The sequence below is a fragment of the Ursus americanus genome, chromosome 1 (genome assembly GCF_024610735.1).
Source record: "Ursus americanus isolate L20-20 chromosome 1, mUrsAme1.1.p, whole genome shotgun sequence".
In the NCBI taxonomy this organism is placed as follows: domain Eukaryota; kingdom Metazoa; phylum Chordata; class Mammalia; order Carnivora; family Ursidae; genus Ursus; species Ursus americanus.
This window is the reverse complement of record NC_142127.1, coordinates 108,044,286-108,116,374: the sequence shown is the minus strand read 5'-3', so window position 1 is coordinate 108,116,374 and position 72,089 is coordinate 108,044,286. Positions and strand designations below refer to the sequence as shown.

Genomic DNA, 72,089 nt, shown 5'->3' with positions numbered 1-72,089 from the left:
GGCTAGATGGGTGAAGGGGATTAAGGAGGGCACTTGCTGTGATAAGCACTGGGTGTTGTATTCAGTGATGAATCACAGAATTGCACCCCAGAAACCAATATTGCACTGTATGTTAACTAAAATTTAAATTAGAAATTTAATGGCAAAATTAATGTTATGATTTTTTACAATTTTTTAAAAGTACATTCTGTAAGATTTCATTTTCTAATAAGGATTTTATTTATTTATTTTAGAGAGAGAGAGCGCATGGCACGAGAGTGACAAGAGAGTCAGGAGGTGGAAGGAGAATCGTGAGCCCACGCTGCACTGAACACAGACCCTATGTGGGGCTCAATCCCACGACCATGAGATGGCATCCAGAGCTGAAATCAAGAGTCAGTGGCTTAACCGACTGAGCCACCATCCATCTCCTTGGGCATTAGTGTTGTTCCGTTCCCTGCTCTCTCCACCACTGCTGTGCTGAACACTCCTGGAAATACAGCCAAAGCACTGGGCCAGAGTTCCCGGGGGTGAGTCTGAGGACAAGCATGCTAGGTGATGGGTGCACCTGCGGCCTGGGATGGGTACTGCCCACTGTTCTCCCAGACAGGTGTACCCGACACCCTTCTCTCCAGGGCAGCTGTCGGGGCCACCATGTCCTCAGGCACCTGAGGGCCACCCGGCCCAGGAATTCACCTTCTCCCACAGAGAACAGATGGTACTTCTTTCTCTCCAGGAATAGGAACCCTGATCCCGGGAAAGGAGAGCACTCCTGGGACTCGTGGCCCAGCCAGGCAGCCATGGGCACCGTGTATGTGACGGAGCCAGAGCGGCTGGACCTTGGAGGGAATGTGTGCCTTACACCAGCCGTGTGCAGGGCAGGCAGGAGCAGCAGCCCCTGCTTCCTGGGGAGCAGTGATGTGTGCAGATGGAAGGAGGCAGGGGCGGAGCCTTCCCAGCCACACCACAGTCTCTCCCTCCGTCCTGAAGCCAGCAGGAAGGGAGCCCCGAGGGCGGAGATGAGACTCCAGGAGGATTCCCATCCAGGGAAAGGGGACCTGCAGCCCCTGGAAGGCATTGAAGCCTCCAGCCCCACCAGCCCACAGGCCATTTGCACAGGATCACCTCCAGCATTTCCTTAGCACATTGTCCATGTTCGTGTGTGGACAGTGATTGGCCCACTCAGTGCTGGTGCATTTCCAGAGGCAGACTAGAAACCGTCCAGTGCCTGCTAGTGGGACAGAGGACCCCCACCCAAAGAAGCCAAGGATGTCCCTTTTCCTCCAGAGCTGGAGAAGGCAGCCACTGTCCCGGGGCAGGACCTGGTCCAGGTGTGTGTCCTTTCTGAAGTCCCCGCGTTCAGTGGGCATCGCTGTGCCTGAGAAAGGCCCCCTCAGCCTTAGAGTCAGAAGCAGTGAGGGGCTGTCTCTGGCCCTGGCCCAGGATCACGACCCAAAACCATCCTGCCTTTGGGAGGACATGCCCCTCTCCCCTCCCCAGGTTCAGGACGCCCGGGACCCTGCAAGAGCTCTTCATTCGAGGCAGAGTCCTGGAGAGCATGTGTGTCTCATCAGCCCAGCAAGTGAAAGAACCACCCCCCCCCAACAATGCTCAGGTTCTAACCGAAGCAGAATTTCCATGTACTCTTCAAGTCCAGATTTACTGTGTGCAGCAAGGACACCTGCCCCTCCCCACTAGGTAAGTGGGTGCTGGGGAAGGGCTGTCTGGGCATGGGGACAGCCTCCTCCCCTCTTACGTGGCCTTGGGGGACCCCAGGGAAAGTCTTCCTTGCTCTCCTTCCCTCAGAGGGAGGGGCTGGCCTCATGCTCCTGGGGTCCCCACTGAGTCCCCACTCCTGAGGAAGAGCCACCCATGGACCTCGTGTCAGGAGTGTGGTCTGCCACTGCTCCTGGGCTCCCAGCCAGGGGCCTGGCGGCTGTGTGGAAGGCCTAGATTGCTTTTGGGGGGAGGGGTGCTCACTGGTGACCCCACTCACCATCCCCCACAGTGGTCTGCAATCCAGGCTCTGTGCCCAGCGTAGGTCAATCACCAGCACCCCACATGTTCCTGCTATGGGAGCAATCATTCAGCATCACCCCATTGCACAGAGCAGGAGAGCGGGCCCCAGAGAGGGGAGGCAAATGGCTCCAGTCACAGGGCTGCTCTGCAGAGAAGCTGGAGGCCCAGCCCTCCCAAGCCCCCACTAGCCCACCCAGAGACTCCCTGAGCCCAGAGTGAGCCCTCCCCTGCCTGTCCAGCCACTCACTGGTCCCTGAGTTTGATGAGGGCCTGTTCTTCTTGGCTCTGAAGGTGTTGCTGGTCGACTAGGAGGGGGAGTCCAGCAGGAGAGACAGGCTGTAGCTACAGGACAGAGAGACACGTCTGAGCTAGCAGGAGCCACACTCTGGTCTCCGTCCCAGAGCCTGCCCGGGAGCTGGAATCTGGGTGCCCTAGGGGCCAGCATGCAACAGTCTCTGCTGACCAGGGAGCCGTGGCCTTCAGGGAGAGTCCACTCTGTCCTCTCCCTGCTCTTGCCCGTCCTCACCTCTCCTCACTGTGGGGCTCCGAGACCCAGAACCAGGCCCCATAGGGCTGCTCGGTATCCAGCTTGTAACGATTTTGCAGCCTCCAGAGCAGCTGGATTTCCTGGGGCTGGAGGGAGGACTGGCTGCAGACAAGGACTGGGCTGGGGAGGATGCAGGGCCTCGTGGGGGGGTGGGTAGGATGGGGCAGGGGGCAAGTCCTGGGGCCATTGCTCATATCTAAAAAGGGCTGAAATCCCTGAATGCCCACGGGGTCCCTCATTAGAGTAACAACACCCTCACACTCAGGCACCCTGGTGGTGGGCCCCTCCTCCCTGGCCTCCTTCCTGCCCCTCTGACTCTAGCCAGGGCTGCAGCCAGGGGCAGGCTGGACCTCTGTCCCGGGTCCTGCCAGGAAGATGAGGCAGAATGAGAAGAAGAGAAGGGGAAGGGATGGACCGATCTTCTCCCTGCCCTGAGTCAGCCTCCATTGCTGCCACCAGGTCCCCTGGCCCAGCCATGCACTTAGCTAGACCCTGGGAGGGAGTCTGCATTCCAGGCCAGCTGGGTGGGGTGGGGGGTATTCAGTGACCTTTGCATCCCCAGATATCCAACCCACCTGGCCTTGCACCCTGAGACTTGCTGTCCAGCGTGGGCATGGTTCTGGGGCTCAGCGGACTCTGGGGCCACAGAGCACTTGGCGGTGGTGAGGGAACATGAGGGACCAGTCAGGTGTGGAGCCATGGGTCTTGTGCACGTCCACAGCAGGACTGGGTCATGATACACATGCTGTGTGCAGGTCCCCTGTGAACACCTAACCCTCTCAGTGGGGAGGCCTGTGTGACTGGTGCACCTGTCCTCCACCTACCCCAGAAGAGCGGCCACATTCAAGCATTTCCATGCCCAACCCTCAGGGACAGTTGGGAAGCTGAGGTCCAGAGAGGCAGGGACTGGCCCAGGACAAATGAGGGGTGCAGAGTCCAAGGAGCAGGGCTGCTCTCCAATCCTAGGCCAGCATCAACCCACCCATGAGGTTTGCTTTGGGTATGAGAGCCCCTCAGATCCTTGGGGATAGCTCCCCACCCCGTCCCATGTGGGGACATGACCTTGGGCATCCCCAGGCAGGTAGAGGCATGTGTACCTGTGTGCACAGACACACACACACACACACACACACACACACACACACACACACACACATATACTGTGACTGCCCAGCTGGGGGTCAGAAGGGGAGGACACCCTGGGAGTGAGGTGGGTGACAAAAAGAAGAAAGAGGTCAGAGACAGCTGGGCCATGGGGCAGGGGCATCAGGACTCCTGGCCATACCCCAGATCCATAGCATGGGGAGGGGAGACACGTCAGGCTGATGGTCAGGGGGTCCCCAAGGGGCCCAGGAGGGTTGCCAGGGCACTGGGAGAGGACAGGGTCTGGGGTCCGGTGTCCATCACCTCCCTGGGCACCTGGAAGTAGGAACAGAAATCCCCCGCTAGGAGGGGGCTAAGGCACAAAAGTCCTCAGCTTACTCTTCTATCAATTGGGCTGTAGAGATGGGTGTCCCTAGGGTCCCACAGGCTTGTAGAAGAGCCTGCTGGCCTTGGATCTCCGTCCCTGACCCACTGTGCTCCCAGTCCTGGGAAAATGCTTTGTACTCCCTCGAGGTCCTTCTGAGCAGAGGGCAGCCTGGGGGCTTGGGGGGCTGAGGACCTGGGTATGCAGAACGTGGCAGAGCACTGACCACTGGTCGGGGGACCAAGGTCAGGACCCTCCTTGGTGCAGCCTCAGGGTTCCCATTTGGAAGAGGTTCCAGAGTCAGTGCTCTGGGCATGGTGAGGAGGCCTGAGGAAGGAACTGAGCACCAGGACAGGAAAGGGAAACAGGGACAAGGGAGACTTCTGAGGGTTTCTCACATCGTCCCCGGAGCCCTCAGATCCTGCTCCTGTGAGACACTCAGAGACAGAGACAGAGACTGAACACAGGAGAGAGGAAACCAGGAGAAGTCACAGACTTTCCTCCATCAGCTTGGAAATGACATCCCATCCTTTTGCTCCATTCTCTTCCTTAGAGCGCAGTCACAGAGGCCATCCACCCTGGAGGGGAGGGGACTCCCCAGGGATATGTGACCAGGATTCAGGAATGCCCGGGAACCACTGTGGAGACTGCCCCGCACATGGGCACAGACAAGGCCCGGGGACCTGAGCCTCAACTTAATGGGAGCCCCTGGAAGTCTGTGTCACCAGGGGATAAGGTTGGAATCAGTTCATTGCAACCTTCCCACAGGGCCTGGAACAAAGGGGTGGCTTTGCCTGGACCCCAGAGCAGACCCAGCCCCTCTGAGCTGTGTTCCATGCCCCGCCCAGCCCCTGGCTCATCCTTGCATTGCCAAGTGCGTGCCCCAGCCTCCTGTGATAGCAGGTACAGAATGTATGTAGAGGTCCTACCCCTGATGGCGTCCCTAGAAGTAGAAACCAGAACACCCCACTGTGCAGATGGGGAGCCTGGGGAGGCCCTGAGAGGCACAGGGTCTGTCCAGGGTCACAGCCCTGGTCACGAGCAGAAGCCCGGTCTGAACCCAGCTCTGCGTCCTCACAGCGGGGACACTGGCTGCACCCAGGCCCCCTGGGGGCTGTGGGTGGGCTGTGTGGGTGTCACTGTATGGATGGGCCATGGGGGGGAGGGTGAGCATAGAGCAGCTGGGGGAGGGGGGCCCTCGGGGGCTCTTGTAGGAGAAGGCAGTCGGGCAAGGGAGCCCCAGGCAGTGCTGACCTCACTTCCCTGACAACGGACCCCAACAGAATTTGGAACTCGGGTAACCAGGCACCCACATTCCAGAGCCAGCCCCCTGCCCAGCTCATTTCGTTGGAGATCCTCGAACGAAGAACATGTTTGCGTGTTGCATCCCCAAGTCCAGAGGCTGCAGGCTGAGGAAAGCACGCCCTGCAAACACTTTCCCTCGCTGGGGATGTCGTGTCAGGGCTCCCCGACGCCTCTGGCCATTTGGCAGGAAGGACCGAAAGGTGACACCATGAGGCCCAGAGCCGGCCAGCCCAGCCCCACACGCTCTGATCTGACTGTGCAGCCCCAGGTCCCCTCCGTGTGTGTGTGTGTGTGTGTGTGTGTGTGTGTAAGAGGGGTCTTGTAGGGTGGGGCCACTCCGAGCAGGAGCAGGCTGATGAGGGGTCAATGTCCAGTGGGCAGGTCATGTTCACACCCCAGGTCAAGCCTGGCTGGGTGGGAAAGGGTGTGCGGGGGCTACGCCCTTCTGCCCAAGGTTGATCCCGAGCCCTGCAGGGATGGGTCACTGCATCCCAGGTGCAGGGCTGTGCACGCACAGGTCTGTGTCTGATCTGGGAGCAGCAGGGGGCCTGGGCAGGAGGACAGTGAAGACAGCCGGGCAGGGCTGTGATGCCTCTGGGCCGGCTACCGGTCCCTGTCTTTGCAGAAGACCATGGATGAGACTGAGAGGAAGCTGGTGGACACGCCCTCCTCTCCAGGAGCAGGGACAGGGGATCACCTGGGAAGGGTTCTGACTCCGCCCAGGCCACTGTCCCCAGCAGTCATTCACTCAGTGAGTGTGATCCAGGAGCCAGAGCCCACGGAGGCCGAGCCCGAGGGTGAGAAGGCTGGGGCTGGGTGTGTGTGGTGTGTGGGGTTGGGTCAGTGCTGGCCCCACAGGGAGGAGCCCCCAGAGGCTGGTGTGGGTCCAGGAGCAAGGACCGGGCTCAGAGCACCCAGTGGGTGGACTGCAGTCGGGGACACGTCCTGGTCAGGGTTCCTTCCTGGCTGCAGCTTCTCTGGGAGCCCCTGGGCTGGATTCTGTTTCTGCAAAGGCCACGAGAGGCAGACAGGAGGGTGAGCTTTTCTCCTCTCACAGCTGCTCCGCCATCTGAGGAACTAGAGCCGGCTCCAAGTTCATGGGCAGCTCCAGAGGGAGGGGTGGTGCCTGCAGTGACTTCAGCAGGAGACCAGGAGCCAGCGGGTGACCTGGCACCTGCCCACGGAGAGCCTGAAGCTGTGCAGGAAGAGCCTGCTGGAGAACCTGCCCACGGAGAGCCTGCCCCTGAGCCTGGCACTGCTCCTGCCCCCAGACCTGCCCCTATCTGTGCTCCTTTTCTTGCCCCTGCCCCAAATCCTGCCCCTGCTCCTGCCCCTGCCCTTGTCTGTGCTCCTGATCCTGCAAAGGATGAAACTCCTGCCCCTACCCCTTGCTCTGCCTGTGCTCCTGTTGCTGCCCCAGACCCAGCTACTGTCCCTGTGCCTGCCAGAGCCACTGCCCTTGCCCCTGCCTGTGCTCCTGTTCCTACCCTCCAGCTCTTGCCCCTGCTCCTGCCCCTTCCTCTATCCCTGCCAGAGCAGCTGCCCCTTCCCCTGCCTGTGCTGCCATTACTGCCCCAGAACAAGCTCATGCCCCAACTCTTGCCCCCTCCCCTGCCAGAACTGCTGCCCCTTCCCCTTCCCCTGCCCCTGCCAGAGACCCTGACCCTTCCCCTGCCCCTGCCTGTGCTTCTGTTCCTGCCCTGGACCCAGATCCTGCCCCACCTCCTGCCCCTTCCCCTGCCAGAACTGCTGCCCCTTCCCCTGCCCCTGCCAGAGCCGCTGACCCTTCCCCTGTCTCTGCCTGTGCTCCTGTTCCTGCCCCAGACCCAGCTCTTGCCCCAACTCCTGCCCCTTCCCCTGCCAGAACTGCTGCCCCTTCCCCTGCCCCTGCCAGAGCCGCTGACCCTTTCCCTGCCCCTGTCTGTGCTCTGGTTCCTGCCCTGGACCCAGCTCCTGCCCCAGACCCAGCTCCTGGCCCAGCTCCTGCCCCTTTCCCTGCCCCTGCCTGTGCTCTGGTTCCTGCCCTGGACCCAGCTCCTGCCCCAACTCCTGCCCCTTCCCCTGCCAGAACTGCTACCCCTTCCTCTGCCCCTGCCAGAGCCGCTGACCCTTCCCCTGTCCCTGCCTGTGCTCCTGTTCCTGCCCCAGAACCAGCTCCTGCCCCTACTCCTGCCCCTTCCCCTGCCAGAACTGCTGCCCCTTTCCCTGCCCCTGCCTGTGCTCTGGTTCCTGCCCCAGACCCAGCTCCTGGCCCAGCTCCTGCCCCTTCCCCTGCCCCTGCCTGTGCTCTGGTTCCTGCCCTGGACCCAGCTCCTGCCCCAGACCCAGCTCCTGGCCCAGCTCCTGCCCCTTCCCCTGCCCCTGCCTGTGCTCTGGTTCCTGCCCTGGACCCAGCTCCTGCCCCAGACCCAGCTCCTGCCCCAGATCCTGCCCCTTCTCCTGCCCCTGCCTGTGCTCTGTTTCCTGCCCTGGACCCAGCTCCTGCCCCAACTCCTGCTCCTTCCCCTGCCAGAACTGCTACCCCTTCCTCTGCCCCTGCCAGAGCCGCTGACCCTTCCCCTGTCCCTGCCTGTGCTCCTGTTCCTGCCCCAGAACCAGCTCCTGCCCCTACTCCTGCCCCTTCCCCTGCCAGAACTGCTGCCCCTTTCCCTGCCCCTGCCTGTGCTCTGGTTCCTGCCCTGGACCCAGCTCCTGCCCCAACTCCTGCTCCTTCCCCTGCCAGAACTGCTACCCCTTCCTCTGCCCCTGCCAGAGCCGCTGACACTTCCCCTGTCCCTGCCTGTGCTCCTGTTCCTGCCCCAGAACCAGCTCCTGCCCCTACTCCTGCCCCTTCCCCTGCCAGAACTGCTGCCCCTTTCCCTGCCCCTGCCTGTGCTCTCGTTCCTGCCCTGGACCCAGCTCCTGCCCCTTTCCCTGCCCCTGCCTGTGCTCTGGTTCCTGCCCTGGACCCAGCTCCTGCCCCAGACCCAGCTCCTGGCCCAGCTCCTGCCCCTGCCCCTGCCTGTGCTCTGGTTCCTGCCCCAGACCCAGCTCCTGCCCCAGATCCTGCCCCCTCCCCTCCCAGAACTGCTGCCCCTTCCCCCTGCCCCTGCCTGTGCTCCTGTTCTTGCCCTGGACCCAGCTCCTGCCCTGGATCCTGCACCTGCCACTGCTGCTGACCCTGTCCCTCCCCTTGCTCCTGTCCCTGCCCCTATCCCAACCCCTGCCCCTACTCCTGCTCTTGCAGGGCTCCCAGAGCCACATCCAGAGCCCACAGCCCTGCAGGGAGAGCTCCTTGTGCAATTACCCTTAGTTCCTTCACCTGAACCCGACATCCCGCCAGAATGTTTCATCCCCTCCCCCTATATTCTTTCTCTCTGGTACATATTGACTGTTACTTTATCTTTTCATGTTCTGTATACTGTTTATTATTTGTTTTAAGTAAAATTACTTGTTTTCAATTGAACATGTCATGCACATGGAGTATATTCACAATGTTGTGCCACCCCACCAGAGAACATTGCTGCAGAATATCTCCTTCCCCAAAGGAGTCCCTGAACCAGAAGCCCTCCCTGCCCATTTCTCCCCCAGCGCACACCCTCAAAACCCCTAAGCTGCTCTCTCTGTTTCTTTACCTGTTCCGGATGTTTCTGTAAGTGGAATCACAATAGGTACCTTCGTGCCTGCCCACCTATTTTCAAAGGGGACTCTTTTTTTCTGTGTTTATCTGACATAGCATTTCCCTTATTCGATACTGAAATCCCCGATGGATTACAGATCAGACATAATCACAGAGACCACTTCAGGACTTATGGGCACAATCTCAGGGCCGAGACCCCTGCTCCTGCTGGGACACCACGGCCTGACCTCAGACAGGAAACAGCTGGCTCTTCCTGTGACCCACACAGAAACCAGGGAAATGCAGAAAGCTAGTAGACACACCACAATGGGCAAAAGCATTGCTCACAACCCAAGGCCAGAGAAAGGTTTCCCCTGCCTCTGGTCCAAACCGCGCTCCAAGTCACTGGGTTCCACAGGGACAGAGACCAAACACATGCAAGTCCAAGGGGGAGGATAGGCACGTGGGGAGTATGTGTCAGAGATGCGGGAGCTCCCGGGGAAGGACTCTGGCAAAGGAAACCCTATGGAGGCAGCACTGGTCACGTTCAGATCAGCAGGTTTCTGGTCAGGGAACCAGCAGCCCTGGGGAGAATGTGAGGACACAGAAGTCCCCTGCAGGTCCCCTGGAGAGAAGGGTGACGGGCACCCCTGTCTGGGAGAACAGTGAGCGGCACCCATCCCAGGCCGCAGGTGCACCCACCACCTAGCATGCTCGTCCTCGGACTCACCCCTGGAAACTCTGGCCCAGTGTTTCAGTTGTATTTTCAGGAGTGTTCATCACAGCAGTGGTGGAGAGAGCAGGGAATGGAACAACACTAATGCCCAAGAAGATGGATGGGATCCTCGGTCCCAATCCTCATGAAAGGATGCCCTGTAGCTACTGTCACAGCTTCCTCCGGGGCACAGGATCTGGGAAGCCCCTCCTGAGACTCCCCTCCTGCCACCCTGCTCCTGGGAACATTCAGAATTGTCTGAGGAGGAGGTGGAGAGGATCCAGGATGACAGCAGGTCCGAGGAGAAGGATGGTCAGCACTGGGAGGACAGTTGGACGTGCCCTGAGCCACCATCCAGGGCCCGGGCTATGATGCCCTCGGACCTCACCCCAAATAATGGCTCCTGATGTAGGGACCCTACTTCCGTGGTTTCACTCCCTCCCTTCCTACATCATTATTCACTCCGTCATTCATTACCCCCGCCTCTTTCCTGCTCCTCCACCCCTTCCATCCTCCCTCCCTCCCTCTTTCCCTCAGTCCCATCCTCCCTCATATCTTCCTTCATTCAGCAGAGGATCTGGGGTCCCTGCTGTGTACTGAGCACTGGGGCTTCATCAGTGAGCACCCCCAACCCATGCAGTCACATCCACTGTGGGTGGTGACAGGGGCCAGTCCTCAGGGTGAGCAGGAGTGATGAGCACCAGGAATCTGCTCCTGAAAACAGAGACCAGTTGCACAAAGAAAAGAATGGAGAGACTCACTCTCAGTATTTCCTCTAGAAAAATCTAGTCTTGAAAAGAAAGTATATCCTAGACTTAATGCAATGTGAGTTCTCATGGCAGGTACGCACTGATTCCTAGAACCAACGAAGAGTAAATCATCCAGTCTTGATGGGGGTTTGTGACAGACCTTTTCTGACCAAATGACAGCACTTAACCAACATCTCCAGGGCCTCCAAGTCTTCCCAAGGCCTCTGTGATCCTCTGACTCTTCCATTGACCTCCTTGGGAAGCTCTGTCCTGTTGTCTTCCTTGTCGCCTGTCTCTTCTGGAACCCTCTGTGGCCTCCCCACCAGGGCCACCCTCACCAGGATTTCCCGTGACCTGTGGCTAGGTGCCCGCTTCCTGTGCTGGGCCCCACGAGCCCCGTGCTTTGTGCAAGTCCTGTGTGCTCACTCTGGGTCACTTGGCATCTCCCCTTACAGCGGGCTACATCTTCCTGCGCTGGGTCTCCTCTGAGCAGTCTGAGAGGCCGGACTGTGCCCATGTCACGGGCACTGAAGCGTGAGTCTAGAAGGTCCAGATGACCCACTCCCAGTCCCAGCATGTAGAGAACGGGCCGAGGGTGGTTCCCAAGCAGAGGAGGACTTGGGCCCAGGGGGCCTGAGGGAGGGCATGGCATAGTGAGCCTGAAGAAGGAGAGCGAGCACCGTGGCGGCCTGGTGCTCAGGCCTGCTGGGAGACCAGGTCCCACCTGCACTGGCTCTGTCCCCAGGACTAGACGCCATCAGGGTATCCACACTCCCAGGCTGCAGGCTGGCAGTGACTTGCAGGGGGGAGGCACCGCTGGTGCAGGCGAGAGCCCTCCCCAGGGAGGAGGGGGCAGGTGCTCCCTCAGCAGCAGGTGCACTGGGGAGGGCTGAGGGGGCATCAGCAGACAGCAGTGGCTGCAGCTGGGGTCTCCACACAGGCCCCTGCCTCAGGCCCAGCACGAGATTGGATGGCCTTTGTCCCCGAAACACAAAGTCTGGCCCAGGACCCCTCCCTCAAGCCCCCACTCCCAATCCTTTGTACTCAGCTCAAGTGACAAGAAATGGCCAATAGTTTAGGTGGTGCTGGGTGCACAGGGACATTTGTTTTTCTGGCCCATGCTGTAACACTGCTGGCATTTTAAAGATCTCAAGGCTTTGATTCAAAAACTGTAGGAAGATAGCTTTGTAGCTTTCTGGAAACTCTGTGCCTTGCAGCCCTCCCATCCCACCAGCTCTGCTCAGAATCCCTCCAGGCCACAGACCCACAGTCTTGGGTCCTCAGATGGCCCAGACGATGTGATACAGGTGGGGCAGCAGGACACACTGCGGATTTCAGCAAACCCCCTCCCCCAGAAAGTGAGGGTACCACTGGGCGAGGTGTCTGAAAACAGCCAGGTCAGGGTTCCAGGAAGACACCAGAGGCACAGGAGGAACTGGGGAGCATCTGAAGGTCAGGTGGGGACAGTCAGAGCTTCCAGGCCCTATTCCCTAACGCTCCTCATCACTCAGCCTTTCTTCCAGTGAATCTGTTTGGTTTCTGTTTGCCCCAACTGTTACCCGTTGCCCTGGGCAGCAGAGACTCACATATGCCTTTAAACGTTTAGGACATCGAATGCCCTCCAGTAGCCACCTCACTACAGTTGGTGGTAAGCAAGAAGTCACTGAGGTCTCCAAGGGTCTGGACTTGGTGTTTCCCTCTTCTGAGATGGGGACAGCTGTGGAAGGTGCAGGTGGCCGGCTGGGGGTGGGGGGCAGGCACCTGACATGGACAGATGGGGTAGGTGAGGCCCGAGGCCCCGGGGGTGTGTGTCCGGCATCTGCACTGAACAGGTCTTCAAAGCTGCAGATTGGCTGGGATCATCTTCAGGCTGAGAAGGAAGATGAGGGGAGCAGAGGGGAGCAGAGGAGGCTCAGCTTAGAGAGGAGAGGGCTGAGCCACTGCTTTGGGGGAAAAGTGGGTCAGGTCCAGGCTCATGGGGACAGACCTTAGGCCACTGTGTTATGTGAAATAAGCCAGTCCCTAAAGGACAGATACTGGAGGACCCCACTCGTGAGGGACGGAGAGCACTCCAATTCACAGAGGTGGAAGGAGCTGCTGGGTGCCGGGGCTGGGGAGGGGGAATGCGGGTTAGGGTCTCGTGGGTAGAGGTTCAGTTTGGGATGACAATGAAGTTGTGGCGATGGATGGAGGTGGCGGGTGCAGAGCAGTGAATGTACGTATTGCCGCTGAATTGTACCCTGAAACGTGCTTAACAGTATCAGTCATATGTCTATTTTTTTTAAAGATTTTATTTATTTGACAGAGATAGAGACAGCCAGCGAGAGAGGGAACACAAGCAGGGGGAGCGGGAGAGGAAGAAGCAGGCTCACAGCGGAGGAACCTGATGTGGGGCTCGATCCCGTAACGCCGGGATCACGCCCTGAGCTGAAGGCAGACGCTTAACCGCTGTGCCACCCAGGCGCCATGCTCTGCCCCTTATTGATGACTGAGCGCACAGTAGGCACTCAGTGAATGCTTGCTAACACATAGTGCAGAGAGAGTCCACAAGTGCAAACCCTCCAGTGGGCACTGAGGGATCCCAACAGGACGCGCATCCAGACGGAGCCAGTGCCCACATCTCACAAACACCAGCACAGAAATAGCCATTTAAAACCAAGGCAGGAACCAGAAATAACCCAGAGGGCTCCATGCTCCTGGAGGCCGTGCTAGCGGTCACAGCCTCTTGGCGGTCAGAGAGGTGGCTCGGCGCACCCCTGACCCTGAAGGCCCATGGCTGCTGCGAGGTGCAGGGACTGGGAGGAAGACCCAGCCAGGGCCCGTTCTGGCTCCAAGGCTGCTGCAGGGCCGCTCCCAGCCCACCAGGCGATGTCTGTTTAGAACCAGGGAGAAAACCTTTTCCCTCAATTGTTCTTTTTAAAGATGGTTGCTCAGCATTGACACAGAAAAACATTCTATGTAAAACTGGAGCCGTTCACAGCTGCAAATGACCCAGAAATCATCGAAATGCACTGACCACAAGGAAAGGAACTTGTGCCCCAGGCAGGCCTCCTGTGCATGGGGGCAGCTAGGGGCCCTGGACATGCCCGAGCGGGCAGTGCTGGACTCCACAGTTGAGGGGACAGAAGAAGGAATCTGCTCTTATGGCTCCGCTCAGAGAGGCCACCCTGACGGAGACAGGGCGAGCCCCTCATGCGTTCTGGATGTCCTGGTGATTCTTGGGCACTGCCCGAATCTCAGCATCTTCATGACCCGAGTGGGGGGAGGGCAGCCCAGCAGCCTCAGGTCCCATGTGGCCTCCGGGGCTTGGTGGGCTTGAGGTTCAGGTGGCTCTTGTCAGGCCACATGGCCTCCATCCCATTGGCCAGGTCGACCCCCATTGCCTGGTGACAGGCCAATGTCAATCAGTGAACCTCCACCACTGACCCCCCAACAAAGGCCCCCATATAGTAAAAGTTGCCCTGGTGCCTGGGGATGTGGGCCTGGGACTGTGGCCGGCGCGCGTTGCTGAAGTTCTCATTGGCCACCCAGTAGAAACTGGGCTACAAGGTGACAAAGGGGGGGGGACAGGATCTCCATACCCACGTGGTCATGGAACTTCATGTCCACATCCGCGCACACCAGGTCGTCCACCTCACAGAGGAAGCGCTGCTCACAGAAGCGGCTGATCATCGCCATGTGCTGCATGGACACATCCTGCCAGAGCGGGGCGCCGCAGACCCCGAGGACCACCACCCTCTGGCCTTCCCAGAGAGGCACACAGGCCCAGCAGCTGGTGGTTGGTGAAGACGTACTAGGTGACCCTGTGTCCGCCATAAGGCACCGCGGACCTTGAGGACCACCACCCACTGGCCCTCACGGAAGGGCACACGGGTACGGCAGCTGGCTGATCGCTGAAGACGTACTAGGTGACACTGTGTCCACCATAAGGACCACCGCCCTCCGGCCCTCACAGAGGGGCACACGGGGCACAGCAGCCAGCTGGTCAGTGAAGACGTAGTAGGTGACCCTGTGTCCCACCATGAAGTGCTTCTTCGCCGTCTGCAGGACAAGCTCCAGGAAGACCACATAGCTACGGGGACAGGGGACAGGGTGAGAGGAGGGTCACTGCCAGAGGCTGGCAGCAGGACCCCGAAGCTGAGGGCCATAGACCTGTGTACCTTCTTCAAGGGGGCAGGCCCTGGGCTGCTTTAAGCAACAGCCACTCTCCTGGCCTCTCCTGAGTGAGCCTGCCCATGCGGACTCCCTACCTTCTGCTCCCAGAGATGGGGGCCGTCAGCACCCCATCTTACAAAGGGGTGCCTAAGGCTTAAGAGGTTGGAAGCCCATGCAGCCCCACATGGGCTCTAGCATGCTGGAGCCAGGAACACTCCCCCTGTGCTGAGCTCCCGGGCAAACCCCCAGTTCTGTCCCCACCTGTCAGGAGAGGAGCACCTTGGGGCACAGCCCTTGTTTCTATGCCCTACAGTCTGGGTAGAACCAGCAGGGCCGGCCACCGGCCCCATTTTGTTTTGCGTGGGATGTCACTGTCCCCCACAGAGCTGTCTCCACCTCCTGTAGGGTCCTCCCTTGAAGGCTACTGGGCATCCTGCTGACAAGGTCCTCAGTAAACCCCTGGTATTCCTAGGAGGGGTCACCCTCGAACTCCCCCAGGTCAGGAATCAGGTCCAGCCCATGGTCAGGGAAGGGGAAAGAGGACCTCTGGAAGAAGAAGGAGCTTGCTTAGGCCCCAGCCTTGAATCCAAGGGTGTAAGCTCCCAGGTCCAGGTCTACATCTCCCCAGACAAGAAGTTGGGAGTCTTGTCCAACCGCCTCACATGACTGGTCCCCCTTTGAGGGGACTACCTGCTCCCCGCCATAGGGAGAGCAGCTCCCCCATCATCAGGCAAGTTTGGTGAGCCCCTCTGAGACTGATTTTTTATGCAGACACTAAGGCTACGTCCTTACACCTGCCCCATCACGGGCAGGTTAGCAAATTGCTCACATCGGGAAGGCAGGCACTACATTTAAATAGCAGATAGGCACGCTCAACCAGCAGACATGAGTCAGGTTATCAGGTGGCAATTCGGGGCCCAGCCAACAGGGAAACAAGCCAAACATGAAGCAGGGGGAGAGAAGAGTGCTCGTGGCAGAGGGCACAGTGAATGCAAAGTCTTGGACTCAGGCCTGAGGCACATGTGGGACTATCATACCCCTGGGTGGCCCACAGAGGGGCAGGCTGTGATGGGAGAGGTGAGGCTGGAGAGGATGGGCAGGAGGGGAGCAGACCACAGAGAGGCCCAAATGTTATGTGTCGAAAAGATCACTCTGGTTACTGGAGGAGAATGGGCTCTGTGCGTAAGAGGACAGGGAGACCCCTAACCCTAACCCTAACCCTAACCCAACCATAACCCTAACAACCCGTAACACCAATCCTAACCACTAATACCAACCCGAATGAAATCATCACAAAATCAGCAAATACATCCCTACACCTGTCTTAAAATAGATGTAAGCCTGATCAGAAAAATTGCAAAACCAAGAGCTCTTAAATATATTGTACATCATAAGTGTCTCTTCACAAACATCTCAAAGATTGTTCAATATAGTGAAACCAAGCAATGTTATACTCCACAATAAATTTTTAAATAAAAACATGTGGTCATATTAATTGATGCAGAAAAGGTTCTAACCAAAATCCAAAGTCTGTTGCTGATATAAACACTCATGAAAACAGGAATAAGGGGTAATTTTTTTTTCAATAAATCTATAGCAAACACCATGCTCAAGTCTGAAAACTGACAGCTCTACTCTGAAATCAGGAACAAGGACAGGATGCTGGCTTTCACAGAAGGGTAGATACTGTGTGATTCCACCTGTATGAGGTGTCTAGAGACAGAAAGTTGAACGTGGCTGCAGGGCTGAGAGGAAAGGGGAATGGGGAGTTGGTGTTTCATGCATACAGTCTCCCTCAGGGAGAAAGAAAAAGTTCTAGAGAATGATGTACCACCGTGTGAACTCAGCTAAGGCCAGACAACTGTGAACCTGAAATGTTTTAAGTGGTAAACGTTATTTATGTTTAGTCACAGTGAAAACATGAAGGACTGATGCATGTCACCACGTGGACGGACACTGAAAACATCCCAAGCGACATAAGCCATCCAGAGAGGCCACCCAGATTGGAGCCATCTGTGCTCCTAAATCCATCAGGGTTGTGCAAATACGGGAAAGTCTCGGGAGCAGTTCCGGAAGAAGAAAACTGGATCCGAATGGAGCAGGACATTTCAGACAGTGGGGCAGGTGGCGACAGTTCAAGTGGACCTGTGGTCTGGATTATAATATGGAAACCGTGATGATTTCCTCGTTCAGGGCTATGTGGTGGTTCCGCGGGAGCGTGTCCCTGTTCGGGGTAAAACGCACTGAAGTAACCCGTGTGGTAAAGAAACGACAGCTGGGAGTCCGAGTGTGGAGATAAAGCGTATTTGTGCTGCTGTGACAGGTTCACTGCCCCTTGAAATCACCACAGAGTCAAGTACTCTTACAAACAACCAGGTCAGCACCAGGTCACAGGAGCAGAGCCCACATCAAGCTTCCTGATGGAGGCCAAGTCCTCCCAGACCCAGTTCACCCACCGCGGAGAGGCCACTCACCAGTGTAGGAGGCCACAGGTTAGCAAGAGACTCGTGGGAGGATGACATCGGGGGCCCCTGTGTCTCGGGTGCAAGAGAAGCAGCGGGATCTGGAATTCGAATTTTCCACACACTCCACCAAAAACAGGTTAGAACTGTGAAAATGCATGAAGGGAAGGCTCAGTCAAGTGGACTAGGGTCGCCAGAAGGGGCGCTGGGCGGGGAAGCCAACCGCTCAGTGTCAGTCACAGGAACAACTGTCAATTACAGACCCCACATTAGAAGCCCCACAGCAGAGACTCATGAGTCACAGGCCCCAAAGGGGAAGACGCGGGTTTTACCTCCTCCAAGAAGTCACCACCCCTGCAGCTCAGTGGGTGAGAACCTTCCATCACCCCGAACCCCGCTTTTCTCCAGAATGACCCTCCCAACTTCCTCCTCCTCCTCCATGAAATACTGATCAGGGGACAGCCCTGCTCGCGGACACCCGGGAGACACCGATGACCGACATCCAGGCAGACGGACAGCCCTGCTCTCCAACACCCATGAGATACCAACAACAAATGTCGAGGGAGACGGACAGCCCTGCCCTCGGACACCCGGAGACACCGACGACAGACGTCGAGGGAGACGGACAGCCCTGCCCTCGGACACCCAGGAGACACCGACGACAGACATCGAGGGAGACGGACAGCCCTGCCCTCGGACACCCGGGAGACACCGACGACAGACGTCGAGGGAGACGGACAGCCCTGCCCTCGGACACCCGGGAGACACCAACGACAGACGTCGAGGGAGACGGACAGCCCTGTCCTCGGACACCCGTGAGACACTGACGACAGACGTCGAGGGAGACAGTCAGCCCTGTCCCCCGGACACCCGGGAGACACCGACGACAGACGGACACCCGGGAGACACCGACGACAGATGGCGAGGGAGACGGACAGCCCTGCTCTCGGACACCCCTGAGACACCGACGACAGACGGACACCCGTGAGACACTGACGACAGACGTCGAGGGCGGCACGCGGAGACCGGAAGACACTGCGCTCGGGAAGAACCGACGCCGTGAGAACACCTGCTCTCCCCACAGCCGTCTGTCTGCAGAGCGCGCGCCGTCGCTACCGAACCTCCAGACGCCAAACCGACAGCCCGGACCGGGTGTGGACGCGGGGAGGACCCTGCGGGGCCGAGGCCAGGGGAGCACGAGCACCAGGTGGGCGGCCGGAGGCTCCCTGACTGCAGACTGCCTGCGGAGCCCCTGGAACCGGATCCGTGTGCGCGTAAACACGGACCCGCGGACCAGCCCAGCGGATCCGAGCCCAGAGAGGGGAGACCCCACAGCCCCGCGCACAGCCCCGCCAGGGACCCCACGGCACCGCACACAAACCACGGAAACCCCACCGTCTACACAGCGCGCCCTTCCTCCGCGGGGTCCTGTGAGCACGGACCCCTCGGCAGTCCCTGCTCAGGCGGCTTCTCCTCACCTTCTCCTCCCGCGGCGGGTGCTGAGGAGACCTGGTTCTGTGGGTGTGGACACCGCTCCATGTCCTCCACTGCGGGTCCTTTCGGTGTGGACGCGGAAACACGTCCTCCACTGCGGGTCCTGTCCGCGTGGACGCAGCCCCACGTCCTCCCTTAGTCTCCACAGCGGGTCCTGAGGAGGCCGGGCTCCTGTCACTGTGGACACAGACCCACATCCTCCACAGCAGGTCGTGGAGAGGCCGGGCTCCTGACCGTGGATGAGGCCCCACGTCCTCCCGAAGCCGGGGAAGGGGGGGGCGTCAGCACAGAGGGTCCTGAGGACTTGGAACACCTGCCAGCTCCTGGAAAGCGCGTGCCCCGCCTGGATCGCGGAGCGGGACTCGGGCGCCCCCTGCGGGCGGTGGGGGCGGTGCAGGGTGCGGTGCGCTCAGTTCAGTGGAGGCACCTGTCCGTTCTGGGGTCCAGCTGAATCCATTACATTTTAAAAATTCAAACCGAAATGGAGTCCAATTACCCCCGACATCTCCAGAAATAAACAATTAATTAGAAACCATACAGAATTAAGTGAAATGCAGGCACAAGCTTTACAACTTACACCAAAATTCATTCAACATTGTAGATAAATTTAAAATGTAAAACTGTCAAAAAGAAAACATAAAAGAATATCTACATGACCTTGGGTTTGGTGATGAGTTTTAACACAACACCAAACGCCAATCCACTAAAGAAAAAAAACTGATAACATGAACTTCCTAAAATTAGAACTTCTGCTATGTGAAAGACCTTGCTCAGAAACTAAAAGACAAGCCACAAACTGGGAGGAAATATTTGCAAAACATATATCTGGTAAAAGATCTGTATTCAAAATATACAAAAAACTATCAGAACTGAACAATAAGGAAACAAACATCCTAACTGATAATGGGTAAGGGTCTGAAAATGCCTGGACAAAGAAGATATGCAGACACAGAATAAGCTTAAAAAATATGCTCGACGTCATCATTAGGAAAGAACAAGTGTAAACGACAGTGAGACAGCACTGCACACCTATTCCAAATGCTGAACTCCAGAAACAAGAATACCAACTGCTGGAAGGTGAGGAATGGCAGCAACTGTCCCTTCAGAAGACAGTTTGGCCATTTTCTCCAAACCTAAATAAGTCTCACGTTAAGGTCCAACAACTGTACTTCTGGTATTTAGACCACTGCTTTGAAAAGCTATTTCCAAACAAAAACATGCAGTTATGCACAGCAGCTCTATTCATGGTGGTTACAAACTTAACGAAGCCAGGATGTCCTTCCAGTAATGAATCCATAAGCACACTGAGTGCATCCGTGTGAAGGAAGCAGAATATGCCAGGCAAAATGTGCCTCTTTGGCACAAGGGTTATTTGGGTGGATTAATTTTAAGAAACAGCAGACATGGGAGAATCTCTGACAACTGGGTAGAAGTTGCTGTTTGGTGAGTGAAAGGTACGCTGATAAAGGAAAGCTCCATTGGTAGGCCTGTCTCCCTCTGTATCAGGAACAGAATGACTAAATCTCAAGAAACTCTTACTGAAAGAAAAAGCACAGACTTAAATCTGTGTAACAACCATTCCCTCACTTACTGTGCTCACCTGATAACATCCCTTAACTGGCCTTCCCACCACCTAAAATCTTTTGGTCTTTAGTTGAAGATGGCATTTAGAGTGAGGGCTGGGTCACTTCAAGGGGTTACTCCGTTTTCCTGGGTATCTCCCATGAATACAGGACATTTGAATGATATTAAACCTTGACTTGTTTTTCTCCTGTTAATCTATTCAGCAATAAAAAGAAATGAACCATCACCCTCACACAGTGACATGGATGAACTTTACACGTATTTCTCTAAGTCAAAGAATCCAGTCTGAAAAAGTTACACACTGAGTGACCCCATTTGTAGGAGATTCTGGAAAAGGCAAAACTAGAGGTGATAAAATGATCAGGGGGTAAATTCCATCATATTTTAATGATTTATACCTGCCATTACTCATTTGTCAAAACCCAAACATTTTGGGGCACCTGGCTGGCTCAGTCGGTGGAGCATGCAACTATTGATCTAGGGGTTGTGAGTTCAAGCCCCATGTTGGGTGTGGAGGTTACTTAAAAATAAAATCTTTGCGGCACCTGGGTGGCACAGCGGTTAAGCATCTGCCTTCGGCTTAGGGCGTGATCCCGGTGTTGTGGGATCGAGCCCCACATCAGGCTCCTCTGCTATGAGCCTGCTTCTTCCTCTCCCACTCCCCCTGCTTGTGTTCCCTCTCTCGCTGGCTGTCTCTATCTCTGTTAAATAAATAAACAAATAAAAATCTTAAAAATAAAATCTTTAAAAAACACAAACAAACATGTTTACATCCCCAAAAGTAAATCATAAGCTGCTGAAATAAAGTTACTTAGGATGTGGGAGTGTCGCAGGGTGGTGTAGGGGCCAAGGGCAGGCTGCCCCAAATCTGCCACTTTGACATATAGATATTTTAAATAAAAGTTAGTTAAGAGACAGCCTATGTAAGAGGGACACTCAAACCCTCCTCTGTCCCCCTGGAAGCAGGAAATCTATCCGCACATGAAGATCTCCCTGTACCAGGAGGTGAAAAGACTTCCTAATCACCAGAGATGGGAAATTTAGAGCCCAGAAGGCTGCATAAACAACCCTTGTTACTTTTGACTAACTTACTACCCCAGCCTGAATTCTGTTTAGAATTCCTTACTAATTGAGCTCCCAAGGTTGTTTTCCTTCTTCTGTGAATTTCTCACAGATTTATTTTCTCTTTGTCCACAAAGTATAAAACCTGCCTGCCTTCGTCATTTAATCATGTGTACATGATTAAACTTTGTGGGCTCAGCAGTTGGGCGTCTGCCTTCGGCTCAGGGCGTGATCCCGGCATTCTGGGATTGAGCCCCACATTGGGCTCCTCCGCCATGAGCCTGCTTCTTCCTCTCCCACTCCCCTGCTTGTGTTCCCTCTCTCGCTGGCTGTCTCTCTGTCAAATAAATAAATAAAATCTTTTAAAAAAAAAAACTTTGTGGGCTTTTTCCCTCCTGTTAATCTGTTTCATGTCAATGTATAATTCCCAATCCAACTGAAAGAACCTTGAAATGAGCAAAATTTCTTCTACCCCTTCAGTGGGATACAGAAAATGACAAAGACTCTAACTGTACTGGAAATGTATGAAAAACACCCACTGCAGGTTGTATGGCAGAAGATGCTGACCTAAGTAAACTTTGGAAACAAGTGGAATCTGTAGACTAAAGGAAAAAGTTCTTTCCCATCAGGGTGGTAGCTAACAGATCTGAAAACTCCCCATCTGTAATCTGGAATGGAGCAATGAATTAAATACATGGCAGGTGGTGAGAGCCAGTTTGTCACTGTTGGAGTAGAAAGCTACAGATCAGCCAAGGAAGAATATCACAATACAACCAGGTTGGAGACATCAGAATGAACTCCTCTTCGGCTCAATACGGATACACACAGTACCACATGGACATCTTTAATTAGGTGTGCTTACATTGGTTGGAACACATGCATATATTGCCTTCCATTGTCTGCTGAGCACATTCAGTTCCCACAGGCAAGACTTTAATACCATTCTCTAATAAAAGGAGCCAGAGCTCTTCTAAGATATTGCTAATAGTAGGACTGAGACTGTAAATATAGGAGCCAGGATAATCTTGAAGTATCAGAAAGTAAAGAAGTACCACAGAAAACCCTACAAAGATGGAATGATGTCCACAGAAAACAGGAGACAATGGAAAACACTGGTAAAAAATAAATGATTTGTTAAAAAGAAACCACAGGCCCCAAATGGAGTCACTTAACATTAAGAGACCCGGGTCAGCAAACGAGGTCTTACCACCTAACCCAACTGCAGTTTCACACACCCCCACCTCCAAGTAAACTTTAACCAGTCAACCAGGAATATGTACTGAATGGCCCCTTCTGTTCCCCTTAGGAGGGCAACCCTGCCTTAAACAATGCATTGTTTGCTAGCGATTTCCTTTTTTCAATTCCCTGTCTGCTTTTAAAAGCCTTTCCTTCCGTGCAGCTCAAAGGAGGTCCTTTCTATTTGCTAGATGGGATGCTGCCCAATTCATGAATTGTTCAGTAAGGCAATGTGATCTTTTAAATTGCTCAGTTATATTTTTTATTAACAGATTACACAGGTTTTTACAATTGGGGTTGAATAGACCTCTTCTAACAGAATTCCAAATAATAAATATAGACAGACCCTCAGCTACCCATCAAGGAGGTGCAGCTGACTCCCCTCTCCTACAGTGTGTGGGCTCCGCACAGTGTCTTCCTGCTCACGAGGACACACCATAGGCACCTGGGAAAGTAACTTCATGGTGGGGAAGCCCGACCAACACAGCCTCAGCCAGGTGACCAAGGTTAACACAGACAGTGACAAGTGTTCCTTGCTGTACAGTGATGACAGAGCACTTCACCTCTGTGATCCGCTTCCCTGAAAACCACAACCCCCGTCTAACCATGAGAAAAACAAGTAAATCCCAATGCAGGTCTATGTACAAAATGCCTGACCAGTCCTTCTCAACACCATCCAGGTCATCAAAACAAGACAAGTCACAGCCAAGCAGAGCCTAAAGAGACATGACGACCACATGTCATGGGGTGCCCTCATGGGATCCTGGAACCAGAAAAGGTAGAACAGAGGGAACCTGGATAAGTATGGACTTCAGTAAATAATAACGTATCAACATTTGTTCATTAATTGTGACAATTTATGACAAATTTAAAGGTTAAATAAGAGAAACCTCTTACATCAGACTGAAAACCTAGAGGAAATGGGTGGTTTCCTAATAAAAATGCACATTAACAAAATAGACCCTAAAATAAGGAAAAAACAAGCAGACCAATTAGCCATCCAGGGCCTCTTCCTCGTGCTGATTCTCCTCTCACTGTTCTGGGGTTTTCCTCTCTGGGGCAGAGAAGGAACAGGGACAGAACTACTCTGGAGCTCTGCTGAGACCTGACCTCACTCACTGTCTTCCTCTCCCCCAGCCATGCTCCTCCCAGTGAGGACACGTGCACGGGGAGTCTCAGGGATGGTCAATGCTGATGTGTCACCTAGCACTTTGGATGGCAAGGGACTGGACACACTTACTGAAGTAAAAGAAGTTAATATATTTTAATGGTAGAAATATGTTAATACTTGCAAGAGACAAGTTAGCAGTGGTTTTGGACTGGCAGGTCCAGAGGCTGACAATCATCCTGCTAAGTGCTCTGGGGTGGCCCCATTCCCAGGCACAGTCTGTCTCACTGCATCTGGGGCCTCCCACAACTCCAGGCTGACACCCACTCACCATCCGTTCTACTGGGAAGGGTTTCTCTTTCCCTTGGGTTCCATGTAAAGTCATGACTTTCAGTGTCTTTGGCCCAGCTTGGGTCACACTCTCATCCTTGAAGCCATTAGAGCACCCAGAGAACAGAGCATGGGGTTGGGTAGACTTGGATCGTACGCCCATCTCTGAGGTGGGTGGAGAGTGGGGTCTGTCCTCTGGAACTGTTTGGATGGGAGGCAGGTGAGATGTGGTTCCCAAAGGCAAGCTGAGATGCTGGACTTGGACGTGAGAATGGATGCCAGGCTGGGAAAGCAGCAGATTCCACATCACTGGTGGCAGACTGCACAGCTGTGGGATCTGAAGCCCAGGGAAGGAAGGAGTCACTTAGGGTCAGGGGCTGCAGCTGCCCATCCAGTGCTCTTGCTGTTCTCCCACGATGGCAAGACGCTCTTCCACTTGCTGAAAAAGCAACTTTGCTGTTGGTGTGAAACAAGACTCCTGCCCTGGGCACTGGGTCCTCTCGTCTCAGAGACTGGAAGGCACACAGACCTCACTCGTGTCCCTGGGAGGAGGGAGCCCCGGAGTGACACCTGCCCCCACATTAATCACCCATCCCCAAAGAACAAACTGGCTCATTTTCCAGTCTCTTCTCTGTCTTTTACAAAGAGCAGAGACCAAATGTGTGGATGGTGAGGAAATTATTGCTCAATGAAGCAGTGGGAGGCTCAAGGATTATCCCACAGCACAGAATCCACACTTGGCAGGCTGTTCAAAGGCCACAGACCCTGGGTCATGCATGCAGTCTCAGTGAGAAACTGCCTGCTGGGACACACAGTTGTTCCTATATCCTTGATTCCTATTTTTTTTTAAGATTTTATTTATTTATTTGACAGACAGAGAGACAGCCAGCGAGAGAGGGAACACAGGCAGGGGGAGTGGGAGAGGAAGAAGCAGGCTTCCAGCACAGGAGCCTGATATGGGGGTTGATCCCAGAATGCCAGGATCGCACACTGAGCCAAAGGCAGACACTTAACGACTGAGCCACCCAGGCGCCCCCCTGTATCCTTGATTCCTAACAAGTATGCATGGCAAATATTTGCATTATAACTGGAGGCCAAAGGACTGCCAGGCCAGTCTGTTGTATGGCTGTTGTACCCAGAGCCACACTCTGTATTTGGAGGATTATTACCGCTCTTAGCAGGCTCAGAGGCTGTGAGGGAGGAGGTGCTTGTCTCAAGCACACAAATGTTAGGAATGAAAACATCCCATGGCGCTGTCTACACTGCCCATGGACCTGTTACGTTGCCAGGAGCGCAGTCAGCTCAGTAACCTGCTGGGGGTGGTCAAGATCCAGACTGGCCTGAGCTGGAGGACCATAGATGTCTGCCTGGATGGTTGGAGGCCAAAGGTTGCCCTTTCTGAGACCTGTCTACTGCTAATCACTCAGATAGGACCAAGGATCCAGCCAGTTGCAAGAGGGCCCCACCAGCCCCACAAGAAGGCTGTATATGGGAGCAGGTAGGCCTCTGCACCCGGTCCTGTATGGATCCATACATGTCTGCTGCATGCTCTCGTGGGTCAGGGCTGTGCTGGAACCTGGGGCAGCCCAAGCAGAGTGGGATCAGTAACTGGTATAAGCTCTGCACAGCCCTTGACTGGAGTGCAGCTGTGTTTCAAACAATCAGTGCCCAGAGGGATATCTCACTCTTCTTCTGTTAGAGCCCAGGACTGAGGGACAGAAGAAAAAGACTCCAACTCAGGCCATGACTCATGTGTGACTCTGGGTAATTCCTGTCCAATGTGGTGGCCCAGAGACATGGAGGAGGGGAAAGTGAGCCCATTAGGCATAAACCCAGACCCTGACCCTGATCTTGACCCAGAACCAGACCCTGGCCCAGACCCTGACCTGATCCTGACCCAGAACCTGACCTAGACCCAGACCCAGACCCTATACTAGAGCCCGACCCAGACATTGGCCCAGACCCTGATCCTAACCCTGACACTGGACCAGACTCAGACCCTGACCTAGACACAGACCCAACCCTGACCTTGGTTCAGACCCTGACCCTGACCTAGACCTAGACCCAGACTCAGACCCATACCCTGACCCAGACCCAAACCCGGGTCCAAACCCTGACCCTGACCTAGACCCAGACTCAGACTCAGACTCAGACCCAGACCCAGACCCTGCCCCAGCCCAGAACCTGACCCTGACCCTAGCCCTACCTCTGGACCAGACCTAGGCTCTGACCCCTGACCCCTAACCCTAAACCCTAACCCTAAACCCTAACCCCTGACCCTAATCCGACCCTGACCCTAAACCCTAACCCCTAAACCTAAACCCTAAGCCCTAAGCCCTAGCCTCTATCCCTAACCCCTAACCCCAGAGCATTCAGGACAGGAGAACCGGGAGGGCCCCCGGAGCCCCCCACAACCTTCGGCGATCCCCAAGCCCCAACCTTGAAGCCCATGCTCACCCTCCCCTGTGTCTTCACCTCAACCCACTGCGGAGCTCACCACATAGCAGGCAGATCCGGCCTGCGGGGCTCCTGGGCTCTAACCCTAACCCTAGTTCATCTGTGGAGGGGCCCCTCCCCAGGAGCCTGGAGCCTCAACCGCGGGGATTTGGGACACTTGAGCCCCACCGCAGGACTCTGTCTGCCACCCCGCAGGAAACCGTGCCCCTTGGGAGGCCGTAGAGCATTCAGGGCGGGAGAACCAGGAGGGCCCCCCTGAGCCCCCGGTGAACTTCGGCGGCCTCCCGCACCCCAACCCTGAGGCCCACGCTCACCCTCCCCACGCCCTCACCTCAGCCCGTGTAGCTCGCCGTACAGCCAGCAGATTGGGCCTGCGGAGCTCCTGGGGTCTAACCCTAACCCAAGGTCAGCCGCGGGGGGGGGGGGGGGGGGGGCCCTCCCCAGGAGCCTGGCACCGCAGCCCCCGGGGAATTGGGATACCTGTGCCCCACCGCAGGACTCAGCTTGCCACCCCACAGGAAACCGTGCCCCTTGGGGCACTACGGAGCATACAGGGCACGAGAACTTGGGGAGGCCCCCGGAGCCCGTCCCCATCTTCAGCAATCCCCCGTGCCCCAACCCTGAGGCCCATGCTCACCCTCCCCCACATCCTCATCTCAGCCCTCTGTGGAGCTTGCCGCACAGCCTGCAGATCGGCCCTGCCAGGCTCCTGGACCCTAACCCTTACCCTAGGTTGGCCACAGAAGGGCCCCTCCCCAGGGTCCTGGTGCCCCACTCCGGGGGATTGGGGACACCCGAGCCCCACCATAGGACTCAGCATGCACCCCACAGGAAACCCTACCGTTTTGGGGCACAGCAGAGCATTCAGGGCAAGAGAATTGGGGCACCCCCTAGGAGCCCCTTCTGGTGAACCCCAACCTTTGTGGGCCCTCCCGGGTGAAACCCCAAGGCTCACACTCACCCACCCTTGTGCCCTCATCTCAGTCGGCCCGGGAGTTCTCTGAGCACTGGGCAGTTCGGACCTTGCTGTCTCTTGAGGCCTAACCTAACCCTGGGTCTTCTGCTGAGGGTCCCCTCCCTGTTTGCCTGCCTCCAAGGCAGCAGGCATTGGGCTCGCCTCTGCACGACTAGAGGACTCAGCCTACCCCACAGCAGGAAACTGTCCGTTTGGGGCTGCAGCAAGGATTCATAGCAGGAAAATCGGATGGCCCCCCTTAGCCCATCCCAGGGAACCCCCACTTTCAGAGATCTCCCCGGATCCAATTACTAGCCTCACACTGACGTTTAAACTCGCTCTCCACGGAGATCTTTTGAAATTCACAATTCCAACTGATGGCATCATCCAGTCAGTGCCTTACCCAGCTTTAGGTCTTGAGATGGATTAAAATAGGAAGTCATTTCACTGATGATGACGTACTGGTGGCCAAGAGATACCTGCATAAATGCTTCATATCACTTGGCTTCAGGGAAATACAAATCTAAACCCCTATAGATGCCATATCACACCAGGCTGAATATCTAAAAATAAGAAGACATGAAACTACACATGTTGGAGAGGATGTGGAGAAGGGGAAACCCTCTTATACCCCTGTGTGAATGCAGTCCGGTACAGCCACTCTTGAAAATGGTACGGAGTTTCCTCAAGAAGTTATAAATAAAGCTACCCTATGCCCCAGCAATTGCACTACTGGGTATTTACCCCAAAGATACAGAGGTAGTGAAAAGACGGGACACATGCACCCCAGTGTTCATAGCAGCAATATCCATAATAGACAAACTGTGGAAAGAGTGCAGATGACCATGGACAGATGAATGGATAAAGAAGATGTGGTTCATATATACAACGGAATATTACTCAGCCATCAGAAAGGATGAATACTTACCATCACACCAACCTGGAGCTGGAGGGTATTATGCTGAGGGAAATAAGTCAATGAGAGAAAGACAATGATCATATGCTTTCACTCCTATGTGGAATATCAGAAACAGGGAAGAAGAGCATAGGGGAAGGGAGGGAAAATAGGATGGGAAGTCATCAGAGAGGGAGAAAAACCATGATAGACTTAAGTATCGCAACAAACTGATGATTGCTGGAGGGGGGGGTAACTGGGTGAGGGGCATTAAGGAGGTCACGTGATGCAATGAGCACTGGGTGTTACACACGACTGATGATTTATTGAAGACTACATCTGAAACTAATGATGTACTGTAAGTTGGCTAATGGAATTTATTTTTTTTTATTTTTTTTTTAAGATTTTATTTATTCACTTGACAGAGAGAGAGACAGCCAGCGAGAGAGGGAACACAAGCAGGGGGAGTGGGAGAGGAAGAAGCAGGCTCATAGCGGAGGAGCCCGATGTGGGGCTCGATCCCAGAACGCCGGGATCACGCCCTGAGCCGAAGGCAGACGCTTAACGACTGTGCCACCCAGGCGCCCCTGGTTAATGGAATTTAAATTAAAAAATAAAAGAATTCAAACAATCCTAAAAATTTGTATGGAACCACTAAAGATACTGAACAGCCAATGCAATGTGGAAAAGAAAAACAAAGCTGGAGGACTCACAATTCCAGATTTCAAGTTATACTACAAAGCGGCAGTCATCCTAACAGGATGGTACGACACAAAAATAAACACAGTGACCAAGGGAACAGGATAGAAATTCAGGCATAAAACCACAATTATGTGGTCGATGAATCTTCCACAAAGCAGGCAACAATAAAAAAAAGGGAAAAGTACAGTCCCTACAACAAATGGTGTTGGAAAAACTAGACAGCTATGCACAAAGAATGAAATTAGACTGCTTTCTTACATCATACAAACAGAACAGTTTCAAGAGCTCAGTGTGACCTGAAACCATAAAAATCCTACAAGAGGGCAAACAGTAGGGGACGCCTGGGTGGCATAGTCGTTAAGCGTCTGCCTTTGGCTCAGGGCGTGATCCCAGCGTTCTGGGATCGAGCCCCCATCAGGCTCCTCTGCTAGGAGTCTGCTTCTTCCTCTCCCACTCTCCTGTTTGTGTTCCTTTTCTCACTGGCTGTCTCTCTCTGTCAAATAAATACATAAAAATCTTAAAAAAAAAAAAAAAGAAAAAAAAGGAGGGCAGACAGTAACTTCATGACATGGACTGTACCAACATTTTTCTAGACTGTCTCCTGAGGCAAAGGAAATGAAAGCAAAAATAAACTATTGGGAATACAGCCAAATAAAAAGTTTCCACACAGCAGAAGAACAATGAAAACGTAATAATAAGACAACCTACTCAAAGGGAGAAGATATTTGCAAAGATCATATGCAATAAAGGGATAGTGTCCAAAACATATAGAACTGATACAACTCAAACCCCCCAAAACAAATAATCCAGTTAAAAAATAGTGAGAAGACAGGAACAGACATTTCTCCAAAAAAAAATACAGATGGCCAACAGTCCCGTGAAAAGATGTTCACCATCACCCATCATCAGGAAAATGTAAATCCAAAGGACAATGAGGTATTACCTCACACCTGTCAGAATGGCTAACATCAAAAGCACAACAAAGAGCAGGTGTTGGGAGGATGTGGATAAAGGGGAATCCTCGCGAACTGTGGGTGGGAACGCAAACTGTGGTGGCCACCGTGGAAAACAGTATGAAGGTTCCTCAAAAAATTAAATATAGAACTACCCTATGATCCAGCAATCACACTACTGGGTATTTACCCAAAGAACAGGAAAACAGTAACTTAAAAGGATACGTGCACCCCTTTGTTTCTTGCAACATTATTTACAATATCACAATATGGAAGCAATCCAAGAGTCTGTTGAAAAATTGATAAACGAGATGATAGATGTGTATATTCACACGCGCGCGCACGCACGCGCGCACACACACACACACACACACACACTGGAATATTACTTGGCCATAAAAAGAATGCAACCTTGCCATTTGCAGCCACATGGATGGAGCTAGAGAGTATCACCCTAAATGAAATCAGTCAAACAAAGACAAATACCATATGACATCACTCTTACATGGAATTTAAGACACAAACATACATACATAAAGGAGAAAAAGAGACAAACCAAAATACAGACTCTTAGCAATAGAGAACAACTGGATGGTTACCAGAGGGGAGGTGGATAGAGGGAGGAGTGAATAGATGAAGCGGATTAAGAGGACACTTTTCTTGATGACCACTGAGTAATATATAGAATTATCGAATCGCTCTATTGTACACCCAAAACTAATGTTAACACTGTATGTTAGCTCTACTAGAATTAAAATAAACTTTTAAAAAATATTTTTCTTTCAGTAACCTATTTGAAAAAGCTTCTGCTGTGCAATGTGCATAAGCCCTACTTGGGAGGATTCACTCTACAATAATTATTCACTCTATGCCTTGAATTCAAATTTCACTGAGTTCTTACACTCTACGTGTAGATCCCAGCCCACAGGAGCCATGGTCCTTTTCTTTCCAGGCTCAGCACCTATGCATTCAAGATTGGAAGTAGAGACAGATGCCATTTCACAATCCAGAAAGTTGTTATTCTTTCTGTTTTAGTGTGAGATAGTCACAGAGTGTGGGACAGGTTTCAGAGCGGGTTTGTTATATATCCTGGATCCATTTGGCTAATAGGTTCTGTGTGTATGGGCTTCCTTCCAAGCACATACATGGAAGATGCAAAGGTGGGTGGGCTCAGTGCGGGATAAGAAGAGGACCAAGTACAGACAAGGGTACGAACCCTCCAGGATTCGTGATCCAGGAACTCCTACGGGAGTGGGTACGGGTGGTAGAATCCATGGGAAACTCCAAGGTCACCAGGTGAACACAGGAGGCACAGGTCAAGGAATCTGGATATGCAGGGCTTGGAGGCTGCTCTGAGCTACCTCTGGGAGGGAGGGAGGGAAGGAATGAGAAGCAGACATTGCCTGCCACTCGACCATGCCATCTGCCCACCGCTCTGGCACACGTCAGTCTACACAGCTGACACAGCCTTGGCTCAGGATGGGCTGGCTCGGGTCCCTCAACCCTCGGTGGGACAGCTGGCTCCAGGGCTCAGGGACATGCTGAGGGAGGTGAGAGGGAAGGCTACCCCTCCCGAGTCATCCTCTCCTTGAGCAGACAGCCCCCCAGGACTGCTGAAAACACACTAACTGGTTTGAAAGACATGCCATGGATGAAGTAAGGCATAAAGAAATACAAAACAATGTTCGTTTTTAAGTTCAGAGCTGTCATCTCAGGAAGCGGGGAGAGCTTCCCTAAAGAAGACTGCGAGGAGGGCAGGCCAGGCTGAAAAGGGAGACGTGGCTCTCCTGATTGGAGACCTGCAGCTCCCCTCCAGGGCAGGGCATCATCCTCACCTCATGGAGGATCCATGGAAGTGTTCCTTCAGGGGACTGACAGGGCCAGAGGTGCATCTCGAGAAGGCTACCCTGGCATTGGACTGCACAGGGCACCAGGAACGAGGGCCAGATGGAGGACGGGCAATACCCCAGAGGCCATGGGGCAAGATTAGAGGCACATGACCTTGGAGATGATGATGAAAAGCAGGAGGTGGCAGCATGGAGCCGGCACGAAAGTGCCATGGGAACAGTGCCCACAGCTACACTGACTGGGTGCCTTCTGTGCCAGGTGTGGCTGACTTCAGTGGGCTCCAGACTAGTCCTGACCACAGCCCTAGGAAGTGTGCACCACCCCCGGCCTCCTATCCCCTTGCAGCTGCTAGGAATCATGGTCACAGACCCTGGTCAGCTTTCGTGGAAACCAAGCAGTGGCTCCCCTGCACGCTGCACCTCTGGTGGTGGTCCAGTGTGACCCTCGTGCCTGGCCAGAGACTGATGTCTACCTGTCTCCACACAACTCCGCAGACAGGAGGGTGTCCCTGAATTCCACAGGACCTGATGAGACAGATCCACAGAACCCAACACCCAGTGGGTCACTTGGGACCTCACCTAGGGTCATGAAGCTCACCATGCCCTATTTCTGTCACTTCCCACAGAAAGCCTGGTTCTGACCCCCACAATACCATACAGCCTGGTTGCTGACGTGTGGTCATGCCATGAACCCACATGGCACGTTTCTTTTAGAGAAGGCTACGCCTACACCTCCTAGAAAATATTTCTAATGAAGTACAAGTCCATCAGGACTACGGTGTGAACGGTAGCACACAGCCTGCATGGTAGTAGTCAGTAATTCTAACAAGAGCTGACCCCCCCCTCCCATCTCACAAAACCTTCCTCTGTCCCCACAGAACTCACGGTCTGCCCTCAGAAAAACCCCCAGGAAACAAACCTTTAATCTGAATGCTCCCTTCACCTTCTGGTTCAAATCTTGTCCAACCACAATGATATGAAACAAGAAAACAGTCTCAAGAAGAAAATGGGACATGATGGGTAGTAAGGAGGGCACGTATTGCATGGTGCACTGGGTGTTATACGCAACTAATGAATCGTCGAACTTTACGTCAAACACCAGGGATTTACTGTATGGTGACTAACATAAAAAAAAAACATTTAAAAAAAAGAAGAAAATGGGACAGTCAAAAGTATGTGGAGATTGGGGTGCCTGGGTGGCTCAGTCATTAAGCATCTGCCTTCAGCTCAGGTCGTGATCCCAGGGTCCTGGGATATAGCCCCTCATCAGGCTCCTTGCTCAGTGGGGACCCTGCTTCTCCTTCTCCCACCCACCTGCTTGCGTTCCCTCTCTCGCTGTCTCACTCTCCGTCAAATACAGAAATAAAAAAATCTTTACGAAAATATGTGGACATTTAACAACATGCTACTGAACAACCAACAGTCAAAGAAGAAATCAAAAGAAATTTTAGAAGTACCTTGACACAAATGAAAAAGAGAACCTACAAAAACTTATGAGATGCTCTCCAATAAACAACCTGATTTCATGTAGTAAAGAATTAGAAAAAAAAAAAAACAAGCAAAGCCCCAAATTAGTAGAAATAAGGAAATAACAAAAAGGAATGCATAAATAAATCCAATGGAGACTAAAAAGACAAAAAATCAATGAAAATAAGAGCTGCCTTTTTTGGAAAGATAAACAAAACTGACAAACTTAGCTAGACTCACCAAGAAAGACAGAGGACTCGAATACAATCACGAAAGAAAGATAATGGATTCCTGTCTCACATCAAAATCAAAAGAACACAAGCAGCAAACTCTTCGACCTTGGACACAACAACTTCTTGCAAGACACGTCTCTAAAGGCAAAGGAAATAAAAGCAAAAATGAACTATGGGGACTTCATCAAGATGAAAATCTTCTCAACAGCAAAGCAAACAATCAACAAAACTAAAAGGCAACCTACAGAATCGCAGAAGATATTGGCAAATGATATCACAGATAAAGGGCTGGTATCCAAGATCTATACAGAACTTCTCAAACTCGACACCCAAGAAATGGGCAGAAGACACAAAGAGATACTTCTCACGAAAAAATGCTCCACATCACTTGCCATCAGGGAAATACAAATCAAAATTACAATGAGATACCACCTTACACCACTTAGAATGGTTAAAATGAACAAGGCAGGAAATAAAAATTGTTGGAGAGGATATGGAGAAAAGGGAACCCTCTTACACTATTGGTGAGAATGCAAGTTGGTACAGCCACTTTTGAACAGTATGGAGGTTCCTCAAGACGTTAAACACAGAGCTACCCTACGACCACCAATTGCACTACTGGGTATTTACCCCATAGACACAGAGTAGTGAAAAGAAGGGGCACGTGTATCCCAATGTTCATAGCAGCCATGTCCACAATAGCCAAACTCTGGAAGGAGCCAAGATGTCCTTCAGCAGATGAATGGACAAAGAAGATGTGGTTCATCTATACAATGGAATATCACTCAGCCATCAGAAAGGATGAATACCCACCATTTGCACCAACATGGATGGACCAGGAGGGGATTATGCTAAGTGAAATTAAGTCAAGCAGAGAAAGACAATTATCATATGGTTTCACTCCTATGTGGAATGGAAGGAATAGCATGCAGGACATTAGGAGAAGGAAGGGAAAAGTGAAGGGGGAGAATGAGAGGGGGAGATGAACCATGAGAGACTATTGATGCCGGGAAAAAAACTGAAGGTTGCAGAAAGGGAGGGGGTGGGGGGACGGGTTATCCTGGTGATGGGTATTAAGGAGGGCACGTGTTGTAATGAGCACTAGGTGTTATATGCAAACAATGAAGCATGGAACACTACATCAAAAACCAATGAAGTACTGTAGGGTGACTAACATAATTTTTAAAAAATAGGAAGATATGAAATCCACACAGAAAAACTGTCACTATTTGCAAATGACATGAAATCCCTAAAGATTCCACAAAAAACCTGTTAGAATAAACAAATTCAGTAAAGCTGCAGGATATAAAGTCAATATACAGAGACCTGTCGCATTGATTTTTTTTCAGATTTTATTTATTTATTTGACAGGGAGAGAAAAAGCACGAGCAGGGGGAGTGTCAGACAGAGGGAGAAGCAAACCCTCGCTAAGCGGGGAGCCCAACACGGGGCTCGATCCCAGGACTCTGGGATCATGACCTGAGCTGAAGGCAGACGCTTCACCGATGACCCAACTTCTTGCATTTCTATATACTGATGACACACTTTCGCAAAGATAAATTAAAAAAGCAATGCCATTTACAATTGCATCCAAAAAAAAAATCTAGGAATAAAAGTAACCAAGAATGAGAAAGACATGGTACACTCAACACATGGCAGAAAAGAAATGAAAAATATGTGTGTCCAGGGGGGCAGAATGTATGGGTCAAAGATTTGGAAGGCGACACAAACAAATGGAAGCATACGCCATGCTCCTTAACTGGAAGAGTTAATTATGTGAACATGTCCATCATACCCAAAGCAATCGACAGATGTGATGAAATCCCTATCTGAATTCCAGTGGCATTATTCAAGGAAATAGAAGACAGTCCTAAAACTCGTATGGAATCACAAAAGACCCCAAATACCCAAAGCAACCTGGAGAAAGAAAGGTGCAGTCAACACACTCCTGGATTTCAAGCTGGATTACAAAGCTGTTGTCATCAAAACAGGATGTTACTGGCATAAACACAGACACCAGGTCAGTGGAACAGAACAGAAAGCTCAGGAACTTACCCACACGTAGATGATCCTAACTTACGACACAGCAGCAGAAGATATGCCATGAGGGAAGGACTGTCTCTTCAGTGAGCGGTAACAGGCAAACTGGACACTAAATGCAGAAGAATATAACTGGGCCACTTTCTTACACCACACACAAAATTTTTAATGGATGAATGATTTGAACATAAGACCTGAATCCATAAACCTCCAAGAAGACACAGGTACTAAGTCTCTCGACATTGGTTTTGGCAAAGAGTCTTCAGATCGGACACCAAATGCAAAGGCAACAAAAGCAAAAATAAACAAGTGGAACAACATCAAACTGAAATCTTCCACACGGCAAAAGAAACCAGCAAAAACTTAGAAGGCCACTGAGCCAATAAGAAAAAAATATCTGCGAATCATATGTGTGAGAAGAGGCTAATATCCAGAATGCACACAACACTCTTACAAATCAAAACAAAAAAAAACTGTATAAAAAATGGGGGGAATATGTGAATAGATACTTTCCAAAGATGGCACACAGGTGCCAACAGACAGAAAAAGTTGTTCGACATCACTAATCATCGTCAGGGAGACATAAGTCAAAACCACAATCGGCTATCCCCTCACAACTGTTGCAACGGCAATCGTCCCAGAGGCAGACGACGGGACCCTGTGCACTGTTGGTGGGAATGGAAATGGGTGCACCCACTGTGACAAACGGTATGGAGGTTCCTGAAAAAATAAATACAACTACCACATGACCCAGTAATGGCTCTACTGATTATTGATTTGGAGAACACAAAAACACTGCCTCAAAAAGACAGATGCACTCCCACGTTCACTGCAGCATTATTCACAATAACCAGACATAGAAACAAAGACTTTGGGAGCCTTATGCCAAGTAACTCAGACACAGAAAGACAAATACCAGATGCTCTCATGTACATTCCACGTGGAATAAACAAATACTGAACGCATAGATACTGAGAACAGATGGGTGGGTGCCTGATTCGGGGATGGGGTGGTAGAAACGGTTGAAGGTGGTCAAAGGCGCAATGTTTGAGTGATAAAATCCAACAGTCATGGAATGTTCTGTCCAGCAGGGAGACTAAAACTAACCCCGCAGGATGGGGTATAGGTTTCCCTGCTCTTTGAAAGTACAGTGTTCCAAGGAAACCTTCCACAGAAGAAATGGTGTCAAGAAGGAATGACCATTAATTTATATGGAAAAATTAGAAAGCACGCTCAGACTCCAAAAATTCCTTCTCTTTGGCTTTTCTTAGGCCTCAGGACACAACTCCTAACGGATGCCAAAAATAAATGGAGATAAAGCACAGCAGAGCCTCACAGACACAATTCAAAGCACTGGTGGCTGGATGCCAAGAGCGGTTCCCAGCGGAAGGAGCTGGTTGGGGTGCACGCCGCCTCTGTCATGCTTCTCCCCAAAACAGACACGGAACGCGATTCTCACTGTTTGACTTTTTTCATAAGAGGGAAATCTTCTTCAGGTCTCTTCCTCTTACTGAAGCCGGGTAATAACGTAGATCTTTCAAGAAAGCCAAGTGTCTTACTGTGAACATTTAAAAAGTGGGGGATACCTGTACTTGAATGTTGCTGAGGGAGGAGATGTGAAAGGTTCTCCCGGACACAAACTTCAGCAGATCCACTGGGAAAGGCACCTTCCTCAGCATGCGGCACACGGACTACCTCCTACCCCCAGAAACCTTCTCCTTCCCCTAGCTCAGGACAACCCACAACAGCTGGGAGTTACCCCAGTTCCTCCTTTCTCTCATTTCCAATATCTAAGCTGTCGGCAAATCCTGTGAGCTCCATCTTCAAGACGCACCCAGAATAGGACTAACCACTCCTTCCAAGGCCACCTGTCTGGTCCACACTGAAGCTCATCTCTTGCTTGAGTTCCTAGAAAAGGGTCATCATTGACCTTACTTGCCCATCCCCAACCCTCTGTCATCTGTTCTCAACACTGAAGCCAGGATGGCCTGGTGAAACAGGGTCCCGTGGGGTCACAGCCCTGCAATGGCTTTCTGTCACGCTCTGTCACGTCCCTGAGGTCATGTCCTAAGCTGTCTCCTGTAGCCATAGGGCCTTCTTGCTGCTCCTGGACGCGCCTCCTATGCTCCTGCCCCATGGCCTTTACACATGCTTTCCCTTCTGTTTAGAATGCTCTTGATGTAAAAAGGAGAATTACAGACCGATATCCCTGATGAATATAGACGCCAAAATTCTCAGCAAGATCCTAGCTAATAGGATCCAATACATTAAAGGGATTATCCATCATGACCAAGTGGGATTCATCCCTGGGATGCAAGCGTGGTTCAACATACACAAATCGATCAGTGTGATAGATCACATCAACAAGAAAAGAGTCAAGAACCATAGGATCCTCTCAATGGATGCAGAAAAAGCATTTGACAAAAAACAGCATCCTTTCCTGATTAAAACACTTCAGAGTGTAGGGATGGAGGGTACATTCCTCAAGCTCAAAAACCCATCTATGAAAAGCCTACGGCGAATATGATTCTCAATGGGGAAAAGCTGGAAGCCTTTCCCTTAAGATCAGGAACAGGACAAGGATGCCCACTCTCACCACTATTATTCAACACAGTACTAGAAGTCCTTGCAACAGCAATCAGACAACAAAAAGGAATATAACATATTCAAATCGGCAATGAAGAAGTCAAACTGTCTCTCTTCGCAGATGACATGATACTCTATATGGAAAACCCAAAAGACTCCACCCCCAAATTACTAGGACTTATAGAGCAATTCAGTAATGTGGCGGGATACAAAATCAATGCTCAGGAATCAGTTGCATTTCTTTACACGAACAATGAGACTGAAGAAAGAGAAATTAGGGAATCCATCCCATTTACAATAGCACCAAAAATCATACGATATCTCAGAATTAACTTAACCAGAGAGGTAAAGGATCTATATTCTAGAAACTACAGATCACTCTTGAAAGACATTGAAGAAAACACAAAAAGATGGAAAAACGTTCCATGCTCATGGATCATAAGAATACACAGTTAAAATGTCTGTGCTACCCAGAGCAATCTACACTTTCAATGCCATCCCGATCAAATTACCAATGACATTTTTCAAAGAACTAGAACAAATAGTCCTTAAATTTGTATGGAACCAGAAAAGGCCCCGAATCGCCAAGGAACTGTTGAAAAGGAAAAACAAAGCTGGGGGCATCACAATGCCGGATTTCCAGCTGTACTACAAAGCTGTGATCACAAAGAGAGCATGGTACTGGCACAAAAAAAGACACATAGTCCAATGGAACAGAATAGAGAATCCAAAAATGGACCCTCGGCTCTTTGGGCAACTAATCTTTGATGAAGCAGGAAAAAACATCCAGTGGAAAAAAGACAGTCTCTTCAATAAATGGTGCTGGGAAAATTGGACAGCTACATGCAAAAGAATGAAACTTGACCACTCTCTCACACCATACACAAAGATAAACTCCAATTGGATGCAAGACCTCAATGTGAGACAAGAATACATCAAAATTCTAGAGGAGAACATAGGCAGCAACCTCTACGACATCGGCCAAAGCAACCTTTTTCATGACACATCTCCAAATGCAAGAGAAACAAAAGAAAAAATGAACTTGTGGGACTACATCAAGATAAAAACTTCTGCACGGCCAAGGAAACAGTAAAAAAAACTAAGAGGCAGCCCACGGAATGGGAGAATATATTTGCAAATGACACTACAGATAAAAAACTGGTATCCGAGATCTACAAAGAACTTCTCAAACTCAATACACGAGAAACAAATAATCAAATCAAACATGCGCAGAAGATATGAACAGACACTTTTCCAATGAAGACATACAAATGGCTAAAAGACACATGAAAAAATTTTCAAGATCATCAGCCAACAAGGAAAATCAAATCAAAACCACACTAAGATACCACCTTATGCCAGTTAGAATGGCAAAAATGGACAAGGCAAAAAACAACAAATGTTGGAGAGGATGTGGAGAAAGGGGAACCCTCTTCCATTGTTGGTGGGAATGCAAGTTGGTACAGCCACTCTGGAAAACAGTGTGGAGGTCCCTTAAAAAGTCAAAAATAGAGCTACCCTACCTATGATCCAGCCATTGCACTACTGGGTATTTACCCCAAAGATACAGACATAGTAAAGAGAAGGGCCGTAGGCACCCCACTGTTCATAGCAGCATTGTCCACAATAGCTAAATTGTGGAAGGACTCGAGATGCCCTTCAACAGACAAATGGATTAAGAAGATGTGGTCCAGGGGCGACTGGGTAGTGCAGTCGTTAAGCATCTGCCTTTGGCTCAGGGCGTGATCCCGGTGTTCCGGGATCAAGTCCCACATCGGGCTCCTCCGCTGGGAGCCTGCCTCTTCCTCTCCCACTCCCCTGCTGTGTTCCCTCTCTCGCTGGTTGTCTCCCTGTCACATAAATAAATAAAATCTTTAAAAAAAAAAAAAAGAAAAAGAAGAAGAAGATGTGGTCCATATACACAACAGAATATTACTCAGCCATCAGAGAGAATGATTACCCAACATTTGCAGCAACATGGACAGGACTCGAAGAGATTATGCAAAGTGAAATAGGTCAAGCAGAAAAAGACAATTATCATATGGTTTCACTCATTTATGGAACATAAGAAATGAGATAGGTAGGAGAAGGAAGGGAAGAATGAAGGGGGGGTAAACAGAAGAGGGAATGAACCACCAGAGACTATGGACTCTGGGAAACAAACTGAGGGCCTCAGGGGAAGAGGGATGGGGGATTTGCGCTGGGCTAGTGATGGGTATTAAGGAGGGCACGTATTGCATGGAGCACTGGGTGTTATACGCAAATAATGAATCATGTAACACTACATCAAAAAATAAGGAGGTACTGTACGGTGACTAATAAAAAATTATTATTAAAAAATGCTCTTGATGTGATATCATTCACCTTCTTTATATCTTGACTCAGGTAACACCTTCTTAGTGAAGTCCCACCTGGCCCGTATGTGAATAGCAAACACCACCCTCACCTCCCCTTGTCTGTCTCCTGTTTTATATTTCCATAGCACTTATCAAATGTCTCCAGTCCATCTCGGCAAGCAAGAAACCAAGGCAAAAACTGTTCGCTTAACCACCGACTTCCCCCAATGTCGTGCTCCAAATCCCCAGGGGAAAAGATGCCCCAGGCTCTTGCACAGCCAGGATGCCTGGGACACGGCGGTCCACCTCCTGCACCCTGAACACCATCATGAAAGGGAGCCATACAAGGAATCCACCTGCACAGGAAACCTGAAACCAGACACCTTCCTCGATGACATGTGAGCACACACGCTTCCTCCCCTTGCCTGAGGTGCTCATCCAAGAAAGCTGAGCAAAGACGCATCCCAGGGTCCAAATCTCCCTCTGGCTGAGGTCCTGGGAAAGAGACATCTCTCCTCCCTGCACCAACCACCTGGGATTGGTGTCCGGAATCCTCCTGTGCTCAGGCAGAGCGGTGCTCCTGTCCCTCTTTCCTGTGAGGTCCTCACAAACCAGTGGTCAGGAAGGAGCCTGCAGCAGTGTCAACAGGCCGCCCAGCTCAGCCTCAGTCCTGCACGTCCGCCCCACGCAGAACTGGACCTTCACAGAGACTGGTGTCCTGTGTGGCCTCAGAACCTAACGGCAGGAGCGGAGATTTCAAGGTCCAAAGGAACACTGACCTCTTCCACAAAGCACAGCAACGTGGAGAGAGGATTTCTCAGGGGTGTGGCTCTGGAAGAAGTGCTTCTGCTGGCTGAACTCAGACACCAGGCAGAGGACATCTGCTGTGTGTCCTCCGAGGAAACAGGCAGCACACTGGGCAAGAATCCATAATGCTGCCTGGGGGCTGCTTCCCACTGACCACCCTGCTGAGCCGAGGGCTTGAGAACCAATCAGGAACCAACTGTGTTATCACATATGCAGCCAGAGTGCTGCCGGGGCGGGGGGGGTGGGGGTAGGGGTGGGGGGAAGTGACCCCAGTCCCGATCCTTGTAGCAACCTGGCCTGCCCATCAAGAGCGACGGTCCAAGACCATGACGTCACAACCCCCCAGCTATCTGATCCGACCACCCTGCCAGGCTAGCACCTGCTCAGTGAGTCCTAAGACCCAGAGAATTCTTTGCACTCCAGCTCAATCCTTCTCACAGAGAAGCAATCTCCAGCCTCAGAAAAGCCTCATCATTAGCTCTGGAATTCCCTGGGTTGTGTCTACATTGGCCCACACAGGGGTCCCATGCAGACCACTCCGCAAATGCCCTAGGGTTGCAAGCCACTTTCAAGCTGCCCTTAGAAAGGCAGAAACTGGCCGGGTTAGGCAGACCAGCCAAGTGACTCGATGTGCTGCAAACTCGGACAACGTCCTCCCTGAACACCAGCGCTTCTGAGCCCAAGCTTCCAACCTTCGCTCACTGGGCACTGAGTACCACGTCGGCATGAACACTGCTCTTCGATTCACTGGCCTCCCAGTCCTTCCAATCAGAAACCCAGCTTCAGACACCACTCTAGTTTCCCTTCAGAGAGAGAAGTCAACTGATGGAATAAAACACTCCCTGTGCACAGCACACTTCTATCCACATCGAATTCCTTGGTCTTTCTCATTCGGGCAGCCCTACAAGACCCACACCAATGAGAGATACCTCAAGTTCAATCATCACGTATATATTTGACCTTGTGTTGTTCCTTTTGCTATGTGTATCTCAAAGTCAATGTCTATATTGCTTTCTTAAAACATCAATAATAATAATGACACTGTCACCTAAGGGTTAGGATCACCACAGCCAGACAACATGACTCTGGTCCAGATAAGGACGAAGACACAACCTCAGCCCATGAATCAAACCCCACACCCTCAGGAATCCCGACACACCTCACGGGTGAAGAGTTCCTTTGCTACATGGAGTTGTCTGCGTCCAAAGGATACAGGCAACCCCCAGCATTCATTCTGTTTTCTTCGTCAATTCCCCAGCTCAAGTCGCAAGTGACTCACTGGGTCAAGCTTCCAGAGCCCAGGATGGGCCTCCAGGTAAGCAGCACCCCCCCCCGCCCCCACCCCGGGAAAGGTAATGGGGGGGGGCTCGATTTCCTTTGGGAGCACAATGTGCCACTCCCCAAGCTCCTAAAGAACCCACACTCCTTCTCCCTTTCTCCCTCTCACAAAGGCCACCAAACCCTGTGACAGCTCTGAGGCTGTTTTAACAAATAATTTCTAATATCGGAATGTGGCTCGCAGAAGAGAAAAACATGAACACCCACAAAGGATTCTCTTAATATTTCAGAAGACTGTTTTTCCATTGTTTAATTAAAACAGGAAATAAAAGGCACAGATAGCCCCTTCCACTAGCAGGTCCTATTCACTTCACTGATGGAAAGTAGAGCAGGAAATAAAAGAGTAACAGATGTTCTGAGGACCCACCATGTCCATCACCTCAGGTTTGAAACTTCTCACGCATGCAAGGAAAGAAGCACCACCAAACATCTCGGCCTGGCGACTCTGACAGTCTGAACTGGAGTGACAGGGACAGACGATGAGGCTGTGTGTGCTGGCTGAGGCTGGTGGCCCAGAAGAAGGGGCTCGGCCAGCTCTCCACCTGTGCCTCACCTGTCCTCAGACAGGAACTTGCACACGGCCCTCACCTGTCACAACTCTCACACAGGAGACCCACAGCCACCCCTGGAGCCCACCCTGCCCACACCCTGCTGCAGAATGCACTCAGCTCTCCTCTGGGACCCCTGTCAGCTTTACCCAGACCTGGAACTCCCCCGTCTCCTGCAAAGCTCCCGGATTCCCCCTCTTCTTCTAAAATCACACTGGCTCAAGGCTTTCATGAGAAAGCTATAACGCTAACTAATGAAAGGTTCACACTTACTTTCCCCTTCTGTAGCCTTTCTCTCCTTCTGTCCTACCTGTGCAAACTGTAACATATCAGTGGAACATGAACGTGCTCTGAGACCTGGATCTTTCATTGCAGCTTTCTGAGGACTCCTTATGTGATAAGAAACTAGAGTATCCTACAACAGGGTGTTTTACAACTATCATCTATAGAATAGTACAGCCCAATTCACTATAATTTTACCTCACTCTTCATGAAGCAGAACACTTTTTCCTTTCTTCTTTTACTTAAATTCCAGTTAGTTCACATGCCATGGAATATTCGCTTCAGGGGTAGGATTTAGTGATTCCTCACCTGCATACAGTACCCAGTGCTCATCACAAGTGCCCTCCTTAATACCCCTCACCCATTTAACTCTTCCCCCCACGCCCCTGTCCTGCAGCAACACTCAGTTTGTTCTCCAAGGTTGAGTCTATTTCCTTGTTTGCCTTTCTCATCACCCCTCAACTCTGTTCATCTGTTTTCTTTCTGAAATTCCACATGAGTGAGATCATAGGATATTTGTCTTTCCTCACTGATGTTGCTTAGCTTAATACACTCTAGATCCATCCACATCCTTGCAAATGGTAAGATTTCATTCTTTTTGAACCTGGGTCATATTCCATTATATATATGTACCCCACATCTGCTTTATCCATTCATCAGTGCATGGACTTTGGGATTCTCTCCATAGTTTGGCTACAGTGGACATTGCTGCTATAAACATTATGGTGCATGTACCCCCTTTGAATCTGCATTTCTGTATCCTTTGGGTAAATACCTAGGAGAGCAATTGCTGGATCATGGGGTTGTTCAATGTTTAACTTTTTGAGGAGCCCCCACACTGTTTCCCAGACTGGCTGCACCACTTTGCATTCCCACCAACAGGATGGGAGGGCTCCCCTTTAAGCAGAACATTATCTGCCGGCAATTTCATAAAAGGAAACAAAACCTCTGGGAGATGCACCCAGGGTCAGGCAAGCAGTTGCAGAATTCATGCCAGGGCTCCTGACGCCAAGCCCCTTGAAGCCACCAGCATGCCACTATCCAAAAGAATTCCCACACTCTCCTTCTGACTCCACCACCAAAGAAACTACAGAGAGAATATGGCACCTCAAAATTTCGAGATAATACATTTAGTAAAACTAGAAAGTCAAGCTCAACTTTTAAACAGGAACAGGCCGCTTTGGATAATTTTGAATTTTCCCTCCACCCTAATTTTAACTCTTCCAATGAAAAGACTAACCAATGATGAAACATCACCTTTGACAAATGACAAGACATCATCCAAGTCTGTATCTGATGACAAAAAGCCACCTAACTCTAGATGCTGGCCACTCAACCATATCTTAGGCCCAATTGAATAAACAGTGTTAGACGAAGGAACAAATTAGATGTTACAAACAGGCACAGAGTGAATCTCACCTTCCCTTTCTAATAAAAGAGGGTTCCTAGGAAACAGATGTTCAAAATACATTTGTAAGCAATAAATGGACAAAGAAATTGTCATCCCCTGCAAAGTTCTACATGTAGGGAAACTATGTAACTCTTGCACCAAATCCAGAATGCTGACAGCTACTTAAGTTTTACTTTGAGGCTCAACTAGAGAAAAGAGAAAAGCCCAGCAGGTTTTGGGAAAATGAGAGGTTTTACCTCCAGTCCTGACATAGATAGGACATTTCACCAAACGTACGTGTGCTTTCTCTGAACGCTGGCGTCCTGTGACAAGCTGCCTCGCTGACTCAGATGCTGAACTCGGGTCTTGTGGAGCCAGAGCAGAGAAGTGCTGTCAGCTGGGGAGAAGAAGGCACCTCTGACCTAAAGCCTGCACACCTGCTTTGGTTTCTGGGCGAAGGGGCAACACATGCTTGTTGTTTAGCAGCAATTATCTTCATTCTAAATAGACAATGACCTTGCCTTTTCTGGAAAGCGGACTTACTCTCCTAAAGAAGCCCTCAATTCGTCTATTCCAAATGCAACTGGTTTACACCCGCCTCCAGGCCCCCACCTGGAGGATTTTCCAGCACGATTCTAACAGCCAATTACCACTAACCTGGGGGCACATGGGGCATAATGCTGAAGTTGGGGGACGGCTCTGGGGCTTGTTACCACCACACGTATGCCTGGGGGAACAGGGAACACCCTGCTGAACTCGGGGTACTGCTCAAGCTCCATCACCTGCACTGTGTCAGGGAACCGGGAGACACTCCACTGAAGATGGGGACTGTGTGCGGCCCTTACCTGCACTCTTCCCGGGGAACACAGGAAACCCTGACATTCTGCAACCCATCCCACAAAAGCTCAGGTGAGCGGGCGCCCTGGAGTTCACGGGTCTGGGGAATACGGCCAGTTGACGGACATCGGGCAGAAGAGACTTTAAACGGAAAAAGAAAACTCACCTGAGTCCCCATGATGAACTCTCTCCACGCGCCCTTCCAGAACCCCGCCTCCCACCCGGGGCGCACCCTACCCCCGGACCCCCACGCCAGTGCACAGCGCTCACTCACCAGCGGGGAACTCCGCAGGGCAACTCTCTCTCTCCCAGCGTCCCTTCTTCTGCCCCAGGTCGGCAACCCGCTGCAACTCCGGGACCGCCCACAGAGACGTAGCTCCACCCCCACACAGTGATTGGTCGGGGAGGGTGGTGCCCAAGCCCCTTGGATGCCGGGCAACCCGCCCTCGCATCCCGCAACCCTGCCAGTGCAGGGGGTCCAGGAGGCGCCTCACTGCCCCAACACCCAGCGCAGGCATGGGTGGGGTCGTGGGCCGGGCCCCACTCACACACCTGGCCCCTTCCGGGGAACCCTCTAGCTGCAGAAGACCCTCAGAGCCCTGCCCCTTCCCTTTCTGCACCAGCCCTCCCTGCTGGGGTGTGCCTGGTTCCAGGCAAGGTCAGCTGCTCTCAGACCCTCCAAGGCTTGGGCTTTAGGAAATGGGATGATTTCATGCATTTCCAAAGCAACTTTAAGACTCCAAAAGTAATGCTCTAATTGGGAAGAGCTTCACCTTCTGGTCTCACCCATGGAGTGGACAGTGCTTCTCAGACCTTCAAAGCATCCTTCTAGGATGAGCCCATTTGTGCTGGAATCTATATACACATGCTTGGTTCTGCAGGGAGGCGTCCAGGATGGAGAACAGCCGCCCTTCTGTGCTGTTGCTGTTGTGAACCAGGAACATTTATTTTTCACTTAAAAAGAAAGTGTATTGTTATTGTCGACACTAAATGAACTAAATAAACATTTTAGAGAGAAGGGAAGAGAGTTTTATTCAAACCCAAGTCAGGACAGCTGCCTGGGAGACACAATCTTCAGTAAGAAGGGAGTGCTCGGGGAAGGAACATTTGGGGCAGGGTTACATATTTGTTCTGCTTTGTTTTACGTACAGAGTTACACACCACGATGAGGAAGAAGATTCCAGAAAGTTACAGACTTGTTCTTATGTTTTCAGTATGTGCAAGTCAGTACGACTTTAATCTTATGGGAGCCAAAGAGGTTCTTTATTTTTTCTTATCTTTATGTTGGCATTTTTGGTTATTTTTTTCTTCTCGAAGCAGATGTCCAACATGTGCTTAGGGCAGAAATAGGGCCCATGCTTTGAGGTTTTGCCCAGTCATTTTGAGCTGGGTAAAATGTTAAAGGATAGCTTCCCTGGGAGCCCAGGATCAGGGCCCACAGATGATATAAGATAAAAATTACTTTTATCATTATAATTACTCCTAAATGGAGGAATTTGAGACAAAAGCACCTTTCACAAGACTACCAAGAAATCAAAATGATGCCTACAGAAGGTTACCTGCTCCATGGTCAACACAGGTAACAGAAGTGTTCACAGTCTCTGGACTCCTCCCCTTGTCCTGCCCAAATCTCGGAAGCACACAGATCATTTAAAATCAGAATTTTAGGGGGCCCGCCTGGGTGGCTCAGTCGTTAAGCGTCTGCCTTTGGCTCAAGGCGTGATCCCGGCACCTTGGGATCGAGTCCCACATCAGGTTCCTCCGCTGGGAGCCTGCTTCTTCCTCTCCCATTCCCCCTGCTTGTGTTCCCTCTCTCGCTGGCTATCTCTCTCTCTGTCAAATAAATAAATAAAATCTTTTTTAAAAATAAAATAAAATCAGAATTTTAGAACTGCTGGACACCTTAGAGATGTCTGGCACCATTCCGTTGGACTACAGAGTAAAACACAGTAGCTCATTGTCACAAACTAACCTAAACATGAAGTGCCCCCTGGATGCACTAAGTTCTTTCTCTGCAAATGTTGACTAATGTAAGTCACATCATACCATATAAACACTGCGATGGCTGGGAAGTAAATAATCACAGGTAAGGGAATATTTTAGCCATGTTTATAAGCATTGGCTCACTTCGTAGAAGAGGCTGAGTGTTTTTAAATACTATTTCAGACCTGTCTTACAGCACACTCTGAACATAACAGAGCCTGAATCGACTAAAAAAGATAGTTGGTTTCAGTAACTTTAATACCAGAAAAATATTATACTGTCTCTATTCCTAAGGATCCTGGAGTATCTCACCAGAGGTCCTCCACTGAGATAATTATCTTCATGAACACCGTGGGCAGAGGTGAAAAGGCCAGCTGAATTCATTCCAGTTGGCCACACGACAAGAAAATGCTGATACTTGATAGGTTTCCAGATCGAGAAGCCCAGAGATAAGATGGAAATAATACCCTGTATGGAACAACAAGAGATTTGGAGTCAATTTGGGGATCCCACTTAGGTTTCTGACACTAAAATCCTCTGTGGCTCGTATTGTCTGAGTCCCCATCTAACCATCTAGAAAACGGGCCTAATAATATCTACATCCTAGCTGAGAAGTTTAACAGGGACTATGCTACAAAGAGCCAGTATGGTGTCTCTTAAGAGCAGGTGCTCAGGAAGCCATAATTACTATTGAGTCTATTTCTTTTCCAGAAGAAAGAACACATGTTGAATCCATGTTTCTAATAGATGACTCACCAGATGATTTTCAAACCTGAAGGAAGGTCAAGAAGCTACTCTGTGTCATATTTCTCTGAGAAATCATGTTTTTGCAGTGGTGAGGAAAATACAATAGCACCATCATCACTAGGAGTGGGGAGTTTCCCATTACCATACGGCCATGTTGACGCCCTTAGCTCAGGGCCACCAGAAAGGGAAGCTGGGGGCGGAGGCACAGGCCAAGGCTGCTAAGTGTGGCTGGGGCAGGCAGAGCTCTGAAGCTGAACTCCCGTCTAGATTAGGATAGTGAGGTCTCTTCACAGATAGAGGGCCATTGTCTGTGAGCCCTGACATGGAAAGGTGGAGAATTTCTATTGCGATTCCCTCTCTGACCCTTAGGATATGCAGCAAAGTTACATTTAATTTTTTAAACATTGAGGGACTTCCTGGTTTTCTTTTCATTATGACTACAGGCTCAATTCCCCTGTGGTCTAAGAATAGAATCTAGTTAATGTCAGGCTTTTAAAATTGTAGACTTGATTTGTGACCCAGCGTACCATCTATTTGGGTAATATTCTGTGACCACTAGAAAAGAATGTATTCTGCACTTATTAGGTAATGTTCCATATATGTCAATTAGGTGACATTTGTTACCAATGTTTTGTCTGCTTTTTCTATCAGATACTGAGAAAGGTATATTAAAATCCTCAAACAATGCTGCTCTATTCAACATTGCATTGGAGAATCTACCCAGAGTTATAAGGCAAGAGAAACAAAAGGTATAAGAATTGAGGGGATAATTGTCATTATACACAGATAATATGATGGTGTACACAGAAAATCCAAAATAGTCTATAAACACACTATTAGAATTAAAAATGGAATTTAGAAATTTGAGATGGACCATAGCTTACTGTTAGACCGTTTCTGGAAGATGTGTAGAAAATGTTGATCTTGGGGTGGGACACAGACTGCACTAACCTTTTGAAAAGATTCAGTGGGACTTCATACAAATGTGACGTTTCTCCTTATCTCATGACCATTAAGAAAATGAAAAGGCAAGCCATAGACTGGGAAGTAAAGATTTGCAACACACACTGACAAAGACTCGTCAATAAAGAATTCCTATGCATCAACCATAAAAGACAGTCTATTTAAAAATGAATACTTCAAATGTTGGAGAGGATGTGGAGAAAGAGGACCCTCTTACACTGTCGGTGGGAATGCAAGCTGGTACACCCACTCTTAAAAACAGTATGGATGTTCCTCAAGACATTTGACCCAACAATTGCACTACTAGGTATTCATCTCTAAGATACAAATGTACTGATCCAAAGGGGCACCTGCACCCCAATGTCCACAATAGCTAAATCGTGGAAGGAGCCGAGATGCCCTGCAACAGATGACTGGATTAAGAAGTTGTGGTCCATATATACAATGGAATATTACTCAGCAATCAGAAAGAATGAGTTCTCAACATTTGCTACAACATGGACGGCACTGGAGGAGATAATGCTTAGTGAAATAAGTCAAGCAGAGAAAGACAACTATCATATGATTTCTCTCATCTATGGAACATAAGAACTAGAATGATCAGTAGGGGAAGAAAGGGATAAAGAAAGGGGGGGTAATCAGAAGGGGGAATGAAACATGAGAGACTATGGACTATGAGAAACAAACTGAGGGCTACAGAGGGGAGGGGGGTGGGGGAATGGGATAGACCGGTGATGGGTAGTAAGGAGGGCACATATTGCATGGTGCACTGGGTGTTATACACAACTAATGAATCATCGAGCCTTACATCGAAAACCGGGGATGTACTGTATGGTGACTAACATAATATAATAAAAAATCATTATTAATAAAAAAAAGAGTGTTTCTGGGAAACAGCTGTTCAAAATACATTCATAAGCAATAAACAAACAGGAAAAATGGGATGCCCTGCAAAGTTCTCCCTGCTCAGAAACTACGTACCTCTTTCAGCAAATCCAGAATGCTGACAAGTACTACTTCAGTTTTACTTCATGGCTCAACTAGAGCAAAGAGAAAAGCCCAGGAGACGGTGGGTTAATGAGAGGTGTTACCTCCAGTCCTGACGTGGAGATGACATTTCGCCAAATGGACCTGCCGCTTTCTCTGAACGCTAGTGTCCCGTGTCAAGTGGCCTCACTGACTCAGATGCAGACGTTCAAAACCTCGGGTCTCGCGGAGCCAGAGCAGAGAAGTGCGGTCAGCTGGGGAGAAGGCGGCTCCTCGGACCTAAAGCCTGCACACCTGCTGCGGTTTCTGGGAGAAGGGGAAACACACGCTTGTCTTTAAGTAGTAATTATCTTCACAGCCCATTCCCTCTGTCCTGAGGGGACAGAGCACACAATGCTGAAGCCCCCAAACAGCTCTGGGGCCTCTTACTGCCACACCTGTGCCTGAGGGAACAGGGAACACCCTGCTGAACGCGGGGAACTGCTCAAGGTCCATCACCTGCACTGTGTCGGGGGACAGGGGGCACCCCACTGAAGTTGGGGACTGTGCGGTCCTTACTCTCACTCTTGCTGGGGAACACGGGAAACCCTGGAATGTCTGCGACCCATCCCACAAAAGCTCTGCTGAGTGAGCACCCTGGAGTTCCTGGGTCTGGGGCATACAGCCAGGTGACGGAGACTGGGCAGAAGAGACTTGCAAGGGAAAAAGAAAACTCACCTGAGTCTCCACGATGAACTCTCTCCACACTCCGGTCCAGAACCCCACCTCCCACCCGGGGTGCCCTCTACTCCCAGACCCCCACCCTGGCACACAGCACACACTCACTCAGCCAGGAACTCCACAGGTCGACTCTCTCAGAGCTCCGGGTCTCTGGCTCCAGGTCTGCATCCTCGGGCTGCTCCGGGTCCGCCCACAGAGACGTGGCTCCACCCCCACACGGTGATTGGTTGGGGAGTGTGGCGCTTCCAGCCCCTTGGATGCCGGGCAACCCGCCCCCCTGACTCGCAACTCTGGGAGCGCAGGGGGTCCAGGAGGCGCCTCCTTGGCGTAGTGCTCTGCGCAGGCATGAGTGGGATCCTGGGCAGGGCCCCAAAAACACACACACACACACGCGCGCGCGCGCATACAGGGCCCCTTCCACGGACCCCTCTAGCTGCAGACCACCCTCAGAGCCCTGTCCCTTCCCTTCTGCACCAACCCTCCCTGCAGAGGTGTGCCTGGTTCCTGGCAAGGTCAGCTGCTCTCAGACTGTTCCAGCCTTGGGCTTTAGGAAACACAATGCTTTCATGCATTTCCAAGGCAATTTTAAGCCCAAAAAGGAATGCTCCAAGCAGGAATAGCTTCGCCTTCTGGTCTCACCCATGGAGTGGATAGTGCTTCTCAGACCTTCAAAGCATCCTTCTAGGATGAGCCCATTTGTGCTGGAATCTATGTACACATGCTTGGTTCTACAGGAAAGTGTCGAGGATGGAGAACAGTGCCCTTCCGTGCTGTCGCTGTTGTGAACCAGGAACATTTATTTTACACTTAAAAAGGAAACATAGTGTTATTGTCAACACTAAATGAAGGAACCTTTTAAAACATTTTAGAGAGACAGGAAGAGAGTTTTATTCAAACCCAAGTCAGGACAGCTGCCTGGGAGACACAATCTTCACAAAGAAGGGAGTGCTCCAGGAAAGGAATATGTGGGGCAGGGTTATATATTTGTTCTGTTTTGTGTTACGTACAGAGTTACACATCACGATGAGGAAGAAGATTCCAGAAAGTGACAGACTTTTTCTTAGTTTTCAGTATGTACAAGTCAGTATGACTTTCATCTTACGGGAGCCAGAGAGGTTCTTTTGTGTTCTTACCTTGATGTTGGCAAAGGCATTTTTTGGTTCTCTTTTTCTTTCTGAAGCAGATGGACAATATGTGCTGGGGGCAGAAATAGGGCCCATGCTTTGAGGTTTTGCCCAGTCATTTTGAGCTGGGTAAAATGTTAAAGGATAGCTTCCCTGGGAGCCCAGGATCAGGGCCCACAGATGATATAAGATAAAAATTACTTTTATCATTATAATTACTACTAAATGGAGGAATTTGAGACAAAAGCACCTTTCACAAGAGTACCAAGAAATCGAAATGATGCCTACAGAAGGTTACCTGCTCCATGGTCAACACAGGTAACAGAAGTGTTCACAGTCTCTGGACTCCTGCCCATCTCCTGCCCAAATCTTGGAAGCACACAGATCATTTAAAATCAGAATTTTAGGGGGCCTGCCTGGATGGCTCAGTCGTTAAGCGTCTGCCTTCGGCTCAAGGCGTGATCCCGGCACCTTGGGATTGAGCCCCACATCAGGCTCCTCCGCTGGGAGCCTGCTTCTTCCTCTCCCACACCCCCTGCTTGTGTTCCCTCTCTCGCTGGCTATCTCTGTCAAATAAATAAATAAAATCTTTTTTAAAAATATAATAAAATCAGAATTTTAGAACTGCTAGACACCTTAGAGATGTCTGGCACCATTCCCTTGGACTACAGAGTAAAACAGAGTAGCTCATTGTCACAAACTAACTTAAACATGAAGTGCCCCCTGGATGCACTAAGTTCTTTCTCTGCAAATGTTGACTAATGTAAGTCACATCATACCATATAAACACTGCGATGGCTGGGAAGTAAATAATCACAGGTAAGGGAATATTTTAGCCATGTTTATAAGCATTGGCTCACTTTGTAGAAGAGGCTGAGCTGACTGTTTCTAAATACTATTTCAGAACTGTCTTACAGCACACTCTGAACATACCAGAGCCTGAATCAACTAAAAAAGATAGTTCCTTTCAGTAACTTTAATACCAGAAAAATATTATACTGTCTCTATTCCTAGGGATCTTTGAGTATCTCACCCGGAGGTCCTCCACTGAGATCATTATCTTCATGTTAATGATGGGCAGAGGTTAAAAGGCCAGCTGAATCTGTTCCAGTTGGTCACACAAAAAGAATATCCTGATACTTGATAGGTTTCCAGATCAAGAAGACCAGAGATAAGACGGAAATAATACCCTGTACGGAATAACAAGGGATTTGGAGTCAATCTGGGGATCCCACTTAGGTTTCTGACACTAAAATCCACTGTGGCTCGTATTGTCTGAGTCCCTGTCTAACCATCTGAAAATGGGCCTAATAATATCTACATCCTAGCTGAGAAGTTTAACAGGGAGAACGCTACAAAGAGCCAGAATGATGTCTCTCAAGAGCAGGTGCTCAGGAAGCCATAATTACTATTGGGTCTATTTCTTTTCCAGAAGAAAGAACACATGTTGAATCCATATTTCTAACAGATGACTCACCAGATGATTTTCAAACCTTAAGGAAGGTCAAGAAGCTACTCTGTGTCATATTTCTCTGAGAAATCATGTTTTTGCAGTGGTGAGGACAATACAATAGCACCATCATCACTAGGAGTGGGGAGTTTCCCATTACCATACGGCCATGTTGACACCCTTAGCTCAGGGCCACCAGAAAGGGCAGCTGGGGGCAGAGGCACAGGCCAAGGCTGCTAAGTGTGGCTGGGGCAGGCAGAGCTCTGAATCTGAACTCCCGTCTAGATTAGGATAGTGAGGGCTCTTCACAGATAGAGGGCCATTGTCTGTGAGCCCTGACATGAAAAGGTGGAGAATTTCCATTGCAATTCCCTCTCTGACCCTTAGGATATGCAGCAAAGTTCCATTTAATTTTTTAAACATTGAGGGACTTCCTGGTTTTCTTTTCATTATGACTATAGGCTCAATTCCCCTGTGGTCTAAGAATAGAATCTAGTTAATTTCAGGCTTTTAAAATTGTAGACTTGATTTGTGACCCAGCATACCATCTATTTGGGTAATATTCTGTGACCACTAGAAAAGAACATATTCTGCACTTATTAGGTAATGTTCCATATATGTCAATTAGGTCACATTTGTTACCAATGTTTTGTCTGCTTTTTCTATCAGATACTGAGAAAGGTATATTAAAATCCTCAAACAATGCTGCTCTATTCAACATTGCATTGGAGAATCTACCCAGAGTTATAAGGCAAGAGAAACAAAAGGTATAAGAATTGAGGGGATAATTGTCACTATACACAGATAATATGATGGTGTACACAGAAAATCCAAAATAGTCTATAAATACACTATTAGAATTAAAAATGGAATTTAGAAATTTGATATGGACCATAGCTTAATGTTAGACTGTTTCTGGAAGATGTGTAGAAAATGTTGATCTCGGGGTGGGACACGGAGTGCACTAACCTTTTGAAAAGATTCAGTGGGACTTCATAAAAATGTGACATTTCTCCTTATCTCATGACCATTAAGAAAATGAAAAGGCAAGCCATAGACTGGGAAGTAAAGATTTGCAACACACACACGGACAAAGACTTGTCAATAACGAATTCCTATGCATCGACCATAAAAGACAGTCTATTTAAAAATGAATACTTCAAATGTTGGAGAGGATGTGGAGAAAGGGGACCCTCTTACACTGTCAGTGGGAATGCAAGCTGGTACACCCACTCTTAAAAACAGTATGGAGGCTCCTCAAGACACTTGACCCAACAATTGCACTACTAGGTATTCATCTCTAAGATACAAATGTACTGATCCAAAGGGGCACCTGCACCCCAATGTCCACAATAGCCAAACTGTGGAAGGAGCTGAGATGCCCTTCAACAGATGAATGTATAAAGAAGATGTGGTTCATATACACAATGGAATATTACTCAGCCATCAGAAAGGATGAATGCCTACCATTTGCATCAACATGGATGGAACTGGAAGGGATTATTCTAAGTGAAATAAGTCAATCAGAGAAAGACAATTATCATATTGTTTCACTCATATGTGAAATATAAGGAATAGTGCAGAGGACAATAGGGGTATGGGGGGCACTGAATGGGAAGAAATCAGAGAGGGAGACAAACCATAGAGACTCTGGGAAACGAACTGAGAGTGAGGAAAGGGAGGTGGGGGAAGGGGTAACTGGGTGATGGGCATTAAAGAGGGCACATGATATGACTAACGGTGGGTATTAAACTGAACTAATGAATCACTGAACATTATATCAAAAGCCAATGATGTACTATACCTCGGCTAAAAATAAAATAAAATAAAATAAAATAAAATAAAATAAAATAAAATAAAATTAAATTAAATTAAATTAAATTAAATTAAATTAAAATGGATGTTTCTCAAAAGATGGCCAATAAGACAGGAAAGAGTGCTCAACAGTATTATTTTCAGGAACATCCAGGACCTTTCTAAAACAAAAACATACACACAAACCAGTATTCCCTAGATGGATGACATCCTTATTTCTGAGGGCAACTTGGAGAACAGACGAGATCCAAGTAAAGTGATGGAATTTCTGACACTCAGAGGATGGACAATTGACCTAAGCTAGGGCTGAGGACCTCAAACTACAGTACAATTTGTAGGCATCATTCGGTCCTCTAAAGGCAGACAACTACCACACCCCTTCCTACACCACACAGTTTGTTTCCCAACCCCTACCATAAAGGAAGAAGATCAGAAACAGATAGGACTGGTAGGAAAGAGCAAAAATCACATGTGGAAATTATCCTGAAACACACTGATCACATAACTAGTGTAAGGAAGTGTAGGGAACTGACATGGATGCAGACCCAAGAGGTACTTCTTTGGGAAATGCTGTCTGAAATCGTCACATGCTGGTACCAGCTAATGAGGGCTCTGAGCATACCCTAGAATGCGTATACTCACAAGGGTTTGCGACATGGTCTCTGAGGACTGAAACTCTTCAAGACCTCAAAGTTTACCAGATTTACTGCTGGACTAAGAGATCCCCATGTTCTGAGAACAGATACCAACTAATTGGAGGCTCGCCTGGGCTCTCTCAGAGGCCCTACAAAAGGCTGGACCATTCACTGAAAATCAATAGGAAAGAAGAAAGAAAGAAAAGAAAAGAAAAGAAAAGAAAAGAAAAGAAAAGAAAAGAAAAAAGGAAAGGAAAGGAAAAAAGAACGAAAGAAAGAAAGAAAGGAAAAGAAAAGAAGAGACAAGACATCAATGATACAAAAACTCCAAAGGCTATTCTGGAGTGGGAAAAGAAGATTCCAGATGAACAAAGCAGAACCACTTCTGACCTTAAGTCCTATTACAGAAATGATACCTTTCTGAATAGGACAGAGAGACAGTCAGTCCTATGCATCCAATGAGGGTCAGCACAATATGCAAAACAAATAGCTAGAAAACTGGTGATTGATGAATCTGTTCAAGAAAACCAGAATGAGGTGTACCTGTTCTCAGACTCATGGCAGTAACTAGTGACACAAAACTGTGGTTAGAAATAGGTCAGAAAAATGACTGCCCAGCAGAAAATAAGAACATAGGAGTTAAGAACATATGACAGAAATTAGCACTGGCTGGGGCCCCTGGGTGGCTCAGTCATTAAGCGTCTGCCTTTGGCTCAGGACATGATCCCAGAGTTCTGGGACTGAGCCCCACATTGGGCTCCCTCCTCTGCTGGGAGCCTGCTTCTTCCTCTCCCACTCCCCCTGCTTGTGTTCCCTCTCTCGCTGGCTGTCTCTCTTTCTGTCAAATAAATAAAATCTTTTTTAAAAATTAGCCCTGGCTGACATTTCCATCTTCATCATGCATGTTTCTGTACATCAGAAGAATAACTCTAAAGTAACCCAATTAAACACCAGGCAGAGAACCTCATTAGGAAAATGAGTGAGGCCAAAATATCTAAAAACATCATTTAAAAAACCAATGGTTTTTGGCAGAAGAGGAAAACAATTCAAAATGGAACCATCCATGAACACGAAGGATAATGGAATATGAAACCGGAACACATAGATATGGCAATCAATACGATCATTGCATGGGCACATCACCAAAGAGGTCATGCTGGCATAACAGAGAGCATAGAGGAAGCAAAATGTATACTATTACCAACGACTCACTGAGAGAGAGAGAATGCCATAATTGCCAAAGTTAAAACCAAGAGAACTCTAATGAATACCCACATAAAGTCAAAGCTGACAGACTCTTCCAAAATATACAAATTGAATATAACCAACCCTTGTCTGTATCAAAGAATAAACTATACCCATGTACCATTATAGACACATGGTCAAAAATAGTGTTCTCCTATTCTTGCCAGAAAAAAAATGCTTTAAACACTATTATCAAAGCATTAGAAATCTGGATTCATTGCTATGGTATCCCAATCATTATCAAATCAGATCACGGCACCCACTTCACAGGAAAGCAAATACAACAGTAGGCTAAGGAACAAGGGATAATGTGAAACTTCCACTTACTCTACAACCCAACTACCACTGGGTCAATTGAAAGGTCGAGTAGCTTGAGAAATCAAGGAATCAATCCCATTTAAAATTGCACCAAAAGCCATAGGATACCCAGGAATAAACCTAACCAAAGAGGTAAAAGATCTATACTCAGAAACGTATAGATCACTTATGAAAGCAATTGAGGAAGACACAAAGAAATGGAAAAACAGTGCATGCTCATGGACTGGAGGAAAAAAAATGTTAAAATGTCTTTGCTACCCAAAACAATCTACACATTCAATGCAATCCCTATCAAAATAACACCAGTATTTTTCGCAGAACTGGAACAAACAATCCTAAAATTTGTATGGAACCAGAAAAGACCCCGAACAGCCAAAGGAATGTTGAGAAAAAAAAAAGGAAAGCTGGGGGCATCACAATTCCGGACTTCAAGCTCTATTACAAAGTTGTCATCATCAAGACAGCATGGTACTGTCACAAAAACTGACACATTGATCAATGGAACAGAATAGAGAACCCAGAAATGGACCCTCAAGTCTATGGTCAATGAATCTTCAACAAAGCGGAAAGAATATCCAGCAGAAAAAAAGATGGTCTCTCCAACAAATGGTGCTGGGAAAACTGGACAGCCACATGCAGAAGAATGGCACTGGAGCACTTTCTTACACTGTCCACAAAGATAAACTCAAAATGGATGAAAGACCTAAATGGGAGACAGGAATCCATTGAAATCCTAGAGGAGAACACAGGCAGCAACTTTTTTGACCTCAGCTGCAGCGACTTCTAGCTAGACATGTCTCCAGAGGCAAAGGAAATGAAAGCAAAAATGAATTATTGGGACTTAATCAAGATAAAAGGCTTTTGTACAGCGAAGGACATAGTCGACAAAACCGACAGACAACCTATAGGATGGGAGATTTTTACAAATTTCTTAACAGATGAAGGGCTACTATCCAAGATCTATAAAGAACTTACCAAATCAACACCCAAAGAACAAATAATCCAGTCAAGAAATGGGCAGAAGACATGAATAGACATTTCCCCAAAGAAGACATACAAATAGTCAACAGACTCATGAAAAATTTTTCCACATCAGTTGCCATCAGGGAAATACAAATCATAAGATACCACCTCACACCAGTCAGAATGGCTAAAATGAACAAGTCAGGAAATGATAGATGTTGGCGAGGATGTGGGACATCCTCAGGAATGGGACAGATGTAGGAACCCACCTACACTGTTGGTGGGAATGCAAGCTGGTGAAGCCACTCTGGACAACAGTATGGAGGTTCCTCAAAAAGTTAAAACTAGAGCTACCCTATGACCCAGCAATTGCACTACTAGATATTTACCACCCAAATACAAACATAGTGATCTGAAGGGGCACCTGCACCCCAATGTTTATAGCAGCAATGTCCGCAATAGCCAAACTATGGAAAGAGCCCAGATGTCCATTGACAGTTGAATGGATAAAGAAGATGTGGTATATATACATACACTGGAATATTACTCAGTCATCAGAAAGGATGAATACTTACCATTTACAATGCATGGATGGAACTAGAGGGTGTTATGCGAAGCAAAATAAGTCAATCAGAGGAAGATAATTATCATATGATTTCACTCATATGTGGAATTTAAGAAACAAAACAGAGGGGATGTCTGGGTGGCTCAGACAGTTAAGTGTCTGCCTTCACCTCAGGTCATGATCCCAGGATCCTGCGATCAAGTCCTGCATCAGGCTCCTTGCTCAGCGGGGAGCCTGCTTCTCCCTCTGGCTGCCACTCCCCCTGCTGTGCTCTCTCTCTCTTTCTCTCTGACAAATAAATAAATAAAATCTTAAAAGAAAAAAAGAAATGAAACAGAGGATCATAGAGGAAGGGAGGGAAAAATAAAACAAAGATGAAATCAGACAGGGAGACAAACCATAAGAGACTGTGAACCATAGGAAATAAACTGAGGGTTGCTGAAGGGTGGGGGGGATGGGGTAACTAGGTTATGGGCATTAAGGATGGCATGGGGTGTAATGAGCACTGGGTGTTATATAAGACTGATGAATCACTGAAACTCTACTTCTAAGACTACTAATATACTATATGTTAATTGAATTTAAATAAAATAAAATACAATTTAACAAAATAAATTGTGTTGGGAAGCTGGATATTCCCATGTCAAAGAACAAAGATGGACTCTTCCATTTCACCTTTTACAGAAATGAACTAAATAATGAATCAAAGACCTCAATGAAAGTCCTAAAACTGTTCATCTCCCATAAGAAAACATAGGGGGAAAGCTTCATGACACTGGATAGGACAATGATTTCTTACATAGGACACCAAAAACATAGCAACAACAAAAATAAAAGGCAAAGAGAACACATGAAAGTAAAAAACTGTTGTGAATCACAGGACACAACAGGTGAAAAGGCAACCTACAGAATGGGAGAAAGTGTTTGCAAATCATATATCTGATGGTGAGTTAATATCCAGAATAAATAAAGAACTCATGGGGTGCTGGAGGGCTCAGTCATTAAGCATCTGCCTTCAGCTCAGGGTGTGATCCTGGCATTCTGGGATGGAGCCCCACATCGAGCTCCTCCGCTGGGAGCCAGCTCTTCCTCTCCCACTCCCCCTGTTTGTATTCCCTCTCTCACTGGCGGTCTCTTGCTCTGTCAAATAAATAAATAAAATCTTAAAAAAAAAAAAAAGAACGCATACAGCACAATAACAAAACAAATGACTTGATTTTAAAATGGGCAAGGGACTTGAATTGACTTCTGCAAAGATGTATGCAAATGACCAACAAGCATATGAAAATACACTCATATGACTAATAATCAGAGGAGACTAAATCAAAACCAGAGATATCAGCTCACATTCATTCTGATGGGTACTGAAAAAAAAAAAAAAAGACAACCAGGAACAGAAAACTCCAAATGTTGGCAAAGATGCGGAGAAACTGGAACTTTTGTGCACTGCTGGTGTGATTGTAAAATGGTGTACCACTATGGAAAACAGTATCGAAGCATCTCAAAAACTAAAAATGCAGGTACAGTATGATCCAGCAATCCCACCTCTGGGTATATATTCAAAAGAATCAGAAAGCAAGTTCTGGAAGAGATATTTGCACACCCATGTCACAGCAGCACTCTTCACAATAGACAAACGGCCAAATGGTAGAAGCAACTCAAATGTCCACCAATGGATAAATGGATAAACCAAATGTGGTCTATCCATCAATGAAATATTATTCAGTCTTACCGAGGAAGGAAATCCTGACACCTGCTACAACACGCATGAACCTTGAGGACACGAGGCTCCGTGAAATAAGCCCTCACAAAAAGACAAATACTGTAGGAATCCACAGCTGGGAGCTCTCCAAAGTAGCCATATTTCCAGAAATAGAAGCTAGACTGGTAGTAACCAGGAGATTCAGGGAAGGGGGAAAAGGGGGAAGCTGTGATGTAATGGGTGCAGACAGTCAAAGCCCCGTCAGAGAAAGACAAATACCATATGATCCCACTCATATGTGGAGTTTAAGAAAGAAAATAGATGAACATGTGGGAACAGGGAAAAGAAAAAAAGCAGAGAAGGAAACAAACCATAGAGAATTTTCATGATAGAGAACAAACTGAGGGTCCCTGGAGAGAGGGGGTGGGGGAGGGGCTAGATGGGTGATGGGGATTAAGGAGGGCACTTGCTGTGTAAGCACTGGGTGTCCTATTAAGTGATGAATCACAGAATTGCACTCCAGAAACCAATATTGCACTGTATGTTAACTAAAATTTAAATTAGAAATTTAATGGCAAAATTAATGTTATGATTTTTTACAATTTTTTGAAAGTACATTCTGTAAGATTTCATTTTCTAATAAAGATTTTATTTATTTATTTTAGAGAGAGAGGGCATGGCATGAGAGTGACAAGAGAGGCAGGAGGTGGAAGGACAATCGTGAGCCCACACTGCACTGAACACAGACCCTATGTGGGGCTCAATCCCACGACCATGAGACCACATCCAGAGCTGAAATCAAGAGTCAGTGGCTTAACTGACTGAGCCACCATCCATCTCCTTGGGCATTAGTGTTGTTCCGTTCCCTGCTCTCTCCACCACTGCTGTGCTGAACACTCCTGAAAATATAGCCGAAACACTGGGCCAGAGTTCCCAGGGGTGAGTCCGAGGACGAGCATGCTAGGTGATGGGTGCACCTGTGGCCTGGGATGCGTGCTGCTCGCTGTTCTCCCAGACAGGGGTGCCCGACACCCTTCTCTCCAGAGGAGCTGTTGGGGCCACCATGTCCTCAGGCACCTGAGGGCCACCCGGCCCAGGAATTCACCTTCTCCCGCAGAGGACAGATGGTACTTCTTTTCTCCAGGAATAGGAACCCTGATCCCGGGAAAGGAGAGCTCTCCTGGGACTCGTGGCCCAGCCAGGCAGCCATGGGCACCGTGTATGTGACAGAGCCAGAGCGGCTGGACCTTGGAGGGAATGTGTGCCTTACACCAGCCGTGTGCGGGGCAGGCGGGAGCAGCAGCCCCTGCTTCCTGGGGAACAGTGATGTGTGCAGAAGGAAGGAGGCAGGGGCAGAGCCTTCCCAGCCACACCACAGTCTCTCCCTCGGTCCTGAAGCCAGCAGGAAGGGAGCCCTGAGGGCGGAGATGAGACTCCAGGAGGATTCCCATCCAGGGAAAGGGGACCTGCGGCCCCTGGAGGGCATTGAAGGCTCCAGCCCCACCAGCCCGCAGGCCATTTGCACAGGATCACCTCCGGCATTTCCTTAGCACATTGTCCATGTTCGTGTGTGGACAGTGATTGGCCCACTCAGTGCTGGTGCATTTTCAGAGGCAGACTAGAAACCGTCCAGTGCCTGCTAGTGGGACAGAGGACCCCCGCCCACAGAAGCAGAGGATGTCCCTTTTCCTCTAGAGCTGGGGAAGGCAGCCACTATCCTGGGGCAGGACCTGGTCCAGGTGTGTGTCCTTTCTGAAGTCCCCACATTCAGCGGGCATCGTTGTGCCTGAGAAAGGCCCCCTCAGCCCTAGAGTCGGGAGCAGTGAGGGGCTGTCTCTGGCCCTGGCCCAGGATCACAACCTGAAACCATCCTGTCTTTGGGAAGTTGGGCCTCCTTCAGGAGCCAGGGAGAGGACTGGCCCCTCTCCCCTTCCCAGGTCCAGGACACCTGGGACCCTGCAAGAGCTCTTCATTCGAGGAGGACTCCTGGAGAGCATGTGTGTCTCGTCAGCCCAGCAAGTGAAAGAACCAAACCCCAATGCTCGGGTTCTAACCGAAGCAGAATTTCCATGTACTCTTCAAGTCCAGATTTACTGTGCGCAGCAAGGACGCCTGCCCCTCCCCACTAGGTAAGTGGGTGCTGGGGAAGAGCTGTCTGGCCATGGGGACAGCCTCCTCCCCTCTTACCTGGCCTTGCGGGACCCCAGGGAAAGTCTTCCTTGCTCTCCTTCCCTCAGAGGGAGGGGCTGGCCTCGTGCTCCCAGGGCTCCCCACTGCGTCCCCACTCCTGAAGATCAGCCACCCATGGACCTCGTGTCAGAAGTGTGGTCTGCCACAACTCCTGGGCTCCCAGCCAGGGGCCTGGCGGCTGCATGGAAGACCTAGATTGCTTTTGGGGGGAGGGGTGCTCACTGGTCACACCGCTTACCATCCCCCACAGCAGTCTGCAATCCAGGCTCTGTGCCCAGCATAGGTCAATCACCAGCACCCCACATGTTCCTGCCATGGGAGCAACCATTCAGCATCACCCCATTGCACACAGGAGGAGAGCGGGCCCCAGAGAAGGGAGGCAAATGGCTCCAGCCACAGGGCTGCTCAGCAGAGAAGCTGGAGGCCAGCCCTCCCAAGTCCCCGCTAGCCCAGCCAGAGACTCCCTGAGCCCAGGGTGAGCCCTCCCCGCCTGCCCAGCCACTCACTGGTCCCTGAGTTTGATGAGGGTCTGTTCTTCTTGGCTCTGAAGGTGTTGCTGGTCGACTAGGAGGGGGAGTCCAGCTGGCGGGACAGGCGGTAGCTACAGGACAGAGTGACACGTCTGAGCTAGCAGGAGCCACACTCTGGTCTCCCTCCCGGAGCCTGCCCGGGAGCTGGAATCTGGGTGCCCTAGGGGCCAGCATGCAACAGGGTCTGTGCTGACCAGGGAGCCATGGTCCTCAAGGAGAATCCACTCTGCCCTCTCCCCACTCCTGCCTGGCCTCACCTCTCCTCACTGTGGGGCTCCAGGACCCGGAACCAGGCCCCACAGGGCTGCTCGGCCTCCAGGTTGGAATGATTTTGCAGCCCCCCGAGCAAGTGGATTTCCTGGGGCTGGAGGGAGGACTGGCTGCAGTCAAGGACTGGGCTGGGGAGGATGCAGGGCCTCGTGGGCGGGGGGTAGGATGGGGCAGGGGCCAAGTCCTGGGGCCCCAGCTCATGTCTGAAAATGGCTGAAATCCCTGAATGCCCACGGGGTCCCTCATTACGGTAACAACACCCTCACACTCCGGCATCCTGGTGGTGGGCGCCTCCTCCCTGGCCTCCTTCCCACCCCTCTGACTCTAGCCAGGGCTGCAGCCAGGGGCAGGCTGGACCTCCGTCCCAGGTCCTGCCAGGAAGATGAGGGAGAATGAGGAGAGGAGAAGGGGAAGGGGCGGACAGATCTTCTCCCTGCCCCAAGTCGGCCTCCATTGCTGCCACCAGGTCCCCTGGCCCAGCCATGCACTTAGCTAGACCCTCGGAGGGAGTCTGCATTCCAGGCCAGCTGGGTGGGGCGGGGGGTATTCAGTGACCTTTGCGTCCCCAGATATCCAACCCACCTGGCCTTGCACCCTGAGGCTTGCTGCCCAGCGTGGGCATGGTTCTGGGGCTCAGCAGACTTTGGGGCCACAGAGCACTTGGTGGTGGTGAGGGAACATGAGGGACCAGTCAGGTGTGGAGCCATGGGTCTTGTGCACGTCCACAGCAGGACTGGGTCATGATACACGTGCTGTGTGCAGGTCCCCTGTGAACACCTAACCCTCTCAGTGGGGAGGCCTGTGTGCCTGGTGCACCTGTCCTCCACCTACTCCAGAAGAGCGGCCACATTCAAGCATTTCCATGCCCAACCCTCAGGGACAGTTGGGAACCTGAGGTCCAGAGAGTCAGGGACTGACCCAGGACAAATGAGCGGTGCAGAGTCCAAGGAGCAGGGCTGCTCTCCAGTCCTAGGCCAGCATCAACCCACCCATGAGGTTTGCTTTGGGGGTGAGAGCCTCTCAGATCCTTGAGGATAGCTCCCCACTCCGTCCCATGTGGGGACATGACCTTGGGCATCCCCAGGCAGGTAGAGGCATGTGCACCTGTGCACACACACACACCCCACTCTGACTGCCCAGCTGGGGGTCAGAAGGGGAGGACACCCTGGGAGCAAGGTGGGTGACAAAAAGAAGAAAGAGGTCGGAGCAGCTGGGCCATGGGGCAGGGGCATCAGGACTCCTGGCCATACCCCAGATCCACAGCATGGGGAGGGGATACACGTCAGGCTGATAGTCAGGGGGTCCCCAAGGGGCCCAGGGGGTTGCCAGGGCACTGGGAGAGGACAGGGTCTGGGGTCCGGTGTCCATCACCACCCTTGGTACCTGGAAGTAGGAACAGAAACCCCCCGCTAGTGTGGAGGGGGCTACAGCACAAAAGGCCTCAGCTTACTCTTCTATCAATTGGGCTGTAGAGATGGGTGTCCCTAGGGTCCCACAGGCTTGTAGAAGAGCCTGCTGGCCTTGGATCTCCGTCCCTGACCCACTGTGCTCCCAGTCCTGGGAAAATGCTTTGTACTCCCTCGAGGTTCTTCTGAGCAGAGGGCAGCCTGGGGGCTGAGGACCTGGGTAGAGCAGAGCACTGACCACTGGTCAGGGGACCAAGGTCAGGGCCCTCCTTGGTGCGGCCTCAGGGTCCCCATTTGGAAGAGGTTCCAGAGTTAGTGCTCTGGGCATGGTGAGGAGGCCTTAGGAAGGAACTGAGCACCAGGACAGGAGAGGGAAACAGGGACAAGGGAGACTTCTGAGGGTTTCTCACATCATCCCCGGAGCCCTCAGATCCTGCTCCTGTGAGACACTCAGAGACAGAGACAGAGACAGAGACAGAGACAGAGACAGAGACTGAACACAGGAGAGAGGGAACCAGGAGAAGTCACAGACTTTCCTCCATCAGCTTGGAAATGGGATCCCATCATTTTGCTCCATTCTCTTCCTTAGAGCGCAGTCACAGAGGCCATCCACCCTGGAGGGGAGGGGATTCCCCAGGGATGTGTGACCAGGATTCGGGAATGCCCGGGAACCACTGTGGAGACGCCCCGCACATGGGCACAGACGAGGCCCGGGGACCTGAGCCTCAACTTAATGGGAGCCCCTGGAAGTCTCTGTCGTGAGAGGACAAGGTCAGAAACCGTTCATTGCAACTTTCCCACGGGACTGGAACACAGGCAGGAGGGGGTGGCTTTGCCTGGACCCCAGAGCAGACCCAGCCCCTCTGAGCTGTGTTCCATGCCCCGCCCAGCCCCTGGCTCATCCTTGCATTGCCAAGTGCGTGCCCCAGCCTCCTGTGATAGCAGGTACGGAATGTATGTAGAGGTCCTACCCCTGATGGTGTCCCTAGAAGTAGAAGCCAGAACACCCCACTGTGCAGATGGGGAGACTGGGGAGTCCCTGAGAGGCACAGGGTCTGTCCAGAGTCACGGCCCTGGTCACGAGCAGAAGCCCGGTCTGAAACCAGCTCTGCGTCGTCACAGCAGGGACACTGGCTGCTCCCAGGCCCCCTGGGGGCTGTGGGTAGGCGGTGTGGGTGTCACTGTATGGATGGGGCATGGGGTGGAGGGTGAGCATTGAGCAGCTGGGGGAGGGGGGCCTTTGGGGGCTCTTGTGGGAGAAGGAAGTCGGGCAAGGGAGCCCCAGGCAGTGGTGACCTCACTTCCCTGACAACGGAGCCCAACAGAATTTGGAACTCGGGTAACCAGGCACCCACATTCCAGAGCCAGCCCCCTGCCCAGCTCATATCGTTGGAGATCCTCGAATGAAGAACATGTTTGCGTGTTGCATCCCCAAGTCCAGAGGCTGCAGGCTGAGGAAAGCGCGCCCTGCAAACACTTTCCCTCACTGGGGATGTAGTGTCAGGGCTCCCCGACGCCTCTGGCCATTTGGCAGGAAGGACCGAAAGGTGACACCAGGAGGCCCAGAGCCGTCCAGCCTAGCCCCACACACTCTGATCCGACTGTGCAGCCCCAGGTCCCCTGCCTCTGTGTGTGTGTGTGTGTGTGTGTGTGTGTGTGTGTGTGTGTGTGTGTGTAAGAGAGGTCACGCAAGGTAGGGCCACCCCGAGCAGGAGCAGGCTGATGAGGGGTCAGATGCCCGGTGGGCAGGTCATGTTCAAGGTCAAGCCTGGCTGGGTGGGTCGGGGTGTGGGGGGCTGTGTCCTTCTGCCCAAGGTTTATCCCGAGCCCTGCAGGGATGGGTCACTGTCCCGGGTGCAGGGCTGTGCACACACAGGTCTGAGTCTGATCTGGGAGCAGCAGGGGGACTGGGCAGGACAGTGGGGATGGCCGGGCAGGGCTGTGATGCCCCCGGGCCAGCTACCGGTCCCTGTCTTTGCAGAAGACCATGGATGAGACTGAGAGGAGGCTGTTGGACACGCCCTCCATCTCCCTCTCGGAGGAAGTCAGTTCAGAAAGCTCTCCAGGTGCAGGCGTTGGGGACCACCAGGGAAGGCCTCTGACCCCGCCCAGGCCACTGTCCCTGGTGGTCCATTACTGGACTGTGGTCCATGAGCCTGAGGGTGAGAAGTCTGGGGCTGGGTGCATGTGGTATGCGGGGATGGGTCGGTGCCGGCCCCACAGGGAGGAGCCCCCAGAGGCTGGTGTGGGGCCAGGAGCAAGGACTGGGCTCAGAGCACCCAGCGGGTGGACGGCAGTCGGGGAGACGTCCCGGGGAGGGTTCCTTCCTGGCTGCAGCTGCTCTGGGCGCCCCTGGGCTGGGCTCTGTCTCTGCAAAGGCACAGGGAGAGGCAGGCATGTGGGTGAGCTTTTCTCCTCTCACAGCTGCTCCACCGTCTGAGGAACTAGAGCCGGCTCCAAGTTCATGGGCAGCTGCAGAGGGAGGGGTGGTGCCTGCAGCAACTTCAGCAGGACACCAGGAGCCAGCGGGTGACCTGGCACCTGCCCACAGAGAGCCTGAAGCTGTCCAGGAAGAGCTTGCTGGAGAATCTGCCCACGGAGAGCCTGCCCCCGCGCCCGCCACTGCTCCTGCCCTCACCCCTGCTCCTGGCCCTTCCCCTGTTGCTTCCCCTGCCCCTGCCTGTGCTCCTGTCCTTGCTCCTGACCCAGCTCCTGCCCTGGATCCTGCACCTGCCACTGCTGCTGACCCTGTCCCTCCCCTTGCTCCTGCCCCTGTCCCTGCTCTTGCATCTGTCCCTGCTCCTGTCCCTGCCCCTAGCCCCACCCCTGACCCTACTCCTGCTCCTGCAGGGCTCCCAGAGCCACATCCAGAGCCCACAGCCCCGCGGGGACAGCTCCTTGTTCAATCACCCTTAGTTCCTTCACCCGAACCCGACGCCCCCCCACAATGTTTCGTCCCCTCCCCACATATTCTTTCTCTCTGGTATATTTTAACTGTTATATTATCTTTCCATGTTCTGTATGCTGTTTATTATTTATTTTAAATAAAATTAATCGTTTTCAGTTGAACACATCATGAGCAAGAAGTACATTCCCGATGCTGTGCCACCGCGGCACAGAACATGGCGGCAGAACATTCCTTCCCCAAAGGACACGCTGAACCGGGAGCCCTCCCTGCCCCTTTCTCCCCCAGCCCAGACCCTCGCAACCCCTCAGCAGCTTTCTCTCTGTGTTCCTTAATCTGTTCTGGATGTTTCTGTAAGTGGAATCACACAATAGGTGCCTTCATGTCTGCCCACCTATTTTCAAAAAGGGACTTATTTCTGTGTTTATTTGACATAGAATTTCCCTTATTCGATATTGAAATCCCTGGTGGATTACAAATCAGATGTAATCATAGAGGCCCCTTTAGTAAATATGGGCACAATCTCGGGGCCAAGACCCCTGTTCCTGCTGGGACACCACAGCCTGACCCCAGACAGGACACGGCTGGTTCCACCTGTGACCCACACAGACACCAGGGAAATGCAGAAAGCTGGAAGACACCACAAAGGGCAAAAGCATTGCTCACGACCCAAGGCCAGAGAAAGGTGTCCCCTGCCTCTGGTCCAAACCGTGCTCCAAGTCACTGGGTTCCACAGGGACAGAGACCACACACATGCAAGTCCAAGGGGGAGGATAGGCATGTGGGGAGTATGTGTCAGAGATGCGGGAGCTCCCAGGGAAGGACTCCGGCAAAGGAAACCCTATGGAGGCAGCACTGGTCACGTTCAGATCAGCAGGTTTCTGGTCCAGGGACCAGCAGCCCTGGGGAGAATGTGAGGACACAGAAGTCCCCCGCAGGTCCCCTGGAGAGAAGGGTGACGGGCACCCCTGTCTGGGAGAACAGTGAGCCGCACCCATCCCAGGCCGCAGGTGCACTCACCACCTAGCATGCTCCTCCTCGGACTCACCCCTGAAAACTCTCACTCGGTTTTTCACAGATGTATTTTCAGGAGTGTTCATCACAGCAGTGGTGGAGAGAGCAGGGAATGGAACAACACTAATGCCCAAGGAGATGGATGGGATCCTCGGTCCCAGTCCTCATGAAAGGATGCCCTGTAGCCACTGTCACAGCTTCCTCTGGGCACAGGATCTGGGAAGCCCCTCCTGAGACTCCCCTCCTGCCACCCTGCTCCTGGGAACATTCAGAATTGTCTGAGGAGGAGGTGGAGAGGATCCAGGATGACAGCAGGTCCGAGGAGAAGGATGGTCAGCACTGGGAGGACAGTTGGACGTGCCCTGAGCCACCATCCAGGGCCCGGGCTATGATGCCCTCAGACCTCACCCCAAATAATGGCTCCTGATGTAGGGACCCTACTTCCGTGGTTTCACTCCCTCCCTCCCTACATCATTTATTCACTCTGTCATTCATTCCCCCGCCTCTTTCCTTCCCCTCCACCCCTTCCATCCTCCCTCCCTCCCTCCCTCCCTCCCTCTTTCCCTCACTCCCATCCTCCCTCATGTCTTCCTTCATTCAGCAGAGAATCTGGGGTCCCTGCTGTGTACTGAGCACTGGGGTTTCATCAGTGAGCACCCCCCAACCCACGTGGTCACGTCCACTGTGGGAGGTGACAGGGGGCAGTCCTCAGGGTTAGCAGAGGTGATGAGCACCAGGAATCTGCTCCTGAAAACAGAGGCCAGTTGTACAAAGAAAGAATGGAGAGAGCCACGCTTAGTATTTCCTCTAGAAAAACCTAGTCCTGAAAAGTGATGAAAAGTAGGTATATCCCAGACTTAACGCAATGTGAGTTCTCATGGCAGATACGCACTGATTCCTAGAACCAACGAAGAGTAAATCATCCAGTGTTGATGGGGGTTTGTGACACAACTTTTCTGACCAAATGACAGCGATTCAGCCAACATCTCCAGGGCCTCCAAGTCTTCCCAAGGCCTCTGCAATCCTCTGACTCTTCCATCGACCTCCTTGGAAAGCTCTGTCCTGCCCGACGGATAGCCCTGCCTTCGGACACCCGTGAGACACCGAGACAGACGTCGCGGGAGACACGCGGGGACGGAAAGACCGACGCCGTGAGAACACCTGCTCTCCCCACAGCCGTCTGTCTGCAGAGCGCGCGCCGTCGCTACCAAACCTCCAGACGCCAAACCGACAGCCCGGACCCGGTGTGGACGCGGGGAGGACCCTGCGGGGCCGAGGCCGGGGGAGCATGACCACCAGGCGGCCGGAGGTTCCCTGACTGCAGACCGCCTGCGGAGCCCCCGGAACCGGATCCGTGTGCGCGTAAACACGGACCCGCGGACCAGCCCAGCGGATCAGAGCCCAGAAAGGGGAGACCCCACAGCCCCGCGCACAGCCCTGCCAGGGACCCCACGGCACCGCACAGAAACCACGGAAACCCTACCGTCTACACAGCGTGCCCTTCCTCCGCGGGGTCCCGTGAGCACGGACCCCTCGGCAGTCCCTGCTCAGGCGGCTGCTCCTCACCTTCTCCGCCGGCGGCGGGTCCTGGGGAGACCCGGGTCCTGTGGGTGTGGACGCGGAAACACGTCCTCCACTGCTGGTCCTTTCCGCGTGGACGCGACCCCATGTCCTCCCGAAGTCTCCACTGCGGGTCCTGAGGAGGCCAGCCTCCTGTCAGCGTGGACACAGACCCACATCCTCCACAGCAGGTCGTGGAGAGGCCGGGCTCCTGACCGTGGATGAGGCCCCACGTCCTCCCGAAGCCGGGGCGGGGGGGGGGGGGCGTCAGCACAGAGGGTCCTGAGGACTTGGAACACCTGCCAGCTCCTGGAAAGCACGTGCCCCGCCTGGATCGCGGAGCGGGACTCGGGCACCCCCTGCGGGCGGTGGGGGCGGTGCAGGGTGCGGTGCGCTCAGTTCAGTGGAGGCACCTGTCCCTTGTGGGGTCCAGCTGAATCCATGACATTTTGGAAATTCAAACCGAAATGGAGTCCAATTATCCCCTGACTTTTCCAGAAATAGAAACAATTAATTAGAAACCATACGGAAGTAAGTGAAATGCAGGCACAAGCTTTACAACTTACACCAAAATTCATTCAACATTGTAGATAAATTCAAAATGTAAAACTGTCAAAAAGAAAACATAAAAGAAAATCTACATGACCTTGGGTTTGGTGATGAGTTTTAACACAACACCAAACGCCAATCCACAAAAGAAAAAAAACTGATAGCATCAACTTCCTAAAATTAGAACTTCTGCTCTGTGAAAGACCTTGCTCAGAAACTAAAAGACAAGCCACAAACTGGGAGGAAATATTTGCAAAACATATATCTGGTAAAAGATCTGTATTCAAAATATACAAAAAACTATCAGAACTGAACAATAAGGAAACAAACATCCGAACTGATAATGGGTAAGGGTCTGAAAATGCCTAGACAAAGAAGATATGCAGACACAGAATAAGCTTAAAAAATATGCTCGATGTCATCATTAAGAAAGAACAAGTGTAAACGACAGTGAGACAGCACTGCACACCTATTCCAAATGCTGAACTCCAGAAACAAGAATACCAACTGCTGGAAGGCGAGGAATGGCAGCAACTGTCCCTTCAGAAGACAGTTTGGCCATTTTCTCCAAACCTAAATAAGGCTCACGTTAAGGTCCAACAACTGTACTTCTGGTATTTAGACCACTTCTTTGAAAAGCTATTTCCAAACAAAAACATGCAGTTATGCACGGCAGCTCTATTCATGGTGGTTACAAACTTAACGAAGCCAGGATGTCCTTCCGGTAATGAATCCATAAGCACACTGAGTGCATCCGTGTGAAGGAAGCAGAATATGCCAGGCAAAATGTGCCTCTTTGGCACAAGGGTTATTTGGGTGGATTAATTTTAAGAAACAGCAGACATGGGAGAATCTCTGACAACTGGGTAGAAGTTGCTGTTTGGTGAGTGAAAGGTACGCTGATAAAGGAAAGCTCCATTGGTAGGCCTGTCTCCCTCTGTATCAGGAACAGAATGACTAAATC

At 50.8% G+C, this 72,089-nt stretch overlaps 1 long non-coding RNA gene and 1 pseudogene across 2 annotated transcripts; both read right to left on the bottom strand.

Moving 5' to 3' along the window:
* Nucleotides 1-12,847: 12,847 nt before the first annotated feature.
* LOC123789953 (histo-blood group ABO system transferase 2 pseudogene) lies at nt 12,848-14,457 on the bottom strand (annotated as a pseudogene).
* Nucleotides 14,458-22,032: 7,575 nt separating this feature from the next.
* Nucleotides 22,033-45,860, bottom strand: LOC148110838 (uncharacterized). Of its 2 annotated transcripts, XR_015726921.1 has the most exons (5): nt 45,759-45,860; nt 45,493-45,625; nt 44,945-45,044; nt 23,813-24,250; nt 22,033-23,136 (listed from the first exon to the last, which is right to left on the bottom strand). It is a non-coding gene; the product is annotated as an uncharacterized LOC148110838 (long non-coding RNA). The 2 variants fall into 2 exon arrangements; XR_015726923.1 differs by lacking the exon at nt 45,493-45,625 and having other exon boundaries at nt 45,759-45,858.
* Nucleotides 45,861-72,089: the final 26,229 nt, after the last annotated feature.